The 72089-nt window shown below is 35.3% G+C and overlaps 2 protein-coding genes across 2 annotated transcripts; both read left to right on the forward strand.

Moving 5' to 3' along the window:
• Nucleotides 1–14810: 14810 nt before the first annotated feature.
• LOC109787788 (P-loop containing nucleoside triphosphate hydrolases superfamily protein) lies at nucleotides 14811–24938 on the forward strand. Its single transcript, XM_020346355.3, has 9 exons — nucleotides 14811–15365; nucleotides 17212–17426; nucleotides 18686–18836; nucleotides 19568–19759; nucleotides 21184–21346; nucleotides 21426–21661; nucleotides 22668–22847; nucleotides 22938–23060; nucleotides 24487–24938. Exons 1-9 carry the CDS (start codon nucleotides 14970–14972, stop codon nucleotides 24793–24795), a joined length of 1965 nt encoding a protein of 654 aa, XP_020201944.1. The 5' UTR covers nucleotides 14811–14969; the 3' UTR covers nucleotides 24796–24938.
• Nucleotides 24939–44778: 19840 nt separating this feature from the next.
• On the forward strand, nucleotides 44779–45750 carry LOC145950330 (uncharacterized). Its single transcript, XM_083061419.1, has 3 exons — nucleotides 44779–45000; nucleotides 45159–45280; nucleotides 45405–45750. Exons 1-3 carry the CDS (start codon nucleotides 44779–44781, stop codon nucleotides 45748–45750), a joined length of 690 nt encoding a protein of 229 aa, XP_082917545.1.
• Nucleotides 45751–72089: the final 26339 nt, after the last annotated feature.

Genomic DNA, 72089 nt, shown 5'->3' on the forward strand with positions numbered 1-72089 from the left:
TGATTTCTTGTTTTATACTAAATTGTATTGAAAATCTTAACTTCTTTTCTTTTATAATTTTTACACTGGAGTTATGATTTATGAGTTACGAATGTGAATCTTCTACCTTGTTATATTTGAAATATTTGTCAACTATGAAAGATTTTATTTACCCAAAAAGAAGAAAAGTAATATCTTATTGTTACATTTGTTGTATATTAATAATGGGGTAGAGGGTGTCACATATGTTGACAAGTTGTGCTGTGTTGCATGTTGATGAATTGAGTTATGTTGAATGTTGATAAGTTGAGTTGTGTTGTATGTTGATGAGTTGAGTTGTGTTGCATGTTGATGAGTTGAGTTGTGTTGTATGTTAATAAGTTGATGTTGAGTTGTAAAGTTGTGTTGTCTTGCAAGTTGATGTTGAGTTGTACAGTTGTGTTGAGTTGCAAGTTGATATGTTGAGTTGAAAAAGTTGAGTTGTGTTGAATATTGATATGAATTGTTGTAGGCCATAATGGCTGAGTTGTTGTAGGCCATAATGGCTGAGTTGCTGTAGGCCGAAATGGCTGAGTTGTTGTAGGTCGTAAGGCTGAGGTGTTGATCACTAAGACTAGAGGAGATGTTTTCGAAACTTCCTCATCCCATTGTGTGGATTGAGTGGCTGTGGTGCTCTTGGAGCCCAATTTGTTGAAAAACCCTCCCTGGAAAGCTGACCCTTGGAGTGGTAACTTGTTGTTCTCCTCTAGATTCTTAGTGGTCCCGTGTGTGGGCAAGGTCGAGGCACACGTGTATAAAGCGACCACGGTATAGGGGCCAGGTCGAGCTATACCGATTACAAGCGACCAATACTAACTTATATGCGTGACGACGCATTGTGTGTTATTGTTGTTTACTGCTGAGATTGCTGAATGATGTGAGATGTGTGCTGTGATATATTATAGGCTGATGTTGTTAAGTTGGTTGATGTGCTGATAGCTGTAGCTGTTTATCATTCATATTTTATATATGTATGTTGATTTTTTTTTTCACTAGCTTATCCTTTGTTGTTTCCATGTGGTTTGGACTGCGATGATCATACTATGTATGGGAGCAGAGCAGGGATAGGTTGGTGGCTAGTGGTGAGTCTGCAGCTGGCAGGCGGAGTTGATCCTTGTTGATGTTTTGTTGTTTCAGCTACTTGGTGTAGTAGCTTTGGATGTATTTTTGTACATTTTGAATCGAGTCAGACTTGGACCATGTATATATGTATATTCTAGACACTATATGTATACACTTGTTCCTTTCTGTCCGGTTTTCAGGTGTACTGTGTAGTGTGTAGTGACCAGCCGGGTCGTTACAATTATAATAAGTATTTGGAGAAAAACATGTATTTTTATTTTAATTGTTTATATATTTTATTTTAATTATAATTGTGTTGGAAGAAATAGATTTATTATATATATATATATATTATATTTGTTAATTATTAATTATTGAATTGTTATGATTATTTGGGTTGGAAAAAATATGTTTATTTGATATATTATTTATTTAATTTTAATATTTGAGGGAAGAAAAAGATAACTATGATTAAAATATTTTTACTTAAGGGTTAAATGTGAGCTAAATTTTTAAAAAAAGGGTTCCAACAATTCTTTTATTTTTATGCTCCTCGTTTTCTATCAAGAATTAGAAGGAGAACTGTAGCTCATAGGAGAACACCTCAAATATCTATGTTCTTCATCAAGCATAGGGGGAGTGACAAACCTCATTCTAAGTGTGGATTTGTATGTTGGGTAGTGGAATTGACCTCCAATCCCTTCTATGTTGCTTGTATTATAAGAAGGGGGTTTCCCAATTGTTTTCATCATGTATTTTATTTTATTTTTTAGTTTTATTTTTTATCTTTTATATGATTCCTTATAGTTCTATTTGATGTGGTGCAATTGTATATGTCTCCAATTTCATGATTAAATATGTAATTATAAAATAGTGAAAACCCTAAATCATTATTGTGTGAATAATTAATAGAGATATGTAATTAGAATGTGAAATTGTTGTTTTATTTGAGTAATTGATGGCAAAATATAGTAGTATTAAGCTTAAATTGTGATTTTTAACAATTGGATTGAGAGAAGAGAGTTTGAATGTGAGTTGTTTCAGATTTTGAAAACTCTAGTATGAATATACATATATATATATATATATATATATATATATATATATATTTATTTATTTGATTTCTCTGCATATGATCAATAAAATAGAGTTCTTATTATTGGGCTAGAAAGTAGATATTTAGAATTACAGTTTAAACCCAAGAATCACATAAAAATGTTAAGAAATGTCCAAATTATGTGAATTAAAAGATAAAATTCATAAGACATGTTAAATACTATAATGTTAAGATTTTTAATATCATATTAATTCTCATAAAACAAAACCTTAGGAGACATGTTAGATACTATAATGTACATACCCCATTATATTTTACTCGTAGAAACCATGTTCCATCCCATCCCATTCCAATATGTTTAGGGTCATGATATAATTTATATCATAGGAAGCATTTGTTTCAAGTATTCTCAAATATATATAGATGTAAAATATTTATTTTTATATTTATTATAAGGTTATAAAAATACATTTTTAAATATGTTTTATTTTAAAGGATGTAAAACCTTTTCATTTGTCTTATTATTCTCATGGTGTAAGTATTCGTATCCTATATTCTCACGAGGAAAAAAGTTATTCTTTTTAATAACTATCACTTTTCACCTTTTCTTTGCCGAATTTTATATTTTTAACTTTTAATTAAACAAAAATATTTTTTTTTCTAAAATTAATAAGTGTCAAACAAATGTACTTTATACAATTTTTTGTTTGAAAACATTTCTCTTCTATACGTGAAACATAATTAAATGTTATTTTTAAAAAGTTTAAATATGTTTTTAATCTATCAAATTTAATATAAATTAATTTTTAATTCTCAAATTTAAAATTATTAATTTTAGTTGTAACGACTCGCCGTGGTCCCTACACTTAGTGGAATCGCACTAAAAATAGTGAATTAAGATAAATAATAAAATTGGATAACTTATAAATACAAAAACATAAAAAATATATATATATAAATCATTAAGTTTTTAAGTATTAGGTATTTATACAGTTATCCAAAACTACTATCTCCTAGTGCTGGTCAAGCACAAAACTGCTACCCAAGGTGGCAACTCTAACACGAGGATCAAAACTCCCTGTCTCGCAGCAGTCACCTCAACTCCAAGCTAGCCCTGACCTGCTCCCATACCAAGTATGATCATCGCAGTTCCACCACATGGAAACACAAGGGTAAGCTAGAGTTTAAAAAAAATCAATCATACAAGTACAGACAATAGTCCATACCACACAATCAACATATTAACAATCATGCAATAAATACATAACAATCATCATCATAAACGACCATGCAGTTCAACATAAAACCTAACTCGTTCATACAGCTTAAAAGCAACTTTAATACAACAACAACAACAATATATAACTTAATATTTAATGCGTCGTCACGCATGTACACCTGAGAGATCTTCAACAACTGAAGTTGAGCAGTCTAGGAGGCATAAACCCTACCGAATCCAGTGTTTCACCTATCTCAACCAGGTCAGGTATAGAACAGCTTTAGGAACTCTGAAGAGAACTAGGTATAGACAATAATAGTTGATTTCTCAGGTATGCCACTTAGACTCGGAGGTCCAGTACTACTGTCAGGACAGAAGGGTTTGGGTATGAACCTACCAAGGCCTTGGCTAGCTTAACCAATCCACATGTGGAGTTAGCCCACCCACTGTCCTCCAAGTACCACGCACCCTCCAGTACCTAGTCAGAGACTACATCTTTAACTAGATACCTTACTCAAATTGGTCATTCAACCATGACATGGATCGACTATTTCCATGTCGCCCACACAGTACTAAGGGATTCAACTTTAAAATAACTTTCAACGTATCACCTTAGTACTATGTATCTTAACTTCTGGTCGCTTGTAATCAGTATAGCTCGGCCTGGCCCCTATACTGTGGTCGCTTTGTACACGTGTGCCTCGACCTTGCCCACACACTGGACCAACTAAGTCCTAGAGGAGAACGATACAACGTCCACTCCAAGGGACAACTTCCCAAGGAGGGTTTTTCAACAAATTGGGCTCTCAGAGCACCACAACTATCTCAATCCACACAATAGGATGAGAAACTTTGAAAACATCTCCCCTAGTCCTAGTGATCAACAATTTATCATCACAGTTTAATCAGCTTATAAATCAACAACATATATCAGCTCAACAACTTACACAATACACAACTTTTCAACTCATCATCTTAATCAACTTTCAACTTGAACAACACAATCAACTCACAACTTAGTAAGCATAACAACTTAAACAACATACAATTTTTCAGCAATAGACATCACATCAACTTTACAGCAATATACAGCTTAACGACAATAGACAACTTACAACATGCAAACACTTAATTAAACAACTATAATCATTACAATATCAACTTAATGCAACCTAACAACTTTATAAACAACTTCAGCAATATACAACATATTTAAAGTTCATCTATAATGTCAACTTATATAAACAACATAAAAACAACTTAGTTTTTTGCAACGTATAACATATTATCAACACACAACATATTATTAACAACTTAAGCCAGCAACTACTCAACCCACACCCAACAACTTAATCAATCTACACTCTAGCTTCCCTTACCTGAAGATTGGCTCAAAATAGCCAATAACTGAGAAGAAGTAGAATTCCTTGCCGAAGCTCAACCCGGAACTTCAATCCTCCCAAAGTAAGCTTCCTAATCTGAATTTCAAGAAAAGCCAGAAGGCGTTAGTGATCTAGAGAAGGAAAGGAGTCATACAGAGAAATTTGGGAGAGAAAGGAGCTCACAGACCTAGAGACCTTCTCTCTAAAACTTCTCTCTAAAAACTCACATTCTCCTGAAGGCCCCCAACCCCTATTTATAGACTTTTCAGATTGGCCAGAACGGCCTGTACCGATACCGGAACGGCCCGTTCTAAACTCCCTCAATACGCACAAAAATCACCTGCAGAACGGCCCGTTCTAAAATCAGAACGGCCTGTTCCGGAACTCATCCGGAACGGCCCGTTCTCCCTCCGGAACGGCCCGTTCTCCTTCCGGAACGACCCGTTCTCCTTCTGGAACGGCCTGTTCTCCTTCAGTAGTTTGGAACGGCCCGTTCCAATTTGGGAACAGCCTGTTCTGGCTACTGAATCTTTTTTTTTCTACGTTACAATACTCCCCAACAAACAGGAATTTTCGTCCCTGAAAATAGGTCTACCTGAAAAGTGGAATGAATACTGTTCCTTGAACTGACTCTCCACCTCCCAAGTAACCTCACTAGTAGCTGCATCCCAAACAATCCTCACCAAGCTGATGGACTTGCCACGAAGCTTCTTCAACTTGTGATCAACCACAGCTACCAGTCTCTTCTCATAGGTCAAGTTCTCTCTAACTTGCACCTCATCCATCTCTACCACTTGACTTGGGTCTCTAATGTACTTCCTCAACTGTGAAACGTGAAACACATGTTCTCCCTCTTCAAACTCTAGAGGCCTCCTCCTCCTATCAGCTAGGACTTTTATCGACTCTAGGTAGCCCTCAACCTTTCCTGAATCTATCTCACCATCTCAGTAATCTAAAGAACTAACTCTGGACCAACCACTACTGACTCACCTTCCTGATACCAACATAATGGAGTCCTACACCTCCGCCATACAAAGCTTCAAGAGGCGCCATGCCAATACTCAAGTGATAACTGTTATTATAAGTGAACTTTACCAATGGTAACACCTCCTCCCAGCTACCCAAATGATCTAACACACAAGATCTCAAGAGATCCTCCAATGACTGAATTGTCCTCTCCGACTGACCATCTGTTTGTAGATGATAAGCGGAGCTCAACCTCAACCTCGTCCCCAAAGCCTGATACAGAGTCTGCCAACCTGGAAGTAAACTTTGGATCTCTATGAGAGATAATACTGAAAGGCACTCCATGCAACCGTACTATCTCTCTAATATACAACTGTGCAAGCCTCTCCAAGGACCACCTCTTGACAGGAAGAAAGTGCACACACTTTGTCAACCTATCAACAATCATCCAGATAGAGTCACTATTCCTAGCTGTCCTAGGCAACCCAACCACAAAGCCCATAGTGACACTATCATACTTTCACTCGAGAATCTCCATCAGCACTAAGCTCAAAGCACTAAGCTTAAAACCAGCTGCCCTCTCAGTACCAAGCGATCCCAAAATCCTCAACAACTCTGGATCCTGTAATTCTTAGTTCTCACCTGTCTCAAGAACTCATTAGTTATGGTGATCATACAACAACTAATGTGATCTTGAACAACCTCCACCTCTAGTCTCAAATCTCTAAACTGCTTAATCAGTTCCAACTCCCTAATCATCATAACCGACACATGAATGAATTTCCTACTCAATACATCTGCTACCACACTCGCCTTCCCAGGATAATACATCAACTGGAAATCAAAGTCCTTTAGGAATTCCATCCATCTTCTCTACCTCATATTCAACTCCTTCTGATCAAACAAGTACTTTAAACTCTTGTGATCACTAAATACACTGAATCTCGCACCATACAGATAGTGCCACAACGACTTCAAGACAAACACCATAGCTGCAAGTTCCAAATCATGAGTAGGATAATTTCTCTCATGAGTTTTAAGTTGCCTCGAAGCATACGCTACTACTCTCCCTTCCTGCATCAACACACAACCCAACCCCTGGTGAGAAGCATCATAGAACACATCAAAATACTCACCAGTGTCAAGTAACACCAAAATTGGAGAAGTAGTCAATCACCCCTTCAATTCCTGAAAAGTTTGCTCACAAGCGTCCATCCAAACAAAAAGCTGATCCTTCCGAGTAAATTAAGTCAAAGGCATTACTATTCGAGAGATACCTTCTATAAATCTCTGATAGTAACCCGTTAACCCAACAAAACTCCTAATCTCCATAACAGTCCTCGGACGCTCCCACTGAATCACAGCCTCCACCTTGACTAGATTCACTGTAATCCCCTCTACTGATATCACATGCCCCTAAATCTCACCTCAGACAACCAAAACTCACACTTGGACAGCTTGGCATACAACTACCTCTCCCTCAGCACCTCTAAAACCAACCTTAGATGCTCACAGTGATCCTCCAAAGATCTAGAATACACCAATATATCATCAATGAAGACCACCACAAACCTGTCCAAGAATGACCTGAAAATCATGTTCATGTAATCCATGAACACTGTTGGAGCATTAGTGACACCGAAACGCATCACTATGTACTCACAGTGACCATACCTAGTCTTGAAAACAATCTTCAGTATGTCACTCTATTTTACCCTGATCTGATGGTATCCGGATCTCAAATCAAACATAAAAAATACCGAAGCTCCCCTCAACTGATCCATCAAATCATCAATCCTCGAAAGTGGATACTTATTCCTTATCGTCAACTTATTCAGTTGCCGATAATCAACACACAAACGGGCCCCACCATCTTCCTCTACTAACAGTATCAGGGCACCCCAAAGAGAAACATTGGACCTCATTGTCTGTTTCTCCAACAAATCCTCAATCTGTTTCTTCAGCTCTACCAACTCAGCTTGAACCATCCCATAAGGAGTCACTAATACCGGTCTTGCACCCAGTACTAGATCAATGCTAAACCTAACATCACGCATAAGTGGCAATCCTGGCACATCATCTAGGAACACCTCAGGAAACGCACTGACAACCCAATCCCAGTGATGGCCCTCTTCGTCTCAACACTCAAAACGACAAACAACATGAAGCACTCAGCTCCATCTCTCATCAACTACTCAGTCTGACCCGCTGACAACAACACCTCATCCTCCAACTGAGGAAATACCAACTCTCTTCGAGCACAATCTATAAGAATGTGATGGGTAGATAACCAATCCATCCTTAAGATTATGTCAATATCTACCTTGAGCAACACAATCAGGTTCACTCGGAACCTCCTACCAAACACCTCTATCGGCATCTCGCACACATCTCCGATGTCACCAAGAAATTGAAGCCATAGTAGATACATACAAATCAACGTGCCATGCAACACCGACAACCCAATCTCGTCACATAATCAACAGAAATAAAAGAATGTGTGGCACTAGAATCAAACAAGAACAAAACATCCTCACCTGCTGCTTTCACCTTCCCCTTCACCAAATCTGATGAAATGGAAGCCTCTACACCTGATAAAGAAAATTACTCTCTCTGCAACCATAGGCTTGACTAGCCTCGGGCACTCCAGATGGTGTCGATGACATCTGACAATCTCTGGAAATATGGTCTAGCCTGCCACATCTGGAAAAAAAACATTCCCCGAATGGGAACAATCTCTAACCATATGGGCTTCTCCACATCTGTAGCATCGCACTGACTGTGCTCCACTCTGAAGAGTAGCAGGACGAGGTCCCCTACTAACAGCTCCTCTCTGAGACTGTGCAGGTCTGTCATAGGGTCCTCTCTGTTGGCCTCCCCTCCTGAACTCTAGCAGCCTTACTGCTGCTACCACCACCCTCCAATCTCTTAACAGTCTTTACCTTCTCATACAAGCTAGGAAACTCCAATATGGACATAAGGACTATGACCCTCTTTAGCTCATGCCTCAAACCCTCTACAACTTCCTACATCTCCAAGCCTCAGATACGGACTGAGAGTAGAAACGAGCCAGATGCTCAAACCTCATAGCATAATCTGGAACAGACATGCTCCCCTGCCGCAGTCTCATGAACTCAGCCTCCTTAGCATATCTAACACTGTCCGAGAAATACTTCTCAAATAAAACTCTCTTGTAGCAATCCCAATCTACAACCACAACTCTGATCTCTATCATCTGCCTGGTGCCTCTCCACCAGTACACAATCTCGCCCACCAGCATATATATTGCATAGGCCAACTTCCTCTCCTCAGAAAATCTCAAAACACTGAAGATCTTCTCATCTCACACAACCACAAATCTATCACATCGGGATCTGAATCCCCCCTTGAATTGAGGAGGCTAATATCTCCTGAACTCTGCTAAATCTCTCTCATCCTGAGAGACCACAGGTCTAACTACCTCAACCGCAGCCATACCCGCCTCCATCTAAGCAAAGTGAGCACTTTGCTACTACATCACCATGGCCATCATCTCCATAGCCCTAGCGATCTGATCAAACTGAGGCCTCACCATACTAAAAGAATCCAAACATTCTTTTACTAACACTTCACCAATACAACTCACCAACACTAACACATATCAGAGATATGACATAACAAAAACCTAGAAGGATCACTCCCCACAGAGTATCCCAAAAGATGCGACCGGCTCTGATACCATAAAAGTGTAACGACCCGTCGTGGTCCCTACACTTAGTGGAATCGCACTAAAAATAGTGAATTAAGGTAAATAATAAAATTAGATAACTTATAAATACAAAACCATAAAAATATATATATATATATATATATATAAATCATTAAGATTTTAAGTATTAGGTATTTATACAGTTATCCAAAACTACTATCTCCTAGTGCCGGTCAAGCACAAAACTGCTACCCAAAGTGGCAACTGTAACACGAGGATCAAAACCCTAAACACCAAGTATGATCATCGCAGTTCCACCACATGGAAACAGAAGGGTAAGCTAGAGTTTTAAAAAAATCAATCATACAAGTACAAACAATAGTCCATACCACACAATCAACATATTAACAATCATGCAATAAATACATAACAATCATCATCACAAACGACCATGCAGTTCAACATAAACCCCAACTCATTCATACAGCTTAAAAGCAACTTTAATACAACAACAACAACAATATACAACTTAATATTTAATGCGTCGTCACGCATGTACAACTGAGAGATCTCCAACAACTGAAGTTGAGCAGTCTAGGTGGCATAAACCTACCGAATCCAGCGTTTGACCTATCTCAACCAGCTCAGGTATAGAACAACTTTAGGAACTCCGAAGAGAACTAGGTATAGACAACAATAGTTGATTTCTCAGGTGTGCCACTTAGACTCGGAGGTTCAGTACTACTGTCAGGACAAAAGGGTTTGGGTATGAGCCTACCACGGCCTTGGCTAGCTTCACCAATCCACATGTGGAGTTAGCCCACCCATTGTCCTCCAAGTACCACGCACCCTCCAGTACCTAGTCAGAGACTACATCTCTAACTAGATACCTTACTCAAATTGGTCATTCAACCATGACATGGATCGACTATTTCCATGTCGCCCACACAGTACTAAGGAATTCAACTTTAAAACAACTTTCAACTTATTACCTTAGTACTATGTATCTCAACTTCTGGCCGCTTGTAATCAGTATAGCTCGGCCTGGCCCCTATACTGTGCTCGCTTTGTACACGTGTGCCTCGACCTAGCCCACACACGGGACCAACTAAGTCTTAGAGGAGAACGATACAACGTCCACTCCAAGGGACAACTTCCTAATGAGGGTTTTTCAACAAATTGGGCTCTCAGAGCACCACAACTATCTCAATCCACACAATGGGATGAGCAACTTCGAAAACATCTCCCCTAGTCCTAGTGATCAACAATTTATCATCACAGTTTAATCAGCTTATAAATCAACAACATATATCAGCTCAACAACTTACACAACACACAATTTTTCAACTCATCATCTCAATCAACTTTCAACTTGAACAACACAATCAACTCACAACTTAATAAGCATAATAACTTAAACAACATACAACTTTTCAGCAATAGACATCACATCAACTTTACAGCAATATACATCTTAAAAACAATAGACAGCTTACAACATGCAAACACTTAATTAAACAACTATAGTCATTACAATATCAACTTAATGCAACCTAACAACTTTATAAACAACTTCAGCAATATACAACATATTTAAAGTTCATCTATAATGTCAACTTATATAAACAACATAAAACAACTTAGTTTTTTTGCAACGTATAACATATTATCAACACACAACATATTATTAACAACTTAAGCCAGCAACTACTCAACCCACACCCAACAACTTAATCAATCTACACTCTAGCTTCCCTCACCTAAAGATTGGCTCAAAATAGCCAATAACTGAGAAGAAGTAGAATTCCTTGCCGAAGCTCAACCCGGAACTTCAATCCTCCCAAAGTAAGCTTCCTAATCTGAATTTCAAGAAAAGCCAGAAGGCGTTAGTGATCTAAAGAAGGAAAGGAGTCATACAGAGAAATTTGGGAGAGAAAGGAGCTCACAGACCCAGAGACCTTCTCTCTAAAACTTCTCTCTAAAAACTCACATTCTCCTGAAGGCCCCCAACCCCTATTTATAGACTTTTCGGATTGGCCAGAACGGCCTGTACCGATACCGGAACGGCCCGTTCTAAACTCCTTCAATACGCACAAAAATCACCTGCAGAACTGCCCGTTCTAAAATCAGAACGGTCTGTTCCAGAACTCATCCAGAACGGCCCGCTCTCCCTCCGGAACGGCCCGTTCTCCTTCGGGAACGGCCCGTTCTCCTTCAGTAGTTTGGAACGGCCCGTTCCAATTTGGGAACGGCCTGTTCTGGCTACTGAATCTTTTTTTTTTCTACGTTACATTAGTTCTTGTAATTTTCAAAAACTTACTTTAATCCCTCAGATCACCAATAACTAGAGCTGTCAAAACGGGTCAGCCCGACCCATGTGAAGCCGGCCCACCTTGACCCACTTTAAAAACGAGCCAACCCAACCTGGTTCACTTTTGATTTTCTAAAAAAAAATTGGCCCGGTCTGGCTCACCACGGATTGGTGGGTTATACGGGCTAGCCCACCAACCCACCAAAAATAAAAAAAAAAATTATCAATAAAATTTAAAATTTAAAATTAATTATAAATTAACATAATAATCATAAAGTTAACATCATTAATAGTCATAAGTCATAATTCATCATACAAAATTAAATACAAATTATGATAAAAGTCCAAAATAAAAATTTTCAATATCCCATCATACAAAATTAACTACATATCATACTTAAATTTTTATTGCAAAAAAAAATTGGTGGGTTGGTGGGCTACCCGACCCACCACGGGTTCAACCCGGATGGGCCGGGTCAAAGTGGGTCAGGTTGAGATATACCACCTACTATAAAACTTCAATTTTTTTTGGTCTGGCCCGACCTATTATCAAGGTGGGCCGGGTTGGCCCACGGGCCCTAGCCCACTTTGACGGTTCTGCCAATAACATATTTAAAAGTGACTATTAAGACGCTTATACAATATCAATCGAATTTAATATGATATTTTTACTAACAAGGATACCAATAGGTAAATTTTATGCAATAATATTTAATAAATTTTTAACAAAATTTGAATATAAATGTGACACCCTCTACCCCAACATTAATACACAATAAATGTAAACAATATATTTTTTTTCTTTTTTTTGAGTAAATAAAATCTTTCATAGTTGATAACATCTTTCATGGATAAAACAAATGTCTCAAATATCATAAGGTAGAAGATTCACATTGATAACTCATAAATCATAACTCCAATGTAGAAATTACAAAAGAAAATAAACTAAGGTTTTCAATACAATTTAATGAAAATAACATCCTAAACTAAGCCTAGCCATGCCCCGATGTCACATCCTATTAGAGCATACCCAATTGAAGCCTTAAGCCTCATCAACAACATCCTCATGATGATGATTACCTGCAACATAATTTAAACATATACAAGAGCAACAAGGGAGTGAGAAATATCTCACTCTAATTCAGATGTAGAAATAAGTGTCAGGCAATGCACACACAGTCATAACAAACTCTTAATTTATAAATACATTAGAATACATATACATTCACTTATCATGCAATAATGCCATGGACTCAACTCATAAATGCATGCATGTGGCACCATACGGAAGTTCACATTTCTCATCACTGGTATACGGCCTAAGCGGCACACATGGAATAAATCATTTTATCACTGGTGACCCAAGGTACACCTGGAATACATCATTTCATCACTAGTATGCAGCCTAAGCGGCACACCTGGAATAAGTCATTTCATCACATAGTTTGTTACATCACCGGTGACCCTAAGATACACCTTATTAGCTTGTTACATCACCAGTGACCCTAAGGTACACCTTGTTAGTTGGTTACATCACTGGTGACCCTAAAGCACACCTTGTTAGCTTGTTACATCACTGGTGACCCTAAGGCACACCTTGTTAGCTTGTTACATCACTAGTGACCCTAAGGTACACCTTGTTAGCTTGTTACATCACTGGTATGCGGCATAAGCGGCACACGTGGAGTTATATATGTATATGATGCATGTCATATATTCACTATTTCATTGACTCCACATTTCACTTATCACGGAATTTCATTTATTACCTAATGTCATCATTTTTCATATTCTGATAATCATAGCTTATCTCAATAGTTCATTCTTATGTCTCATGTCATTTGTTCATATTTCACATAGTCATGTCATAATTGTTCTTCATAAGGTCCGCACAGGAATTCACAGAGAGCACTCTTATTCATATTAAAACTTATTTATTTTTAAAATTAATTACATATTCATTCATCTCTTCCAACAAGGAACACAGGAGGGCAAACAGAAAGTAAAACAGAACACATTCATGTTCCTAGAAACATACATCAGGCAAGGGATTGGGGCCAATCTAACTACCCAACAATTATTCCCACACCCCCGAGCGAGGTTTCTCATTCCATCCTTACCTCGATAAGCAGAAGCTGAAACTAGAGCAGAACCTTGCTAATCTCCTCCTCTGGATTCCCTCTTTCTTTCTATCTCTCTCTCTCTCTCTCTCTCTTTCTCTTTCTCTCTCTAAGTTTTTACCTTAGTTAGTTACAATTTTTTTTCATAGCCCCTCCCTCCTATTTATAGGCATTCAAGGGTGGCCGGAATGGCCCGTTCTCAAACCAGAAGGCTCGTTCTGGATCCATCCGTTATATGCAAAATTTATCACTGAAACGGCCCGTTCTTAACACTAGAACGACCCGTTCTTAAACCAGAACGCCTCGTTCTGGGATTGATTTTAACACACATTGACCATAACTGGAACGACCCGTTTCCAACTAAGGTTTTTAGGCATTTTTAGAATCTTGGAACGACCTGTTACACTTTGGGAACGGCCCGTTCTAGGATACCAAAAATAGGCTTCTTTACTAATTTGGAACGACCTGTCCCACCATTTGGAATGGCCCGTTCTAGTCCTTCAAAAATAGTCTACTTTCATAGTTTGAAACGTCCCGTTCTAGTCTTTCAGAGTATCAAAAATAATATTTATTATTTAATTATAAACCCCTTTAATAAGCTTTATAAATATTAAAAATAAATAATAATCAATTATTAAAATCTCTAAAATGTTCTATAAAAACCCTTTTTTTATTAATTAATAACTATAAGAGAATAATTTTCATAAATATAAAAATAATAATTAACTATTGTATAAAATTTGGGATGTTACAATAAAGACTAAAATAAAATCTTTTAAAATTACAAGAATTAAAAATAATAATTTTAAATTTGAGGGACAAAAATAAATTTATTCTAAATTTAATAGATTAAAAATATATTTAAATTATTTAAAAATAATTATAATATATCGTTATTTGCGAAAAAAATCAAATTCGCATATTCTCCCACGACCCTTGCTTTCAAAGAAATAAAAAAAAAAAAAAGCAAAGCAAAAGTGAAACACGTAACATTTTCCCTGTCATTTCACTCCCAATCGAAACCGAAAAACCCGCTTCCACATTCCTTCTCATCCTCCTTTGCGCAAACCGCGAATTAGAAACGAAAACACTTTGGCGCAAAACCGCCACCAGCCAAACGCGGCCTTAGGGTTCCCGCCAAAACCGATGCTAGGGTTCACTCTCCCGCTTCAGCTCCGCTGCTGCCACGTTCCCCAGCAACCGCCCCTTCCCAACCCGATTTCGCCGAAACCCTTCTACCCTCCCATTCTTCCCTCTCTTCCTCGGCCGCGAACCGGACCCGGACCCGGTCTGCGGGCGAGTTTCCCGGTCGGCACCGGTTCGGTTTTCTCGGAGGATGAGTTGGACGTCGAGCTGGGGCGGCTCCTTGCGCTGCTGCCGGAGGAGATGCGGCGGCGCGTGAGCGACCACCCCGAGTTGCCGCAGCTGATCGAAGTGGTGATGGATTTGGGACGGAAACCGCTCGCGAGGTTTCCGACCGGCGATTTCGTGATATCGGAGTATCCTATCACGGTTCAGGATATCGAGCACGCCACTGCTCAGGTATTGGAAAATTTGGAACGAAGCTGTTACTGTTTGGATAGAAAGCGATGCATGTTCTTTTGTTTGTTTGGATTGAACTTTTGGTAATTGGAGCTAAGTAGTACCAAACGCATGTTTTGTTTGGTTTGCTTTTTGCGTTTTGTAAGAATTAATAGGTTCAGTTTGGTTTTCAGCCTGTTTGGATACAAGCTTACAAGTGCTTTTGAGAGTTTCTCTGATGGAAAATACTCTTTATTTTCGGTAGAGAAGTTCTCAAAAGTGCTTATAATTTGTATCTAAGTAGATTGTATGTCTTGTTGACGATGCTTCTAGAAGGATTTTTAGGTTAATTTCATCTTTGCCTGGCCGTGGAAAGAAATAAGTGAAGTTGCTCTTAATTTTTTAAGATAGAAAGTGCTTGGACTAAAGTGGATTGGATCATATAAAGGCAAAACTATAGGGTTAGAAGGTAGGATGCTTAATTTAATTGGTTTAGTTTGGATTGAATTGGATGATTTTGTTTGTGAGGAACTAATTCAAACCATGGATGTTATATGAGATTTAGATGCTCTCATTTTCCTTAAAAGGGTTTCCATGTTAGGCTTTGAGAGTGAAAGATATAGAGGCAGTTCAGATACATTTCTCAAGAGTGCTCACATAAAAAGAAAATAAAATGAACGATGAATCACATTTCTTTATATAAGTTATAAAATAACTTATGCTCCTCAACTTTTTAATTGGCTTTATTATATAGCTTCTCCATTCTAATTTGTAGAAGCTCTTTTCTATTTGCTTCTTCAAAATCTTATTTTTAACTTATGCATAAACCTGTAATGTGTAAAATTAACTCTGATCAATGAGTATGAATTTCTCTGTAAGTATTATTGCACTATGAGTTTCTTGCAATGAAAAGTTGAGCTACCATGAATAGTAGCAGATACAGAGAAAGGAAATAACGAAAAGTAGGGAAATATTGAGAGAGAGAAAACTAGACTCAGCCTTTCCATACTCTCTCTCTTATAACTAATTGGCTATATACCATCATGCTCTCAGACGTAGTCCTTCCAACGTGAATTTAATATTCTGTTTCTCTCACTTTTCCGCACATCCACCTTCCATGAATTAGTTGCCACCTGTCCCCTAGATGATGTGCCAGCTTCAGCCTCCATGTTCTTTCCCTTAATTACCCTTCTCTCATTTGTAGATGTGACAAAACCCTTCTCAGTAACATACAAAATTGGTGTTTACAACCCTAAACCCTAAACTAATAAGGAAAATAATTTGAGCTACTGTCATTGTCAATCTGTAAATTTGTGATGTATTATAAAATAATAAAATATAATATAATAATAGTAATAGTTTTTCACTCTTTTGTGTTCACTTACTAAGTAATTATTTAGTGAGAAGTATATCCAAATTGTCATAAACTACTCTGCAGGTAATAGTGTAATACTTGGTCCCAACACTGAAAAGTGTCTCAGTCAGAACAAGACAGTGACACTGTCATGTTCTTAAGGAAAAGAGGAACTGAATGCTCACCACAGAAAATTGCTTGAGCAAGTATATATCAACAATTAGTTTATCTTAGACTTTATTTATAATCCTCTTGTGTGCCCTTGGGGAGTAGCTGGGGTGTGTGAATCTGATTTAGGTCCCTAAGTTCAAGTTAGGCGTAACAACTCCCAATGTATCCGAAAGAATTTGATAATCTTTGCCATTTAGAATCATGAAATGAAAAGTGAAAGAGTTAGTTTTTTTGATTGTTCTAGAACCATAACTCTGTAAGATACTAACTTTTGATTGATCATGGACAGATATAATTATTTACAGTATAACTGTCGATTCACTAGAGAGCAACCTCTTGCAGGTTGGTGACTTTGCTATTGATAATCGAGCAGGAATCAGCAGGACATTGCATCGGATTAGTGCCATCAGAAATCGCAAGGGCACAATTATTGGTCTAACTTGTCGAGTTGGCAGGGCAATTTCAGGAAGTGCTAAGTTGTTGCAAGATTTGATTCAAGATGGGGCTTCTTTGTTGCTCATTGGGCCTCCAGGGGTGGGCAAAACTACAATTATTAGGTCAGTGATTTTTTTTGTTCTATGCTAAAAGTTGAGCTAGATATACATGGAATAGTTATCTCATTTAAGTGTACAAATATTATGCTTTCCTGTTCTTGATTATTGTATGAATATTTTAGGGCTGGATTCTATTTTTTTTTTCTCATTAGCAAACTATGCTTTTGGAAAGCACAGTTTCTTTTAGAATATTATGTTGGAAATCTTGTGTATAATACAGAAATATTGGAAATTGCTGAGAAATTAAGAGATTAAAATTGAAGAAGGATAATTGCCATTAAAATTCTTAAAAGAATGTCTATGTATAGGCTTACAACCAATTTAAAATTCCTAACAAAACTCATTTGCTATCAGACTTATTTTAAATTACATTAACTAATTGCAAACAAACATAGAAAGATAAAATCTACAACAATAACAAAGATCTCATCTAAAACTTGTTCAAAATTCAAATAAGGAAAAATTTCATAACTCTAACAATGTTCTATGATTGGTGTTTACTTTTGATCTCTAATTTGGGTGTAAAATCTCTCTCTCTCTCTCTGTCTGTCTCTGCTTCCATTTGTGTCCAGTTAATTTTTAAGTGTGTTTGTTTTATTGTTTGAACCTCTGTTCCACACATTCCTAGGAACAAAATGTGATTGAGGAAAATTTAAAGTTTGGCATTCAGTGTATGTATAAACACACTATTATTCAAAATCAAGTCTGTCCTCTGCAGTTCCCATGACCTATTTTGATCTTTAACAAAAACTATTATTTTGATTTTTTTTTTTTTGGAAAAGTTTTAATTATGTACTTGCAGACATCATTAAAGCAGGGAACTGTTAGGATGTATATCTGGCTCATTTTAACTTGATAATATAATTATAATAATAACAATAATAGGACATATTATTATTATTATTATTATTGGGTTTAGTTACTCTTTTGGTCCTTATAATTTTATAAACTTTGCCTTTTAGTTACTATAATTAAAAACATTTTGTTTAAGTTCTTTTACATTTTGATTTTGTTTCTTTTTAGTTCTGTAGTTTTATAAATTTTATCTTTTAGTCTCTATAGCAATAGTATATAGGGGTTAAAAATAAACAAAAACATCATGTATAAAGACTTAAATAGAACATTTACAACTATAGGGACTAAAATGTATAGTTTATAAAACTATAGGACCAAAATGGTAATTAAACCTTATTATTTTGTTATCTATAAAATTGTTTTTCCCTTTCAAACTGAACATAGTATGTTTAATACAATATTTTCAGGGAAGTAGCTAGGATGCTGGCAAATGATTACAAGAAGCGTGTGATGATTGTTGACACCTCCAATGAAATTGGGGGTGATGGTGATATACCTCATGCTGGAATAGGCAATGCTCGACGTATGCAAGTCCCCAACTCTGATAAGCAACACAAGGTATTAGCTGCAATTGCAGGAGCTTAAACTCTTGTTTCTTTATATTGAAAGTGTAGCTATATTATCAATGGTGACTGAGAATATTTCTGAGAGCAATTGGAGCTTATTCAGATCTGTCTCAATGCATGATTTTCAAAATATTATAGGACACAATGGGAATTCATTGCAATTTAAAATAACTGATGTATGATTTATTCTAGTAATCAGCTGAAATTTTCTATGTGGCAGGTTAGGTTCTTGCATAAAATTACGAGTTTAATATTTGCATAAGGACAAGCAATGGTTGGAAGTAAAATTTTAGTCTAAGAACTTAATTGGATACCACTCCAGAATTAGTTCTGAAATTCAATAACTCGTGTATCTTTACACCGATGAAAGGAAACACTTTTGGATGAACATTCACAAGCATATAATCAATTCTTTCAAAATTAATTTTTCCAATTTTACATTCTACACATAATTTTACACCAATTATAAAGATGCACAAAGATTTTCATGGCAGGTATCGTAGAACAGAATGTATGCTGTTTATTGGGAGCAACCAAACAGCAGAATTAATGATGAGATTGATAATTCTTTTTTGGTGTCCTGTTCATTCCATTCCTTGCATGTTACCCCTTTTCTTCTTATTTCCGTTAGTGCATCCCAAAAGGAGTTATTTTTGGTTATGACAGGCATGTTTCAGACATAATTTGACTACGGTTCTATGTTTATTGTATTGAATTATTCAGGTATTGATAGAAGCAGTGGAAAACCACATGCCACAAGTGATTGTAATCGATGAAATTGGTACAAAACTTGAAGCAATGGCTGCAAGCACAATTGCACAACGGGGAATCCAGCTTGTTGCCACTGCTCATGGAATCACAATTGAGAATCTGATAATGAATCCTTCATTAGAGATGCTTGTTGGAGGAATACAAGTACGGTATACCTACATCAAAAGCAATATGCCAAGTTGATTTGTTGTATAAGTGTATAACACAACTGACTCAGATTTAGCTCATCTTTAGCAATGATATTTCAGGAAAATAATCTTTTTTTAAAGCTTTCTCAAGATGCTGCTCAAAAAATAGCAATTATTTCCCAAAATTAACCTATCCAATTCCAAACACATACTTAATATTTGAACTTTTGTCATTTGTATGAGGCTAAATGCCTAATTTGGTCCCTCATAATAATTAAAAATTTCAATTTGGTCCCACTTTATTTTTTGTTTCAATTTAGTCGTCAATAATTTAAAAACACATCAAGGGATTCCTTCCAAATTCTACAAACAGTGTTAAATGTGGAGGACGTGGATGCCAGATAGATGCATAGGTGGCAAGGTTTCCTCCTCCTTCTTTAATGCATCTGAAACGGTTTGTTCTGAAACCAGAACGGCCTGTTCTGGAACTAGAACGACCCGTTCTGCTTGCACTCGTCGTGTGTTAATTTTGCATCTAGAACGGTCCGTTCTTAAATCATCTAGAACGGCCCGTTCCAGATGCACAATTAACACACGAGTGCAAGCAGAACGGGCTGTTCTGGTTTCAGAACGGGTCGTTCTAGATGCAAAATTAACACATGACATACGTATGGGACCATTAAAGAAGAAGAAGAAAATTTTGCCACCTATGCATCTACGTAGCATTCACGTGGTTCACATTTAACACCGTCAACAAAATTTGGACGGAAGTCCCACATTGATATGTTTTTAAATTATTGGGGACTAAATTGAAACCAAAAAATAAAGTGGGACCAAATTGAAATTTTTTAATTATTATGAAGGACCAAATTAGGTATTTAGTCTTTGTATGATGTAATGTGGCTATATCCTTAAGGGAATACCCTGTTGAGTGCTTAGTATTCCATATTGGAGGTCGTAGATAAGACTCTTATTGGGAATTGTTACAATGAAATTATGTTTGTGTTTGTGTAACCCCCTAATGGATTAATATCATACAACAATGTAAATGAGTCAAATGACATGGTGCTGGCATTGTTTGATTAAACTCAGAATTGTCTGTTATTAGACATAGTATTAGCGTGAGTGTGACAGGTAATAACGATATAACATACTAAGAATCTTATGCTGTTGATGGTTTAAATGTACTGCAGCAAAGGCCCAAAAATATAAGCCAATTTTATCCCCAAGGCTTAGGTTGTTAGGTGAAAGGCGCATGAAGGATTTTATATTGTCTCTAACAATTACTTAATCTATTGCACTGGCACAGAAAGTGTACTGTAGCATTGCCCAAAATAATGTGTTTATTTTATGCTTTTTCCTCTTCATTTTTAATAATTAAATTTACAATCACCAGGAGCATCTAAAATTATGGGCATATTTATTCTTTTTGATTTCTAGAGCGTGACACTTGGGGATGAAGAGGCCAGTCGCAGGGGTGTTCAGAAGACAGTACTGGAGAGGAAAGGCCCATCTACATTTAGTTGTGGCGTGGAGATTGTTTCAAAGACTGAGTTGCGCATTCACCGTAGCCTTGAAGCAACTGTAGATGCTATTCTTTCTGGTAACCTGCCACACTGGCAAAATAAAATGGTTGCAGTGGACTGATATATGACTTTGAACTGTTTGGTTTGTTGGTTTAGGTCGTCTTCCAAATGTAGAAATACGCAAGATGAAATCTCAAGAACAGGAAGAGGTTTTACAAGATGGACATGTTAGTGACATTTCTGTTGAAACAAATGGTGGGATTATGTTTGAAGATGTTACGAAGGTGGCTGATGAACAAACCAGTCAAACTGAATCACTTTTGAAGTTGCCAATTGACTTGGTAGAAGATCCCTGGCAGCTTAAATTACCACTTCGCCTGTTTTGTTATGGGGTAAGACATTGTTACCCAACTGCTAAAACCTAAGACAGCATGAAATAAAACACTGATGTTATCACGAAGTTAACTCTTGTTATACTTCCTTGTCTGCTGCATATATCTTAATTCTCTTGATGCTATTTATAGTTATGATATAAGTTTGAAGTTTTTTTATACCTAGAAAGAAAATTGGTTTTTGACTTTGAAGTTTAATGGCAAGGATTGACACATTGTCATGCAATGGACTACTATGTCAACAATGGACTGAAATTCTTTCATTTCTGCACTTACTAACCTTCCTCTCTTCTCTTTCCCCATTAACCCCCGCCTCCTTAAACATCCATTGAATTTATTTGTAATAATCTATTTTCAGCTTTCTAACAACACAATAATTATTAGGCAAAGATATATGAAAGGTCTGAGTGACGTCCTATTCCTTCTTAAATCTAGATTGGTATTACAATAGCTAGGTCTATCTTCAATTACATTTATCATCCTATATTTAGCCTTAAGTTGTGGTCCTCCTCAAATTAAGGATACCATTTAGGATAAACACTTTTTAACATGAGTAATTTCCTGCCTTAGGAAACAAATAAATAAACAAGAAAATAGAAAAGAAAAAGGAAATGAAAAGAAACGAAAGGGTGGTGGAGGAGAAATAAAAGGAAAAAAAAAACAGTAAAATGCTTCGTCAATTGAAAAAAGTGTGCGAGCTAGTAATAGAAAAGAGGATAATAAATTGTTAAAAAGGACCAAGTTGAACTCAATCAATGTGATTGCATGCTTAAGTTTCTTTCTCCTATTTAATGTATTCTGGTGCCTTTTGCTTTCAGTTATAAGTTAACACTGTTGACAATTAGATAAACCCTGTTCATTGTCGGTTGAAAATAACTCCTGCAATCATAGGTAATATTGACTTCACAGAATTTTTGGTATAGTGAAGCAATGAATAATGCATTCTCTTTTTGTTTTTATTTTTTTTCATCTACTGTTTAACTTACAGATTGGTCAGTAATTCTAGATTTTGGAGGCAACTGTTATTCAAGGGATTAAACAGTTGAAAATGAATGATGCGGCCATTCATCTGACTGATAATATTAGTGAAGCAAATGCTTTACTTGCCTTACAATCCAAGCTTAAAAAGAATCCAGGGATCCAGGCTGCTGCTAAATCTCATGATATTCCCGTTTATGTGACGAAGGTAATAATTCTCATGATATTCCCGTTTTTAGTTAAACAGCTACACTTTGTCATAAATTTGTCCTTAACAATATTCTTTTTTGCCTTCCAGACAACTTCGTTGGAGCAAGTAACAAAAGCCATAAGGGCATTAGTAAGTGACCATGAAGATGGTATAAAGGATTCTGTACCAACGGACAAGATAAAATCATCAGAGATGCTTGATGCTTTGGAGGTAATATAAATATTGTAGTTTTAACATTTCTTTCCACCTCTTTGTGGTTTGTGTTTATTTGAGGGAACTAATCATGCTCAAAATCACTAAGCTGTGTATGATACTTAGCTCGAGTCCTAAATTTAGCTCTAGACATATGGAAATGGATTCAGGAACAAAGCCAATTTACCTGTCTGGATTCTGGAGTCAGCAAAATATATTTGCATAATTGCATTATTACCTTGTGGTATAGCTTCATACCTAATCCTGGGCAGTTGCTTACCGAGAAACATAGCAGATATCCAAATTAAGAATTACATATTAAAAGTTGTATGTCATGAAAATTAGCAGTGAAATTGTAATAGTAAAAACTGCTTGAAGTGACCAAATGTATTCTTAAAATGGTGATGAGGTTGCCCTTGAATCAAAGACTCGTATCTAAAATCATACCTGCGACTTTAGTATTTATGCCCATATGGAATGGGTACAGGGTTCCTATCCATACCTGAACTCATTACTGGCATCTTAGTTAAATGAATTATTGTGACGCGTCTTTCTTTCTCTCCCCAAATTAGTAAAAATAAAAATATTATTTTAATATTAAATTTAATTATGTAAAATTAATAAAATTATTGATTAAAATTTCTATATTTAATTCAATTAATAATTTCAAAGATCTTTCAAATTCTAGTTAAGGTGCAGATAGATATGGGGCGGTTAGTATTTGGTCTCCACAAAACCTTGCTTCTAAATATCTATACCAGATCCATAATCATTTGATGATAAAAATCGTATCCATTACAACTTGCAAGTAATATTTGTGATTACTGTTGGATGAGCCAAATTGCCGTCTTAACAAAAGAGAGAACTAGAGTCTGAGTGATGGTAAGGGTAGCATAACAATAACCTTGTTGCATTCTGGTGTTGCTTTGCTTAGTTGAGTTAGTTGCCATGGTGGTAGCAATGGCAAAAAATGGCCACACTAGTCTTAATGAGGTCATTGTGACACAATGGTGGTACTATTGACAATGTGGAGGTGATGATCATGGGGTAGCCATGGCCAATGGGCATCCTTTACTGATTTAGGGTTCTTCGTGGGGTAGAATCACGTAACTGATCAAATAGGAGAGAAATTTACCAATATACAGGTAGTTATTGGTGACTTTTATTGGGGAAACAATTTGGACATTTCAATCCCCCTTCCCCACCTCTTTCCTTTCTCCCATTTTACATTTTTTTTTCTTCTGTCAAACCAATATTTGATGATTGATTACTGATATTGTGGCATGAATGGAGTAAAAATGGATAAACACCATTGCCAAAAATGTTGGCTGTATTCTTCAGCTAGGACTACAAAACATGCGTGCCATATTTTACAACTGAAATTCAATACTTCAATTAAAAAGACTAACGAATGATTGGCACAATCTCCTTTTGCCCATTTCAGGAGGCACGAATGGCCATAGAGCATAAGGTGATTCTAAAGGGAGAACCTGTTGATCTACTCCCGAGATCATCTCACATAATATCTCTGCAGCTGGAACTTGTTCGTAAGTACCAACTAGAAACAAGGAGAATCAGTGGAGAGTCAGGTATACATCTGCGCATTCTTCCATCCCATTATGAAACGGATGAAGTAAAAGCTAGTGAAACTTCTGATGAGTTCGAAAGTGAATTAGATGATTTTGCTTCCTCCAATGGCAGTGTGAATGGCTCATTCAACAGTTTGGATAGATTGCCCCTGCTACCTGAGTAGTTACTAGGTTTACATAATTGTATATATCATGCCTTGTTTCTTGCGTCACATACTCATGATTAATGAAAATTAGTGCAAGGGTTTTATTAAATTGAACAAGCCATGTAATTTTTAAATATATAGAAAAAAGAATAATTTCTTTATGCCTTTTGAAGCATAAATACTAAGATGTACAACATACAAAAAGCATAATATTGGCCTGCTTGTTTAAATTTGAAAGTGTTTTTATAAAAAAATTATTCTTTAAAAAATAGATAAGAGTTATTTCTTATAGAAAAAAGCAGAAAACTGCTTATTTTCAAAATGTTTACATATACACTTCAGAAAAAGAGAAAAAAAATATTTTATTAAAAAATGTTTTTATAGGAAAAGAAGTTTAAACAAAGGACTCAACATTTTATTTATGCAAAATAATATTGCTTTTACTTGATCAATAGTGCAATTTTTTTTCCTATAACTTTTTTTTAGTTGTGTAAAAAGCCAATCAAAAACAAGAAAGAAGAAAAATTACAAGCATGATTGATGTGAATTCCGTGAGATTGAAATTTCAACATTTCAAATCATGAATTTCTCTGGACAATTTATAAGAAAATAAAAAAATTAAAAAGGAAAAATATGAATTGAGGTAAGAAATGGCAGAGTAATGTCACAATCTCTGAAGATTGATAAGTTGAGGAAGATTTACTACTTTAAATTAAAAAATTCAATGATAAGAATTAAAAGTAGCTCTTCAGAATGTAGAGAGAAAATTCTCTCAATTGAAAAAATTTCCAAATTCTGAATAATTCATTCTCTATTGAAATTTTTACAAAAGATTCCTATTTATAAGTTTAGATAGGCAATATGATATAAATCACTAATTTTTCACTAACACTTAATTTTCATTAGAGTTGACTCTCCACTATCCCACTAACTATCATTATGATATAGGAAGCCTAAAAGCATTAAAAATTGACCTAAATAATATAAAAGAAATTTGAATTAAAAAAAATAAAAAAAAATTATATTAATAATAATCAAAATGAGCTTAAGTAACTATTTAACTCCAAAACTAATTAAACTTCAGCCCATCCATGCTTCTTCTGGTTCATGTGCATTTAGACTTTTCATGTTATCTTCAAATTGGGCTAAGTCTTCACCAAGATGTAAAAAATAACACTAGGTGATATGTCTTCATGGGCCTTGTAAAGCAAACTTGTTTATCTTCTTTATTCCTCAAATTCTTTCAAATGCAACCTTTGATAGATTCTATCATTCCCTCATAAAAAATTTGTCCTCGAATTTGACACTTTATTCCCTACGTGAAAGAAAACACAAGTATTAGCTTCAATGAAAAATAAAAATCCTACTTTTAAGGAGACTTGAATCCTTTACGAAAGGTAAATCTCTTATTATTTATGTATTTACATATCCATCCTCCTGGATCAAATACAAGCACAAAGAAACCACCAAACAGTAGTAAAAGAAAATTTATTCCTCTCTTGGATCTTGACCAATTCGACACAAATTTCATAATATAGTCAATCCAATGAGAATTAAAATCAAGTAAAGAAATTCTAAAATCATGAACTAAAAATTTAAAATTTTCCTTTTGAAGCACATTCTGTCTTTTACTAAACTTTAGCACATCATGCCTCATGTGATTCTCACAAAAATGTCCATGCCTCATTAAGCTTTCTCCATGAATTCCCCTAATTAACAAATCATGGAATCCACATTTATGCAAACAAAAAGTCATATTTTGACACAATTTCCCTTGATTAAATGATCCATCATGATCACTTTCTTTACAAATAGCAAAACACATGGAAAAAGTCTCATGGTGATTATACAAGCCTAAATGATGTTCATTATTCACAAAACTCAACGACCTTGCACCTTCACCTAAAACAATATAATTGAAACCAAAAATAACATGCAATTCACAAGATTCTTGGATTAACAAATGATATGCATCAATTAAATCACAAGGTTTAGAAATTGTGTGATCCAAAATTTTCTTCCCACTTTGGTTGCATTGGTCCTCATATGTTTCATCTTTTTCTCCAAATTATCTTTGCCCATTGATCCTTGATATACAATTTTGTCTTAGGCATCAAAACAAATGATGTTCCATGGTTTGATGCACAATCAAATTCAAATGAAGAAATGAACTCATGATATAAATTAGAAGAAGGAATTAGAGTTGTGTTTTTCTTTTGAAAGATCTTCTCCACTTTCACATTTAATCAAAGATTTAGAATGTTAAAATTGATATTCCTCCTTAGGAAACTCTTCTTCAATTTCCTTCACAAGAGAATCATCAAAATAAAATAAAGGATTAGAATAATCACAAAAGATTCATTTTCCTTTTTATCTTTTGCTCTCTATTTTTCAGTTTCTTTTTCAATTAATTTCTTTTCCCTCAAATCTTTTTCTTGTAACTCAATTTTTTCTCTATTATTTTTTTTTTCTTTCACCTCTTTTCTCTCTCTCTCTTTATTATTTTTATTTTTTTTTTATATTTTCATTCTCAACTTAATTTGATCCTCACTTGCTTCCTTTGGTGAAAGTAGAACAATTTTTATCTTATGACCTTCATGTACAAGAGAAATCTTATTATCTTTGTCATGGTATTTCACATTTCTTTCGATTTGTCAAGGTGTACCCATAAAAAATATGACATGCTTTTATGGGAGCTACATCACATAACTCAAGATCTTTATATTTTCCAATGGTAAAACTCACTAACACTTGTTGTCTACAAGCAATTCAGCTTCTGAACATAACCATTTCAAGCAATAAGATTTAGGGTGTGGGGTGGTTTCAAGGTTAAGTTTGCTAACCGACCTAGAGCTAGCCATATTAATACAATTAACCCCATTAATAATCAAAGAATACATATTCCCTAGAACAAGACATCTAGTTTGAAATATGTTCTCCTCTTGAGCCCCTTCCCTACCCTTATCTTGGATACCTAACAACCTCCTGCACATTATCAACTCAACCTCTAGAGGTTTGGTACCACATCTATTATCATTATCACTAGCGTTATTGGATGAACTAGTTAAACATAACTCACTAGTGACAATTCCATTGTCTCTCATGACCATGTTTTTTTGTTTGTTTGGACAATGTAATGCAATATGGCCTTTGCCTAATCATTTAAAACATTTAATTGAACGACTACTAGAAGTAGAAGGAATGCTAAGGTTAGGAACTTGTTTACCACTTGGAGGCTTTGAACCCTGTTGCTTAGTTGAGGAAAATTCCTCCTTCTTTGATTTGTTCTTATTATTAGAGGAATCATAGTGATAAGCCTTTCTATAGGAATGCTTCCTTTTAAGTTGTCTCTTCACTTTGCTAGCTTGTTGCATCATACCCTTTGACTCTTGAGAAAGACACTACAACTTGTTGTGAATCTCTTTATGATAACATGATGGGGCATATCGTTTCCTTATAATTCTTTTCATCTCCTTCCAATTGTCCACCAATGGTTCCTCATATCTAACTCTTTCTTTCTACAATTGATCCTACCAAACAAGAGCATAATCAATTAATTCAAGAGTTGCTAGTTTGAACTTTTTACCTTTATAGTAGTTTTGACATGAGAAAATTTGATCTACACATATTTCCCACTCCAAGTATGTCTCATGATCACTTCTCCTTTTGAAATGTGGTATTTTGAGTTTCACTCGCTCAATTTTATCCTCTCTATTTTTTTCTCCTTCTCTCCTCTATAACTCCCTCTTTCATGTCTTTTTAGTTTTCACTCTCTTTCATCTTTCCAATAACCTCCCTCACTTTCATAATAAGATGAGGAATACATGCATGCATAAAAAAAGTTAGTCCAGATAATAGAAATCAATTAGACCTCACCATTCTCTAAGTGTTTACACTCAAAATCCACTCATTTTTAACTTTTTTTAGGCTTTTTCTCTAATGTCCATTCTTTCCTTTTTCCCCTCAAACTCCTCTTTAACTCTTAAAATCACAACTCCATAATTTATTTTTAAAGTGAAAGAAGTAACAAATCTTAGCTCAACTCAAGAGGCCAAGAAAATAGAAAAACTCAGACAAAATCAAAGGAATTCTAAAAGACAAGCAATAAAAGTTAAAAGAAATGAAAGGTAACTCAATGTAGAATGCCAAATAAAGACAAGACAGGAATATAGGACAAGACTAGAAGAAACTAGAGAAAGAGCAACTCAAAATAGAAACCACAAAAAATTTAGTCAGTGTACCCAAAAGGAGAAAAACAAGCCAATGGTGTAGAATTTTTTTTTTCAACTGTTTTCTAATAACTTTTTCTACTGAGTTTTTTTAATTTCAATTTTTTTTTGCAAAAAACACCCTGAATCACTCCAAACAATTTTTTTTATTAAACAATGACTCTACACCAAAAAATATCAAAAACGCTTCAAGAACATCATGAATGTTCTTCCCTATTTTTTTTTAAAATTTGAACAAATACACCAACAATACCAAAACATGATATTTCAATACATTTGAACTACTAACACAAAAATATAGAAATCAAATCGAAGAAAATTTTAGATTTGACATGACAATTATAAAACAAAAGACTTAAAAATTAGCTCAAAACGAAATTAAAAGGAGACACTCACAAACTTGACACCAAGAGACACCGAATCAACACAACGTAGTCACCAAATTTGGACATGTAACAAATCTAATTAGGTTAATTGCATTGCTAAATCAAAATGATCTCCCACCAATAACAAATAAGGTCAACAACCACGAGATAGAAATTTTAGTGCTATAATTGACTCTGATACCAAATGATGTGAATCCCGTAGGATCAAAATTGCAGCATCCCAAATCATGATTTTCTTTGGACAATTTATAAGAAAATAAAAAAATAAAAATGAAAAATATGGATTGAGGTAAGAAATATAAGAACAACGCCTTAACCCCTGAAAATTGATAAGTTGAGGAAGATTCACCACTTTGAATTAGAAAATTCAAGGATAAGAATCAAAAGTAGTTCCTAAGAACTTAGAGAGAAAATCCTTCGAATTGGAAAACTATCCAAATTCTAAATAATTCATTGTCAAAATTTTTACAAAAGATTCTTATTTATAAGCTTAGATGGACAACAAGACATAAATTCCAACTAATTTTCAGTAACACTTAATTTTCACTAGAATTGACTCCCCACTATCCCACTGACTATCATTATGATATAGGAAGCCTAAAAACATTAAAAATTGGCCTATATAATATTAAAAGACATTTGAATTATTTGAATAAAAAAATATGATAAATACATTAATAATAAACAAAATAGGATTAAGCAACTATTTAACCCAAAACTAATTAAACTCCAGCCCATCAATGCTTCTTTTGGATCATGTGCATTTGAACTTGTCATGTTATCTTCAAATTGGGCTTAAATCTTCATCAAGATGTACAAAATAACACTAGGTAATATATCTCCATGGGCCTTGTCAAGCAAATCAGTTCATCTTTTTTAATCCTCAAATTCTTCCAAGTGCAGTCTTTAGTAGATTCCATCAATGATACCTCAAGAAAGGCACTTGAAATCTATTTGGACATAGAACATCTAGCATGGTTGGTGGAGGGTGGTCTAACATGATCAAATTTCTCCTTGCATGGGGTCCTTTCTTAGTGAGTAGATTGGCACTTTGATTTCCTTTCCTTAAGGTATAACTCTATCTTCCAATCCTCTTTAGCAAAATCCTTAATGGATTCAATGAGAATAAATACATATGAAAATGCAAACAGCGCTGCTTGATAAGATAAAGCACATGTGGGGGATTCGAGTCACACCATATCCTTATAAAGTGTAGTTCTTAGCTAAATTTAGCTTTTGGAGAATGGAAGTTAATTCAGCATGAAGGATATCAGTTGGTCTAATGTCACCGGAAAACCCTTTAACCTAGAGGTCATGTGATGAGCTCCCCAAAGCTAGTTGGCCTAAGGCTCCTAAAGTAGTTGCCATCAACGTGCAATGTGACATGGTCACCAACTACATGAATACATGAGATCCATTTATTTCCTAAAGTGTTATCTCAATTATTAATTCTCGAGGAAACTCCAAAGGCTTTTTGCCCAACATCACAAAGTTGTGAGATCCTTTTAGCTAAGACCATTGTTGGCATGCACTCTAGGTGATAGATAGTCATGTTCCTTGCTTTCCAAATCTCCTAGAGAGTAGTGGGAACAAAAGCCCTTGTGAGTTGAACCTGGATGTAGACCCACTCCAAAATGGTAGTATCAATGCAATTTGGAGTAGCCATGTCGAGATTTAGCAGTCACCTAACCTTCTAATATCACCATAACTCCATAAAATATGGCATATGTCCTCCATGTTAGATTCACAATAGGGGAAATTGTTGAGGTTATAACATGTCTTTGGCTTAGAAAGACTCCCGTAGTGAAAGCCTCATGCCCAAAAAGAACTTCATGTTCTTCAAGAGGTTCATCTTCTAAATCTAAGACCAAATATCCATTATTACTTGGTATTAGGGTTAGAAATGATTTGAGCTGAGTTAAGCTTGGTTTAGTTTGGCTCGAAAATACTCGGTTCAGCTTGCAACTCAACTCATATTTGACATGAATCTTTTTTCTAGTTCAAATTCGCGAACAATTCAATTTAGCTTGTTAGCTCGAATCATATATATTTTTAATTTGATATATTTCATATAAAATGATTGTGTAAGTTTATTGTGTTAGAAAAGAATGGCACAATCCAAGAGGGGGGTGAATTGGATTCTATGACCTTTTAAAATTTTTCAGAGTATTTAGGATCTTTATTTCCCTTAAACTTTTCTAAGACTGAATTTTCAAATGAAGCTTCTTTAAAGACTTGTTATGAAAGTATGAATGCAATATGCTTTCTTGATTACAAAACAATGAGGTTGAAATGCAATGCTCTAATTCAGATTAAACCATCAATATTCACACACACATGTTAATCAATATCTTCTTTAATGTTCAACCAAGAAATTACTCAAAGTAAAAGATAAGGTAGAAGAAGATTGCACAAGTCTTTTATATTGGTTCAGCCACTCCACATGTTACCTACATCCAGTCCTCAATCAGCACCTGATCAAGATTTTGTTCCACTATCTCAAGGAAGAAGGTTTACAAGCACACACATGCATATACTTCAATACAAAAGATAACCACTTTCTTGACCCCAAGAAAGCACCCCTTGTAGAAACCCACTACAAGAAACCTTACCACTTGAGAAACCCTTCTCAAGATTTACAAGTATTCACACAGAATAAAGGAACGAATGCACTTGGAATTCAGAAGAAAATCTTAATCTTCCCCTTTCAAGAATATGATGATGATGATGATCCTCTAACAAAGTTTTTCACAAACATTTTTACTCTTGGATTTCACAAAGAAAACTCTCCAAGATAGTCACAAAGACTCCACAAAAACGCTTTTCTCAATTTGATTATCAGTTCTAACTCTTTTCTGAAGTTTCTCAAAGTTCAAACTATTTATAAAAGTCTCAGACCCAGATAATCGATTATTTTAAAGAATAATCGATTATTTTGTTCTTCAGGTTTTCTGGAAACCAACCAAGAACAATATAATCGATTATTTTGCTGGATAATCGATTATTCCAAAGAGTTATTCCTGGGATAATCGATTATTTTGGGAAATAATCGATTATTGCAGCAAGGCATCCCATTTTGCCTGTTGCTGGAATAATCGATTATATTTAACGATAATCGATTATTTTGAGTTAGTTTTCAAAACTTCGTTTTAAGCCTCAAAATAACTTTCTAACCTTTTTAACTCATCATCATATACTCTCTACTTAGCTTAGATATCGATTTTCTCATGCACACAGCATACACAACATAAAATCTCATTCAAAGCATTTTATTTTCTAAACTCTATTACATAGCTCTATTTCATAGCCTTTTCTTGACTTTCTCTGATGCTTGAGTTGCGGTGCAACAAACTCTAGTGATAGTTGAGCGAAAGAGCAATGACATGATAACTAGGACAACAAATAAGTAACAAAAATGTGAAGATGGACAACCTCTGGCAATAGTTGGGAGAGCAATAGTAGGGGTAGTAGCTTCGACAACCTTTGAACAATGTAGTTGGACAACGACAACAAATGGAGTAAAGGATTACACTCTTATATGAAACAACCCCTAGGTCATTATTTTCGAAGTCACAAGTCAATTAAATCCAAATTTATCATGCATGCAATTGTTAGCAAGAGAATTTTGGACAATAAATAGTAATTGAGAAATTAAAAAAATAGAAAATTAATTGGAAATCATAATTGAAATTTGCATCGATTCAAGATTTCAATCCTTTCGATAAAATTTTTACGTTTAAATTATAATTCAAATTCAATCAACCTTAAATCAAAATGGACATAATTAAAATGTAGATCTAAATCTAAATCTATTGAATTTCATATGAATGTGAAACGTGATCACAATCTCATAATTTCTGTGAAATTCAAGAACAGTGAACAATTGATTTAAGTGATTTAGGTTATTTTATATAAATCTAAATCTAGATGTAGATCCAAAAATAAACTTCAATCTTTGATTCAGATCTATTAGGAACACAATTCATAATCATTAAAAATGAAAATTAAATCTAGAATGAAGAAGACAAAGAGAATTTGTGTGGTAAAAATAAATCAAGAACTCAAATTTTACTGTAATTCATAAAATCTTGAATCGAGTGAGTAGACTAGTCATACATCCTCATCAAGATGGTGTAGTTCATTCGTGTAGAATAATTGGAGAGAGAGAGAAGAATGAAATATCAAATTATTTTGGATTAATATAAAATTTTGTACATACAATATAAAAGTAAAAAAAAATTCAATCTAACAGGTTAAATTTATAAAATTCATATTTAATATAAAGTTATTGAACAGTGTAATATTTAGTTAACATTATATCGGTGTCATTTGAATTCTTCTCATATATATATATATATATATATATATATATATATATATATATATATTTAATTGATTAACAACCAATTTTATATGTTGTTTTCAAAACTGGTTAATACTCAATTTTTAAAAATGTCCAAATACAACATCAGTAGACCAAAATTAGTTGTGATTTTAGAGATTCGAAACAACTAATTTTGTATTAACTAGTGATAGTATTAATTGATGTAGAATAATCATTTTAGATTGATTTTACTTGGAAGCAAAAAAGATATTTTATATTTATTAACCGATGTAAACCATTTGCATGTAATTACAACACATCATAATATTCTACGTTTTAATTCTGTTTTTGTAGTGGTATCAAAATAAGAGTCTAAATAAGATAAATTATTTATGATGTTTTGATCTTCAATTGCAGAAGCACCCCAACATTATTATGGTATTAAACTTTTCATATAAATTATTATAAAATATCGTGCTTCCTGTATGCTACTTTATACTAGTTAAATATTAATTTAAAAAATACAAATTAAAGAATGATAACGGCTTGAAAACTCATGCAGCAGTACTTATATATCTAACAGTTTTTAGTCAGATTTCGTCCAGAAGAATTTTTACTTTCTATAGCAATTTTTTCAATCACTAATGACTTAATAACTTCTCTCTAAAACGATTTGCACTAAACTCGGAATTTAGCATCTGCAGCCATCCACTTAAATCTCTGTTCACATGCATTACTAATCCTCATTAATTTTCTTGTAAATCTTTAGTACAAAAAAGTAGTATCTATTGATGGATGAAAGTTCAAAAGGACAGAACATTTGTTGTTATAGTATTACATCATGCTTTAGAAAAGTACTTTATCTAAAACGTTATTTGATCAATAATGCAAGCATGGAGAAAGTGAGAGGTAACGGGTGTTGGATCAATAATTCATGCATGCCAAAGAGAATGAGAATTCAGTCTTTACTTCTTGTTCTGATCTTGCTCAATCGGAAACTAATAAAACCCAATGGTAGCAATTGGATTGTTGAGAAGTCAGACTTTGTGATAAGACTGCAAGTTTTGAGAGCTTTATCTTTTTGGCGGCTGCGAGGACCGCATATATGCATGTTGATTTATTGACTTTATACGATCAAGGAATAAAGCAAAAAAGATGGAACAAATAATTGTGAGCAAAAATATGGAATTTGGTAGAATAATGGAATAATTAATAACCTTGCTTGCAAATCATGGTACTTATGTTTGCTTAATTAGGATGAATATATATCCTATTAGACTATTAGCTGAGAATGTGTTATTAACAATATAAAATGAATTAATTAAATTTAAAGTTTATAGTACTATTAATTATAAAATTAATAATTAATATCAACAAATAGTTGGTCTAAGTGAAATTAGTTTTGATATTCTTAAATAATATATTAAATTATTTTTTTAAAAAGTAAGATTTTAAATTTGAGTCTTGCAAGTGAAAAATACGCTTTGCAAAATACGCGTTGATATAATATATTTTACCAAATGATCAAATTTTCCAACAAATATTAACTATCATAAAAGTTGATAGATATTTTGTATCAATAAAAAGACACATTTACACTTGAGGCTCTCCAATTCATAATCAAAGAAAATTAGTTGATATCAAAGAATTAAAAAAAAGAAGAAAAGAAATACACAAAATTAGTTCATATATACTAAAACTAAATAGTAAAATACTAATTTATACACAAAATAAACACATATAAATTTTATATAACTTCAACAAATTTAAATAAATAAGTAAAAGTTATTTAATTATTTACAATTTAGTTAAGTCTAAATTTCATATGCCACTTTTCTTGGTTCATTTAGACTTTAGGCAAATTTAACCAAATGCCAAAGCTATTAGCATTAAGTCTAGTAATAGTGTTTTACGCAATCAACTATATTTTAAGTTATTTTTTATGTCTAGCTAGAATTTAAATAATAGTCTCTAAAATATATAGTTTTGTAATATTAGTACTTGGATTATCGTATAAATTATATTTAAAGCTCACAATATGTATTTTTGTACAATTACACACACTTTAATTTTCATTTTTACTTCTTTTTATATTACATCACTTATCAACTACATTATTTTTTTGTTTCTTTTTTCTTTCCATGTTTATCATATCTTTCACATATATATTGTTGTCCATTGCATAGTATTTCTTTCACATCAATTGATACTTGACATGATCACGATCTTTGTGCCTCTTTATATTCATTATAAATGCTTTAGTCTCCATACAATTTTTATAGACTTTATTTAGTTGTTAAGTTCCTATGGCAAGGTTGAGAATATTATGCCTTGTTCTTCTCTTTTCATCAATTATAACCTACCATGCATCACGTTCTCTATCTTCAAAATTCTCGAGCAATGATCAAAGACATGATTTTGCAGGGAGTGCCAACAAATTGTTAGAGGAAATTTTGGTAAGAAAGGAATTGTTAGGTACATATTATGAGCCCAATCGACTCAGTCCGGGTGGTCCAGACCCTGCTCATCACTAATGAATGTCCAGTTCAAGAAAACTCGAGAATCCTACATTTATGCAAAATCAAGATAAAGAAAGGTTGTTCTTAGTGTTTGTTACATAAAATTATTTATGTAAACTTTTCTTAAGTTGATTCTTCTGATGAACAACAAATTAGGTTGAGTTATACAAGATTTTAAAGAAGTGTTTGTCATTGTTTTTATGGTTGCAATGTTTTTATGGTTTTTAAGATTATTGCAATTGTAATTATGACTACATCAACCTCATTTTTCTACATTTTTCTCGATAACAAAGATTGTGATGAATTAATCACACTATTGTGTTAAAGGTTTTTTTTATGTCAAATATCTTAAATAATTTATGTTGATTTCAAATTTGTTATAGATATCGATGATATAAAATATTCACATATTCTATGACGAGTCAACGATCGACATAGAAAGTCTACAATTTTTGTTATTGAGACTCTAAATCCTAAACCCTAATTAAACTTTAAACCTTTTTTATGGTGGGTGGTCAATGTCCGTCATAATATGGATATAAAATGTGATAATTTAATCACATTGACAACCACTTTTTATGTCGAGTGCAATCAAACCCCTCATAGAAAGTGCACATTCTATTGTGGGTGTGACTTTACTCGTCATATAATGTAATATTTTATGATAGATATGACTTCACTCAGCATAAAATATTGCATAATCTATGTCAGATAAGGCTACACCTATCATAGAATGTGCACTTTCTGTTTGTTTTCAAATGATTAGTTATGCTGACATTGATTCTATAAGATAAAACACTTCATGTGTAATATTTTGAATCTATATCATTTTTGGTGTCTAATAACTAAATCAATCTTTGTTCACATTATTCCTCAATAAATGGAAGTGAAATAGCTTCCTCAGTATTTACAAACAAGGGAAGGAATAAAAGACATATTTTGCGTTAGAAAAAGATAAGTGAATCCCTTAAATGATGTAATTTCTTAGAAAAAGTTATTTTAAACTCACACACGCATGACTCCACTCGTTTGGTACTTAAAAGGTGATAAATATATATAGCTTCTTTGATTATATAAGGGGTGTCAATTTGGCACAACGAATTTAATGTAAACAATTAATACACTAATAGACACTTCGCCACATAAGAAACAAAAATGAAGACAAGCGAAACAAGCTTGTGAGAGACACTCAAAGATTTGCAATATTCGTTTTCACTAAAGCACCTCTATATATAAGGAAGCTTGAAGATTTAGAAAGAAGAGAGAGAGAGAATAGATTGTAAAAACATATTCATTCTTTCTATCAACAAATTATGTATTTAAAATTATTGTATCATGTTGAAAGTAAGATGAAACAACACAGTTATCTTACCCAACTTTAACTTAGTGTTATTACTTTGAGTTTGAAAAAACTTGACTGTAAAATAATAATTGGTTATTTGAAGCTTTGACGGACTTTGTTTTCAAAAAATACTTGAATAGTTGTTTGAAGAGACAAGTTAAAGAATAGGTTAAACTATTAGTGACTAATGAAAGAATACTTGTATTTTTACAAAAGATAGTAAAATTGGATCGAGTTGGTCAAGAACTAGATGTCATCTTGATGGTTAAAATAAACCAATATAAAAACTCTTCGTGTAGACATCTAGAAAGAAATAAAAATATGAAAATTAACAGAATTAGTAATGTAATGTAATATATTAGAAGAAATAAATAAAGAGACATAAAATTTATTAATTAAATTTTGTTACCCCATTGAAATCTTTATGAATAGTGATTCTTCTTTTCTATATGAGGATACAGAGTTCAAGCTTGAAGATCGAGATACAGCCATGGCAGATTCCCAGTCTTGAAAATGAGAGATTCTATTATTGAGTATTTGAATGCACAGTTTTAGAAGAAAAAGACGAAAGAAAGTAATCTCTCTTTATTTATTTTTAAATAGTTAATATTATATAATATTAATAAAAATAATAAAACATCATGATATTAATTAAATTTTGGGTGAATGATTAATTTAATCCTTTAAAATTGCAATTCACTTTTATATTAATCACTGAAACTTAGAAAAACTCAAATAAATTTATCAACTATTTTATGATTTCGTTCAATAAGTCCATAAAAATAATCACTATTGTTTTTCTCAATTCATTTTCATCCCTAAACATGTTATTGCATGTTATCACTTAAATCCTTGAGCTAGGACCAAAATGAAAGAAAAAAAAATGTAGTTAGTCTTATAGACTAAAATGGAACCTTAAAATAAAGGTTAATTTATTTGAGTTATTTCTCTCTCTTAATTTTAGGAAATAATTAATATGAGAGTGAGTTACGATATTAAAAGGATTAAATTAATTATTTAAAATTATTTCTTTTATTTAAAAACTATATAATTAAAGGCTTGTTAATTTTTTATTTTATTTATCTATTTTACAAATGTATTTTTTTTACTAAGATAACTTTAATTTGGCCTATACTACATGTATTTTTCATCAGAGATAATAATTTTATATGAGTGGTATATAATTATTATGAATGATAAAACTTGTATTGTAAATATTTGACACACTCACTAGTGTGAAAATGGAAATTTAAGTTGGTTTTTCTGAGGTTATTACGTCCATTATTGATCCTGTAACGTAGTAAGTTTTCAGAAGGCCCAAAAGCTCAATATGGGTGATTTAGTAACAGAACCGGCCATTCCCAAACTGGAACGGGTCGTTCCAAACTACTAAATTGACTTAAAAATCATAGTTGAGAACGGGCAGTTCTGGATGAGTCCCAAAACAGGTCGTTCTGATTTCAGAACGGACGTTTCTGCATGTGATTTTTACACATGAGGAAGGGGTGCAGAACGGGCCGTTCCGGATTTGGAACAGGCCGTTTTGGCCACTCCTGAACTTCTATAAATAGGGGTTGGGTGGTTGAGGAGAAAATGAGGTTTTTAGAGAGAAGTTTAGAGAGAAGGACTCTGGGTCTGTGATCTCCTTTCTCTCCCAAATTTCTCTGTATGATTCCTTTTCTTCTCTAGATCACTAATGCCTTCTGTCTTTTCTTGAAATTCAGATTAGAAAGCTTCCTTTGGGAGGATTGAAGTTCCAGGTTGAGCTTTGGAAGGAAATTCTATTTCTTCTCAGTTGTTGGCTATTTTGAGCCAATCTTCAGGTGAGGGAAGCTAGAATATTTGTTGTTTAGGTTGCATGTGAGTTTAGAAACTCAATTGATGCATGAATGTTGAGAATCCATAGATGGATTGAAGAAAATCTCATATTTTGGAGTTTTGAGAAAAAGGAGGATTTTGATGATTTTGATGCATAGGTTGGATGCATGTGAGATTTAAGTTTATTTTGAGTTGTATGGAGCCTATGCATTGTGTTTTGTATTTGCATGTGGCTGAATGTGTTGGTTTGGATGAGAGTTTTGAAACTCTCTAACTGGGATTAGGTCGAACGCAAGTTGAGCGCGCCAGGCGTGGAAGAGCTTACAGCTCTTGGGTTGGTGTTAGGCCAGGCGCGAGCTGACTGCGCTGTGCATGAATATATTTATAAATAATTGATTTAAATTGATGCTTATGCATGTTTAAAGTCGAAGTTTTAAATCATGTATGTATGATATATGACGTATGGTGAGGTATGATTCATATGTATGCTTTGTGATGATACGTATGAATGGTTGAGTATGATATGACATGTGTATGATTGTTGATCATGATGGTGGGTAGACCATGTATGATGTATGACGCATGATTACATGTGATGCCTTATGGCATGAGTCTAGCGTAGGACTTGAGGAGAGGAAAAATATTTTCAAACTGGAAGAGCACACATAGAGTCTCTTGAGAGTGGTGCTTGGGTAGGCCACTGATATATGAGAGTGGTGCTCAGATAGGCCACTGGATTTGGGAGTGGTGCTCAGGTAGGCCACTGGATTGGGCGAGTCTCCTCTAAGTCCTTAGCTAGTGTTGGAGCGGGGTATGAGGTCGAGGGTTATTCCCTTAACCAAGTACTCGGGAAGGTGCATGGATCCTTGCGGATAGTCGGTGGGCGAACTCCACAATTGACTTGGTTATGCATGCCAAGGTCATGGTAAGCCCATACCCAGCTGTGCTATACCTGACGGTGGATCTGGACTTCCAATTGTGTAAGTGACATCATCTGAGTAAACCCGAGTGAGATTATATCCTTTTTAGCTGTGACCGAGCGGGCGCATTGGGTGTGAAAACGGTTGGGGTAATTTCGGTCGGATGGGATGTCACTTATACAACTCTATTGTTAGGGAGATCTCTTAGGTGTATGCATGACGACGCATTAGATGATTGATATGCATTGCATGATTTGCATGTATTGCATGATTGTCATGATGATGAAGTATATGGTGTTTGACTTCATGTTTGATGAATGGATGATTGATTGAGATGGAAGGTTCCTTTGGGACTTGATTGGGATGCATGTGTAGTATAGATTTTATTCTGTACTTGTATGATTGATTTTGAACTCTAGCTTACCCTTTTGTTTCCATGTGGTGGGACTACAATGATCATACTTGGTATGGGAGCAGGTCAGGGATAGCTTGGAGTAGAGGTGACCGTTGTGAGACAGGGAGTTTGAGCCTCGTGTTAGAGTTACCATTTTCGGGTAACAGTTTTGTCTGTGCTTGACCGGCACTAGGGAATATTTTGGGATGACTGTACATATATGGTGTTTTATTTTGTATACAGAAACTTAGTTATTTTGATCCTTATATCTATGCCTGTATGTATGTGTTATCCAGTTTAATATTCTCTTAGTTAACTAGTTGTAGTGCGATACCACTAATTGTAGAGACCATGACGGGTCGTTACACTTTTTTGGTGGTATCATGTTACTAATAAAATGTTTGAATTCTTGTAGTTTGGTGAGGCCATAGTATGATCAGATAGCCAAGGCCATGGAGATGATGGCCATGGCGATGTAGTAGCAGACTGCACATTTTGCTAGGGTGGATGCCGAGAGAGCTGCAGCTGGTGCAGCAAGATCTACTGGGTCTCATGCGAGTAGGGATATGGCTGAGTTCAGGAAGTGTATTCCTCCTCAATTTAGAGGTGATGCAGATTCGGATGTGGCTAATCACTGGATTTGCGAGTTGGAGAAGATATTCTCAATTTTAGGTTGTTCAGAGGAGCGGAAGCTTGCCTATGCAGTGTATATGTTGACAGGAGAGGCAGAGTATTGGTGGAGAGGTACTAGTTAGATCATGTTTGACCGTGGAGTGGTTGTGGACTGGGTGTGCTTCAAGAGGGCCTTCCTCGAGAAGTACTTCCCAGAGAGTGTCAGGCATGCTCAGGAGGTAGAGTTTATGAGATTACAACAGGGGGGAATGTCGGTGACCGAGTACGCCATGAGATTCGAGCATTTGGCACACTTCTACACCCAAGCCATCTCTGAGGCTTAGAAGTGTAAGAAGTTTGTTGAAGGCTTGAAGTATGATTTGAGGAGGGTGGTGGTGCCTATGGCCATCACATAGTTTCCAGTCTTGGTAGAGAAGGCGAAAGTTGTGGAGCGGCTAGAGAGCGTCGACAAGCCGACGAAGACTGTTGGTGGGCCAGTTGGGTCCAAGAGTGGCGGTGGTTCTCAGAGGAAACCTTATGATAGGCCCCAATCCCAGCAAGGGGGTCCTGTCACAAGGAAATCTACTGACATAGCTAGGAGTGGGGGTCAGAGTGGAGCTGCTACTCTCAGATGTTATAGATGTGGAGGAGTTCACACAGTTAGAGAATGTTCCCATCCGGGGAATGTTTGCTTCAGATGTGGCAGGCTAGGTCACATTCTAGAAATTGTCAGACACCCCCGACTTCATCTAGGAGTGCCCCGAGGCCACCCAGGCCTACAACTGCGGGGAGAGTGTTTGCATTGTCAGGTGCAGAGGCTTCCACTTTATCAGACTTGGTGAAAGGGAAAGGGAAGGCAGCAGGTGAGGATGTTTTATTTTTTTTCGACTCTAGTGCCACGCATTCTTTCATTTCTGATGATTGTGTGGAGAGATTGGGTTTGTCAGTATCTGCATTGCATGTTGATTTTTCTATGTCTACTTCGACTTCAGTTTCTGTGGTGACGTCGGAGATGTGTGTGAGATGCCCGATAGAGGTGTTTGGTAGGAGGTTCCGAGTGAACCTGATTGTGTTGCCCATGGTGGATATCGACATAATCTTAGGGATGGATTGGTTATCTGCCCATCACATCCTTATAGATTGTGCTCGAAGAGAGTTGGTATTTCCTCAATTGGAGGATGAGGTGTTGGTATCAGCGGGTCAGGCTGAGCAGTTGATGAGGGATGGGGGTGAGTGCTTCATGTTGTTTGCTGCTTTGAGTGTTGAGATAGAGAGGGCCATCACTGGGATTGAGATTGTTAGTTAGTTTCCTGAGGTGTTCTCAGATGATGTGCTGGGATTGCCACCTATGCGTGATGTTGAGTTTAGCATTGATTTAGTACCTAGTGCAGGACCAGTATCAGTGGCTCCTTATTAGGGATGGCAAATATACCCGTACCCGTGGGTAATACCCGAACCCGTCCCGATATATTGAATCGGGTACGGGTACGGGTATGTACTTACCCGCCCCGTACCCGTACCCGTACCCGTCCCCGTTCTCATTTTTAATTTAATATTCACTTTTAAATTAATTATATTAAAAATTTTTAATATTTTTTTATGTATGATTATTTATTATAATGTGAGATAAAAAAATAACCTAATTATAATTATAATATAATATAAAAAAATAATTTAAAAATATTATTTTTTTAAAAAAAATAAAAAATAAAAAAAATTGACGGGTACGGGTACGAGTACGGGTATACCCGATACCCGACGGGGACGGGGATGGGGATGAAAATCCATACCCGACGGGTATGGGGACGGGGATGGGGATGAGTTTTACTTGCGGGGACGGGGACGGGTATCATGAAACCCGTACCCGCCCCGCCCCGTTGCCATCCCTACTCCTTATAGGATGGCTCCAGCTGAGTTGGTAGAGCTGAAGAAACAGATTGAGGATTTGTTGGAGAAACAGATGGTGAGGCCCAATGTTTCTCCTTGGGGTGCCCCGGTACTATTAGTGAAGAAGAAGGATGGTGGGGCCCGTTTGTGTGTTGATTATCAGCAACTGAATAAGTTGACGATAAAGAATAAGTATCCGCTTTCGAGGATTGATGATTTGATGGATCAGTTGAGGGGAGCTTCTGTGTTTTCAAAGATTGATTTGAGATCCGGATACCATCAAATCAGGGTGAAGGAGAATGACATACCAAAGACTGCTTTCAGGACTAGGTATGGTCACTATGAGTATGTAGTGATGCCTTTTGGTGTCACTAATGCTCCAGCGGTGTTCATGGATTACATGAACAAGATTTTCAGGTCATTCTTGGACAGGTTTGTGGTGGTCTTCATTGATGATATTTTGGTGTATTCTAGATCTTTGGAGGATCACCGTGAGCATCTGAGGTTGGTTTTGGAGGTGCTAAGGGAGAGACAGTTGTATGCCAAACTGTCCAAGTGTGAGTTTTGGTTGTTCGAGGTGAAATTTTTGGGGCATGTGATATCGGTAGAGGGGATTGCAGTGGATCTAGCCAAGGTGGAGGCTATGATTCAGTGGGAGCGTCCGAGGACTGCTACGGAGATTAGGAGTTTTGTTGGGTTGGCGAGTTACTATCGAAGATTCATTGAGGGTTTTTCTCGAATAGTAATGCCTTTGACTCAACTAACCCGAAAGGATCAGCCTTTTGTTTGGACGGACGCTTGTGAGTAGAGTTTTCAGGAGTTAAAGAGACGGTTGACTACTTCTCCAATTTTGATGTTACCTGACACTGGTGAGCATTTTGATGTGTTCTGTGATGCTTCTCACCAGGGGTTAGGTTGTGTGTTGATGCAGGGAGGGAGAGTAGTGGCATACGCTTCGAGGCAACTTAAGACTCATGAAAAGAATTATCCTACTCATGATTTGGAGCTTGCAGCTGTGGTTTTTGCCTTGAAGTCATGGAGACACTATCTGTACGGTGTGAGATTCAATATATTCAGTGATCACAAAAGTTTAAAGTACCTGTTTGATCAGAAGGAGCTGAATATGAGGCAGCGGAGGTGGATGGAATTTCTAAAGGACTTCGATTTCCAGTTGATGTATCATCCTGGGAAGGCGAATGTGGTAGCAGATGCATTGAGTAGGAAATCCATTCACATGTCGGTTATGATGATTATGGAGTTGGAGTTGATTGAGCAGTTTAGAGATTTGAGACTAGAGGTGTAGGTTGTTCAGGATCACATTAGTTGTGGTATGATCACCATAACTAATGAGTTCTTGAAGTAAGTGGGAACTAAGCAGTTACATGACCTAGAGTTGTTGAGGTTTTTGGGATTGCTTGGTACTGAGAGGGCAGCTGGTTTTGAGCTTGGTACTGATGGGATTATGAGATTCAGAGGTCGAATTTGTTTACCTCATGATTCAAAGTTGAAGAGAGTTGTTCTGGAGGAGGGACACATGAGTCGTCTTAGCATACATCCTGGTATGACTAAGATGTATCAGGACATCAAGAAAAGTTTTTGGTGGCCTGGTATGAAGAGAGAGATAGCAGAGTTTGTGGCAGCTTGTCTAACTTGTCAGAAAGCGAAGATTGAGCATCAGAGGCCCGAAGGGGTTTTGCAGTTGATGGAGATTCCTGAGTGGAAGTGGGATAGTGTCACTATGGACTTTGTGGTTGGGTTGCCTAGGATAGCTAGATACAATGACTCTGTCTGGGTGATTGTTGATAGGTTGACAAAGTGTGCGCACTTTGTTCCTGTCAACAAGAGGTGGTCCTTGGAGAGGCTTGCACAGTTGTATATCAAAGAGATAGTACGGTTGCATGGAGTACCTTCCAGTATTATTTCTGACAGAGATCCAAGGTTTACTTCTAGGTTTTGGCAGACTCTACATCAGGCGTTGGGGACAAGGTTGAGGTTAAGTTCCGCTTATCATCCACAGACAAATGGTCAGTCGGAGAGGAAAATTCAGTCACTGGAGGATCTCCTGGGAGCTTGTGTGTTGGATCATCTGGGTAACTGGGAGGAGGTGTTACCATTAGTGGAGTTTACCTACAATAACAGTTATCATGCGAGTATTGGCATGACGCTTTTTGAGGCTTTGTATGGCAGGAGGTGTAGGACTCCATTATGTTGGTATCAAGAGGGTGAGTTAGTGGTGGTTGGTCCAGAATTAGTTCTTCAGACTACAGAGATGGTGATACAGATTCAGGAGAGGTTGAGGGCTACCCAGAGTCGACAAAAGTCTTATGTTGATAGGAGGAGGAGACCTTTAGAGTTTGAGGAGGGAGAGCACGTGTTTCTCAGGGTGACACCCACTATTGGTGTGGGAAGGGTAGTAAGGGCTAAGAAGCTCACTCTGAGGTTCATTGGTCCTTACCAGATCCTTCGTCGTGTAGGTCCGGTAGCTTATCAGTTGGCGTTACCTCCGGTTCTGTCCAACCTGCATGATGTGTTTCATGTTTAACAGTTGAGGAAGTACATCAGAGACCCGAGTCACGTGGTAGAGATGGATGAGGTGCAAATTAGAGAGAACTTGACCTATGAGAAGAGACAGGTAGCTGTGGTTGATTACAAGTTGAAGGAGCTTTGTGGCAAGTCCATCAGCTTGGTGAAGATTCTTTGGGATGCAACTGCTGGCAAGGCAACCTGGGAAGTAGAGAGTCAGTTTAAAGAACAATATCCATTCCTCTTTTCAGGTAAGCCTATTTTCGGGGACGAAAATTCCTATTTGTTGGGGGGTATTGTAACGTAGTAAGTTTTCATAAGGCCCAAAAGCCCCATATAGGTGATTTAGTAGCCCAGAACGGGCCATTCCAAATTACTAAATTGACTTGAAAATCATAGTTGAGAACAGGCCGTTATGGAGGGAGAACGGGCCGTTCCAAACCCCAAAACGGGCCGTTCTGGAGGGAGTACGAGCCGTTCTGGATAGAGAACAGACCGTTCTGGATGAGTCCTAGAACGGGCCGTTCTGATTTCAAAATGGACCGTTCTACATGTGATTTTTGCACATGAGGAATGGGTGCAGAACGGGCCGTTCCAGATTCGGAACAGACCGTTCTAGATTCGGAACAGGTCGTTCCAGATTCGGAACAGGTCATTCCAGATTCGGAACAGGCCGTTCCGGCCACTCTTGAACTTCTATAAATAGGGGTTGGGTGGTTGAGGAGAAAATGAGGTTTTTAGAGAAAAGTTTAGAGAGAAGGACTCTGAGTCTGTGAGCTCCTTTCTCTCCCAAATTTCTCTGTATGATTCCTTTTCTCCTCTAGATCACTAATGCCTTCTGTCTTTTCTTGAAATTCAGATTAGAAAGCTTCTTTTGGGAGGATTGAAGTTCCAGGTTGAGCTTTGGAAGAGAATTCTATTTCTTCTCAGTTGTTGGCTATTTTGAGTCAATCTTCAGGTAAGGAAAGCTAGAATATTTGTTGTTTAGGTTGCATGTGAGTTTAGAAACTCAATTGATGCATGAATGTTGAGAATCCATAGATGGATTGAAGAAAATATCATTTTTTGGGGTTTTGAGAAAAAAGGAGGATTTTGATGATTTTGATGCATAGGTTGGATGCATGTGAGATTTAAGTTTATTTTGAGTTGTATGGAGCCTATGCATTGTGTTTTGTGTTTGCATGTGGCTGGATGTGTTGGTTTGGATGAGAGTTTTGAAACTCTCTGATTGGGATTAGGCCGGGCGCAGGTTGAGCGCGCTAGGCGTGGAAGAGCTTAGAGCTCTTGGGTTGGTGTTAGGCCAGGCGCGAGCTGACTGCGCTGTGCGTGAATATATTTATAAATAATTGATTTAAATTGATGCTTATACATGTTTAAAGTCGAAGTTTTAGATCATGTATGTATGATATATGATGCATGGTGAGGTATGATTCATATGTATGCTTTGTGATGATTATGAATGGTTGAATATGATATGACATGTGTATGATTTTTGATCATGATGGTGGGCAGACCATGTATGATGTATGATGCATGATGCATGATTGCATGTGATGCCTTATGGCATGAGTCTAGCCTACGACTTGAGGAGAGGAAAATTATTTTCGAACTGGAAGAGCTCACATAGAGTCTCTTGAGAGTGGTTCTTGGATAGGCCACTCATATATGAGAGTGGTACTCAGATAGGCCACTGGATTTGGGAGTGGTGCTCAAGTAGGCCACTGGGTTGGGTGAGTATCTTCTAAGTCCTTAGCTAGTGTTGGAGCGGGGTATGAGGTCGAGGGTTATTCCCTTAACCAATTACTCGGGAAGGTGCGTGGATCCTTGCAGATAGTCGGTGGGCGAACTCCACAATTGACTTGGTTATGCATGCCAAGGTCGTGGTAAGCCCGTACCCAGCTGTGCTATACCTGACGGTAGATCTGGACTTCCAATTGTGTAAGTGACATCATTCGAGTAAACCCGAGTGAGGATTATATCATGTTTAGCTGTGACCGAGCGGGCGCATTGGGTGTGAAAACGGTTGGGGTGGTTTCGGTAGGATAGGATGTTACTTATAAAACTCTATTGTTAGGGAGATCTCCTAGGTGTATGCATGACGACGCATCGATTGATATGCATTGATATCTGTCATGAGTTGCATGTATTGCATGATTGTCATGATGATGAAGTATATGGTGTTTGACTTCATGTTTGATGAATGGATGATTGATTGAGATGGAAGGTTCCTTTGGAACTTGATTGGGATGCATGTGTAGTATAGATTTTATTCTGTACTTGTATGATTGACTTTGAACTCTAGCTTACCCTTCTGTTTCCATGTGGTGGGACTGCAATGATCATACTTGGTATGAGAGCAAGTCAAGGATAGCTTGGAGTAGAGGTGACCGCTGCGAGACGGGGAGTTTGATGAGCCTCGTGTTAGAGTTACCATTTTTGGATAACAATTTTGTCTGTGCTTGACCGACACTAGGGAATATTTTGGGATGACTGTACATATATGGTGTTTTATTTTGTATACAGAAACTTAGTTATTTTGATCCTTATATCTATGTCTATGTGTATGTGTTATCCAGTTTAATATTCTCTTAGTTAACTAGTTGTAGTGCGATTTCACTAAGTGTAGAGACCATGACGGGTCGTTATAGATCCGATGTAGAAAGAATTTGTTTTTAATGCTGATTAAATTTTAAGATATATATGTAAAAAAAAAAAAAAAAAAATGGCACTTGCATGCGTTTCTCCTATGCCTGGCTTCCTCTCCCTCGGCATTGCTGCTGTGCCTCTTTTCACCTCGCCTTAAAAGCGCCTCACCACCCACTGGAAACTTGTGGTGCCTCCTCCTCTATTACCAACTACAACCATCATCTTAGGAGTGTTCACAATGAGATTTGATATGATTTTGATTTTTACTTTGAAAGTCATTTAAATTAAATAAGAAAATTAAGTACGATTTAATTTAGTTTAGTATAAGTAAATTATAAAATTAATTTAAATCAAACCAAACCAATATTTCTAGATTTGATTTTTGTGATTTTAAAAATTTGTCATTTTAAAATTAATTAAAAATATGTAATATTATGTTAATTGTTTAAGATCATACATTAAAAATAAAATAAAAAATATACAATTATTAGATTATTTTGATTACTTAATACATTTAATAGTAATTCTTATAATAAGTAAAAAATATTTATTTAATACAATTTTAGTGATTATATTAAATATTTTTTTATTCTAAAATTCATTTTAGTAGTTTACAATTTTATAAAAGTATTCTCAAATATTATAAAGTACATTTAAAGAGAACAACGCCTTTAATAGCTTATAGATTTATCCAATACATTTTATGTTATATCTCAATTTTGTATACATACACAATGTATTTGAAAAAATATATATCTATAAATAAGAGTAATTTGTTTCGATTTGGAGTGATTCAACATTTTAATCTGAAAATCCAAATCGAACTATTGAATTTAAAATCCCAAAACCATAAATTTACGATTTTCATCTATTTTTGATTTTTTATCGGTTTATGATTATTTGTTTGAGTTAATTGAATTTTAAACACCCTTAATTTTTTTTTGATAATGATAACACCATTAATCTAGATAAACTAACTTTACAAGCTACTCTCGATAGATCTGAAAAAATAAAATAAAATAAAATAACACAAATAGATATGAAGAACTTGGTGGAGCAAGTGTGGTAAACAATGGCGGGTCTCAAAAGTGGCGAAGTAGCCTCAGAATCATTCAAGAAAATGCGGAGTGATGGTTGTCACCTGCATTGAAAGCGGAGAAGATGAGAGAGATGAAGTAAGGTACTGGACGCAATTAAAAGGACTTTTACGTTGATTGTAGTCCATTTCTACAATAACTGCTCCTAAACCAGACTTAAAATGGCTAAAACCCCGTTGGTGTGACAACAATTATATATTTTTTTTATGGGTTATTTTATAGTATTTGTTTGAGAGATATTTTTATAGGGTTATTTTAGACACAATTCTATAATAATTATATATTGTCTGAGACTAAGCGGGGTGTATTGGTTTAGGATTTCTAGGATTTTAAAAGACTTTTTTTGAGTAAAAAAGTCCATTGGTATTCAATCTGGATTTTATGTCACTTAAAAACAATCCAGTGGTATTCAATATGGATTTTCAAGATTTTTTAAAGAGTCCATTAAAATCTACTGGTATTCATTTGAGATTTTTTACAACTTAAAAACAATTCATTGCTATTCAAAAATATAAGAATTTTAAAGGATTGTTGTGTGAGAGGGATTTTGAAGGACTTTCTAGTGTTATTTATAAATACCACATTCATAAAACAATCCCATCCAAACCCATCGGATTTTGAAGGATTGTTTGAAGTGATTTTTTAAGTGTTTCAAGAATTTTCAAGTGAGTTTTTCATCTTTTTTTTTTCTAAGCTCCTGTCTTCTCCATTTTTTCTCTACTAATAATATTACACTATTGTTCATTGATCATATATAATATTGTAGTACTGTTCTCTTCCCATTCCCCTATTTTGTGAAACTCTGATATGTAAATGATAGTGTCATTGACTTGCTCTATTTTTCTGTTCGATCTCTTTAATTGACTTGCTTTATTTTATTCTATGTAGTTGAATTTGTTCCTTTATATAACACAAAAAATGCTTGAAATTTCAACTTTTAAGTGGTAATTTTTTTTATAACACATGTTAAGAAAAGAAAAAGGTGAAAGATGAAATTGATATATATCATAATTTCTACAATATATATATATATATATATATATATATATATATATATATATAAGATGAATTTGTTAGGGTTTCTGTGAGTAGAATAAGATGAAAATAGATCTTAGTTGGGGGAAGAACCATTTCAGCATAAAAACTGCGAACTCTCTCCTTCCCTTGAATTTGTTACTCTTATCCCTCCTCCTTTTATGACTCAACAATTATTTTATTTTTTTTACTATGAATTTTTCTTTTTATTTTTATATTGTGAAATTAAGATTTTTTTATATTTAAAAAAAAATTAACATAAGACATTGTAGTATCTAATTTTTTAGGGTTTAGGATTTATGCCTTCATTAGCTTATTTTTTAAAAAAGAAAATATTGTTAAAATATTTGTTAGAATAATTTACATTTATAAATATCGTTAAAAATTATCATATAATATATAACTAAAATAATATATATATATATATATATATATATATATAATATTCTCTATATTTAAATACCTCTGTTTATATAAAAAAATTATATATCTAAATATTTTTTCAGTATCGAATATACTGATTTTTTTTATATAAAAAATTATCTTATGTTTCTATATTTTCATTTTTACATGTTTTTTTTTATAATGACTGAGGTATTTGATCCATTTGGATAACTAAGATATATTCGATCTTTTATGATTGGTGTGCTTCTAAAAATAATAATATAATTTTACTGATTTTGTCTCTTATCCATAATTATTTATATAACTAGTTTTTAACATATATTGTTTTAGTAATTTATATGGGAGATTTACAAGGAAATAATAAAGAAAAAGGAAAAGAGAAAGAAAACTATGAAGCTTGGACCAAGGAGGATTCCGATGAATTGTTACAATTGATAGTGGATGTTATAAAAAGAGGATAGAATATTATGGAGAATTATTATTATTATTTATCTAGACATTATTATTTTTTTTTTATTTTTTTTTTGACTCTTTTTAAATTTGAATGTATGAATTTTTTTTTTATAAATCTTATCAAATGTCAAAACTCCACAAAATCCCACAGAATCCATTAAAATCCTGATTTAAAAGTCTTGCAGAATCTATTAAAATCCTGATTTTAAGTCTTGTAAAATCTTACAAAATCTTAAAAGTCATGAAAATCCTGCCAAGTCTTTTAAAATCCGCAGGATTTTTTTTAACTAAAAAAGTCCTTTAAAATCCTAATCCAATACACCCCCTAAGTCTTCACGATTTTGCTTTTAATCATCATTCAAAAGATTTTTCAATAATTGAAGTATGCGAATATTTTATAAATTATTATTTTATCGATGTGAGATTTGTTTGTATCTCAATATGTGTAGTGTGATATAATATTTTTTTATTAATAATAATTATATATTTAAAATTTGAAATTGAAATTATTAATTAAATTAGAATAATATTGTGTGAATTGATCTCATCTAAGTAGGCATGGCAATCTAACCCGTCCCCGTGGGTACCCGCCCGAACCCGCCCCGATTTGGACGGGGAAAACCCGTGTTTATCGGGTTCGGGTTCGGGTTCGGGTTTTCCCCGATTGATAAAATCGGGGGCGGGGGCGGGGATGTTAATACCCACCCCGCCCCCGCACCCATACCCGCCCCCGCCCCCGCCCCGCTTAATAATATAATTAAAAAATTATTTATATATATATATAAACCAAAATTAAAAATATTTATATGTAAAAATTTATATTATTTTTCTTTTCTTTTATTTTTTTAAAATTATTCATATTTATTTAAAAGAAAAATAGAAGAAAAAAAAAAGAAAAAAAATAGGAGCAGGGGCGGGGACGGGGCGGGGAAACCCGAACCCCGCCGGGGGCGGGGATGGGGACCTAGATTTTACCCCCGGCGGGTATCGGGGGCAGGGGCGGGGGCGGTTTAAATTTGCGGGGGCGGGGGCGGGGAACGTAAAACCCGCCCCGCCCCGCCCCGTTGCCATGCCTACATCTAAGTGCCGACAATTATGCTTCAAATATTATATGTGCACACTGAAGGAGCTAGGGTATCTTATGAATTATATTGCTGCCACAACTTTTGTCTAGATTCCAAATTCTGGGGTTTGGGCGGTGGAATTATAGGAAATGAGGAAAGCAAGCCCCAACCATTCCAATCATTTCACATTTACAGTTACAGATTTTGGTACTCATCATCATGTCATGCAAAAGGTGGCGAGGGATGACCCATCCCTTTTCATTGAGAAAGGTTAGGGTTAGGGTTAGGGGGTTTCAGGTTTGAGGTTTCACACTGGCTCATCACAAATGTTTCAGAAAGCACGTGATGATGGCAGTAATATTGCATTGCATAGGTGTGATACAAATACAATGAATATTCTTTTCTTCACGTGCATAGGACCCACAAGCTTTAGGGATGCAATGAGTGGAGATATTGATGCTATGCCAATCAAACCCAAACACTTTCATGGCAGCTTTAAATGACCAGAATAATCAATAATTCAATTAGTTAGGCATGCAAAGTAGGGATTCCTTGTACTCAAACTTATCCCCTTGTACTCTTTTATAACTTCCTTTTCCTCCTCCTTTTTTTTCTTCTTTTTTGGGATTATGTTTGTTGGAATCAAGATAATTTGATTTCTTCTTAATTTATATGTAATTGCAAATATGCACAATATTAACACACTTTAAGTTATTAGTCAAAATTTAATAAAATAAATAAATACTTAAAAAGACTGAATTACGTGAGACCCCGTTGCCGTCCTTTCTTCTCTTCTCACTCACTTTCATTTTCACTCTTACTCTCATAATCTCTTCTTCCCTTTCTTTGCCTTTGGTCTCTTTTTCTGGAACCATTAGGTGGTGGTGCTGAGTAGATTGGTGGTAGCTGCTGAGACTTCTCCTTCTCCGTCTCTCTTTTCCGTTGAGCTTTTTCTTCCTTCCCGCTTTCCCGGAGCTTGGAATCGTCTCACTGAGGTAAGGGAAGTTAGTTTTTCGTGTTGGTTGTTTGGGAGTGAGCTAGGAACTCACTTGTTGGCTGAATTCTTGCAGATTGATGGTTGTGTTTGAAGAAACTTCATTTTCGGGTTTCGGGATTTTGGGTGAAAATTTGGGTTTTTCATGTTTTGATGGTTGCATGTGAGTAAAGCTGGGGTTTTCGAGTTGTTGGTTGAAAATGTGGAGTTTTGGATGGTGTGCATGTGCTTGGACTGTTGGATTTTTGCAGGATTTGGGAAAATTTTGAACTTGGAGGGTTGCTGTTTGGTAACACGTCGGGCGCAGTTCTTGGCGCCAGGCGCGTGACCATCAGAGGGCTCTATTGGGCAAGCCCGCCGGGCGCAAGGTTGTGTGCGCCAGGCGAGCTTGAGAATGGAAGTCTCTGGATGGCCCATGCCGAGCGTGGTTGGACCGCGCTGGGCGCGATACCAGTAAGTGACTTAACATTTTGGGGTTTTGGTATGGCACCGGACGTGACTACATCTCGTCGGGCGTGGAGACTCCTTGGGAGTCTTTGCCAGGGGTGGCACCAGGCGCAATTGGTATTGCGTCGAGCGTGAGACCTTGGGGAGGTCTCTGCCTTCCCTGTGCTGAGCGCGGGTTTGGCATGCCGAGCGCGTGAGACTCCTGAAAGTCTCTGCCTGGGTTTGCGCTGGGCGCAATTGGTATTGCGTTGGGCGCATTTGAGCCTTGGGCTCTCTGGTTGGTCCACGCTGGGCGCGAGTACTCTTGCACCGGGCGCGGATGTGATTTTTCATATATGCTGAGAAATGTTGATATATGCTGATATAGGTTGATGTTTGCTGAGTTAAGTAGTTATTGATGAATGTTGTTAAGTTGATTAATGATATTGTTGTGTTGTGAGATGTTTATGCTGAATTATGATATTTAAGCTGTGCTGTATAAAGTTGAGTTGTGTTGTATGCTGTATGCTGTTGTGTTGTGTTGTGCTGCATGCTGATATGAGCTGTTGTAGGCTGTAAGGCTGAGCTGTTGTAGGCCGTAAGACTGAGCTGTTGTAGGTCATAAGGCTGAGCCGTTGTAGGAGATCTCCAAGCTGATATGCGTGACGACGCATTGTTTGTTTAACATTGTTTTGACTGAATGATGTGCGATGTATGCTGTGATGTGTTGTATGCTGATTCATACTAAATTTAATGAAATGCTGATAGTTGTAGCTGTTGATAGTTTTTGTATTTATATATATATGCTGATTCTTTTCACTAGCTTACCCTTGTTGTTTCTATGTGGTTTGGACTGCAATGATCATACTGTGTATGGGAGCAGAGTAGGGATAGGTTAGTGTGTTGAGGTAGGCCTGTAGCTGGCAGATGAAACTGATTCATTTGATGATGATGTTTTGTTGTTTTTGGCCACTAGTCTTGCTATTTGGATGTATTTTGTACTTTGATTTTTAGCCTCAGGCTAGACCTTGTGTATATATTTTAGCTGTTTATATATATGCATACTCTTTTCTGAGTGGTGCTATATTGTTTTGCTGTGTGACGGCCAGACGGGTCGTTACAAATTATCTCAATTTTATATAAACCAATAGCTTGTTGATTATGATTTTATAATTTTTAATAAATTTGAATTAATAATAAAGAATGTGTTTAAAAGAATATGTTAGATAATACATTCTTGATTTGTTCTCTTTTATAAGAATTTTTTTTATACATTTTTTATTTTCAAATATAAATAAAATTTAACTATTTTATTGCATTTAATGATACTTTTCCTAGAATATACTTTTTTAAATGCATAACTCTTTTGTTGCATCATTTTTTTATAAAAAATATTTACAAAAAACAATTTAAGAAAAATATTATAAAATTAGTAAAATTTAATGTAATTATGCAACTGATTTTTTAATGTGTGAAATCAATTTTTTTTTCTAGTAAAAAAGATCGGAAAGTGTATGTCTTAAATATTTATCATACATATAACTAAATGAAATAAAGAAAGTTAATCACCCAAGTGCAAGATTTTTTCAGTTAATCATATAAGTCACACCTCTAACAGTTAATAAGCGTTTGAAGCATTGATTAATTAAACTATATAGTAAAGAATTTTTTTTTCTTTTGGAGATATTTCGATCTTATAGTTACAAGCTTACTTAAAGGCCTTTTTAGTTTTTATAGGAAAATCAAATTTAAAATGTAATTACTAGTTAAGAAAACTTTTTATGATTGAAATTTTATGTTGAGTATAATTTATATGACATAAAAAGTGACATGGTGATAAAGTTGTAAATATGATAAAAAAAAAATTATGTTGGATGTTATTTCACTTATCATAGAAAGTTATTCTGTGTTAGATGTCATTAAAACCATCACAGAATGTGTTGGAAAGGGTCAACTTTGTAGTTGATCCCAACCTTTCTATGATAGGTGTAATGACACCAAATATGTAAATAACTTTATATGATGGGTGAAATAACTCTTGACATAAAAGTTGTTTTAAAATTTCAAATCGAGAATGTAGTTTGTGTTTCAAACTCTTGTTTCTAGTTTTGTCTTATTTTCTTCATCGTTGTCCTTCTTGTACATCCAAGTGAATTCTTTTCTTCTTTTGCTTTTCTTTTTGTATTTTTTGTTGTTATTTTTTATGTATTGATAGTGAGGTGGTTAGAAAATAAACATATGGTGTCAAAATGCAAAATGTAGTGACTACAAAAGAAGATGCGAAAACGAGAAGAAAAGAAGATGGAGGAGAATGCAAAGAGATGGAATAAGAGAGAAAGAACATGGCAATGAAACGTGAAGAGATACGACGAGAAAGGAAGAACACGACGACGAAACGTGAAGAGATGAGATAAGAGAGAAAAAGCGTGACGACAAAACATGAGGAGATGCAACAACAAGAAAGAAAGAACATAACGAAGAAACATTTATTAACCTAAAAATTAAGTCTTTTTATGTTTGTTATTTCTATAACCGACATAAAAAGTCAATACTTTCTATATTATTAGGATCTATGATGAGCTTAAAACTAATATAAAAAATCATTTTTACTTATTATTAAAAGTGTCACACATACTAATGAATAACTCAACTTCAAAAGATATTTTTCAAACTTACCATTTGAGTACTAAAATATGTAATAAAAAGAACTTCAATTACTATGTTAGTTGTTAACCATCTAAATAAATAAATGAATAATTTCTAAAAAAAGTATATTGTGGGCATCAAAGTCTCATATGACCATATTTTATATTTTTACTATAACGAACTTTGACCATCCGATATAAAAAATAAATATTCTATATCAAGTGTTGGCTCATTATAAAAATATGTGATTATTTTATATTGTTAAAATCTATGTTACTTCCTAAATCGACATAAAATATCTACTACGCCCGTTATGAAATTTCTCCTATACTAGTGAGAAATCTATATTCATCAACATCCATCTATATTAAATACATAAAGCAACATTCAAAAGTTGATTCATAGCTAAAATATTTTATTAAAGCATTCATCCCCGACATCTCTTAAATGGTCATGTGCTAAAAATGCCAAAAATAATGAAAACTTATCATGCTTTTGCTTACCGAAAAAACTACATTCATTTTTTGTATATAGTTAATTTGGACATTAATTCTTAAATTTTAGCCATCAATATTATTTTTTTTGGAATACTTGTGAGATGGTATTAAATTTTTTTGCTAGTTTTTAAGTATCAGGAGTGTCGAGCAGGAAAGGGCCTACGTAAAAGAATACTAGAGGGAAATGTAAATCGCATTTAGGATTGAGAGTTTTCGTCGTTGTACTCTAATCGTAGTGAAAATATTAGTTGAGGTCAAAGAATTATAAATACACTATCTGGATGAATCAACATAAATCTATCATAAATATAACTTTAATTTAGTAGTGAAAATATAACTCTAGTCGTTAGATAAATCAACATAAATCTTGATATATAAAAAGTCCGTCATACTTTTTGGCTAACCTTGGGGATATATGATTATGATCTTTTAAATTAAAAATGTATTAATAAAATAATTTCTAAAAAGTTGTTTTAAGTGTTTTTCTTTTATCGTCTGGTTTTCTCAAAATCAATTGAGTCTATCAACTAATGTTTAATTTTCTAAAAATCTTTTGTCTGTAAAAGTAAAGCTTATGAAGTTCAAAGATTTTATCAATTTACAGAAGTTTGAAAATACAATCTAACTTTCTTCTAATGTTTTCATTTTGAAAAATAAAACAAATTAAGAAATATAATAAACTTATATATGTTTTTAGTCCTTATAAATTGAGAGTATTTTGATTTTAATCCTTGTAAATTTTTTTCTTTATTTTTCACTCCTGAAAATTTAGAACTATTATTTTTAGCCTTTATATATTATATAATTATTTTTAATTACTTATTTATTTATTAAATAGTTAAGTGATCACCCCAAGAGTTACCCACAATTATATATGTTTATCTATGATTACAAAAAATGTTAGTTAGTTACCTTAATTTGATCTTAGAGACAAAAATAGTGACTTTGTATTTTAGAAGGATAAAAAAATTAAAGAATAATATTTTACAAGTACCAACACAAAAATTTTCTCATTTTAAAAGAATAAAAAACAATGTTTACAAATTTTACAAAGATAAAAAAATAAAGAGATGTTTTTTCTATATTGATCAAAATTAAAATTCAATTATTTTATAGTAACTAAAAATATATTTAAATAAATGTAAAAAAAAATATTCTCATCATTAAAACTTTTGGCTTAATTTTTTAACTTCATACTAGCTATACCTATATGAAATTTTGGTTTCCTAAATTTTATTTGTTTGTATTTAGTTCTTATTGTTTTTCAAATTAGGTTACTCAACCAACATTTCCTCCAATACTTAATTGAAATGTAGTAAAGGCGTAAAAATAATCAATTTTCTACTTATTTATAAAAGAAAAATATATGAAATATTTAAATAAAATAAAATGTATAAAAATACAACAAATTTTTGTATTTATTTTTTTTTAATGTAGTTTTTGTAACATCACGAATTTTCTACATAGTTAATTATTATTATTTTATATTTATGGAGCTTATTTTATTAAGGGGATTTTATAGAACATTTTAGAGTTTTTTTAATAATTTAAATATTTATGAAAAATTAATTTTTATATGAAATTATATTTTTTTTAGGCGCAGAATGGGCCGTTCCAAAAAGCGGAACGAAGCATTCCTATAAGCAGAACGGGCGTTCCAAAGAGTGGAATGGGCCGTTCCAGAATAATAAAATGGCCTAAAATCCTAAGTTAGAAACGGTTCGTTCCAATTATGGTCAATATGTGTAAAAATCAACCCCAGAACGGGTCGTTTTGATTTTGAGAACGGGTCGTTCTAATTTTGAGAACGGGTCGTTCTGGTTTTGAGAACGAGCCGTTCTAGTTGTAAATTTTGCATATAACGGATGGGTCTAGAACGAGCCATTCTGGTTTTGAAAACGGGTCGTTTTGGCCACCCTTGACAGAACGGCCCGTTCTGGCCACCTCTGATGCCTATAAATAGGAGGCTCAGACTTGATTTCAAATCATACTATTCACTTCTGACTTCTTCTTCTTCTAAACCTTCTAAAGACCAAGGGGAATCCAGAGGAGGAGATTAGTAAGGTTCTGCTCTAGTTTTAGCTCCTACTTATCGAGGTAAGGGTGAGTGAGAAACCTTGCTCGGGGATGTGAGAATAATTGTTGGGTAGTCGGATTGGCCCCAATCCCTTGCCTGATGTATGTTTCTAGGAACATGAATGTGTTCTGTTTTACTTTTTGATTACTCTGCTGTGTTTCATGTTGGAGATGATGAATGAATATGTGGTTATTTTGAAAATAGATAAATTTTAATATAAACTAAAATGCTTTGTGGATTCCTGTACGAACCTTATGAGGAACAATTATGACATGACTATGTGAAATATGAACAAATGACATGAGACATGAGAATGGGCTATTGAGATAAGCTATGATTATGAGAATATAAAAAATGATGACATGAGGTAATAAATAAAATTCCGTAATAAGTGAAATGTTGAGTCAATGAAATAGTGAATTTATGACATGCATCATATGCATATATAACTCCAGGTGTACCGCTTATGCCACATACCAGTGATGTAACAAGCTATGTGATGAAATGACTTATTCCAGGTGTCCCGCTTAGGCCGCATACCAGTGATGTACTGAGATATTTTAAGTGTACCTTTGGTCACCAGTGATGTATTCATGAATGAACGTGCCCAGGTATGTTGCTATGCAGCATACTAGTGATGAGAAATGTGAACTTCCGTATGGCGCCACATGCATGCATTTATGAGTCGAGTCCATGGCATTATTGCATGATAAGTGAATGTATATGTATTCTAATGTATTTTATAACTTAAGAGTTATGATTGGTGATGTGTAACTTGTGTGGTATTTGTTATGATTGTGTGTGCGTTGCTTAACAATTATTTCTATATTTGAATTAGAGTGAGATGTTTCTCACTCCCTTGTTATTCTTGTACATGTTTAAATTATGTTGCAGGTGATCATCATCATGAGGATGTTGGTGATGAGGCTTAAGATTTCAGTTGGGCATGCTCTGATAGGATATGTGAAATCGGAGCATAACTAGGCTTAGTTTAGGATGTTATTGTTTTAAAAACCTTAGTTTCTTTTCTTTTGTAAATTCTAGCGAAGGTAGAACGTTGGTGAAGTCTATAGTTGCAGCGATCGAATCCAAGGAGAGTGTATGATAGACCCAGGCCAAGGCCAAGGAATCCAAGAGGTGATATCTTAAAAGAACCAAGAGGAATGGGATGAACTTAAAACTAGTGGAAAATCAGCATATTACGTCACCCCTTTTACGTTGGAAATACGAAAATCTGACGTAAAAAAAACGCGGTGGCATTTTTGTAATTTTTGTGAACTTTTTTACGTCAGACCTGGTAGGGTCTGACGTAAAAAGTTAAATCTACGTCGGAGGTACGTTGTGTCCGACGTAGATTTGACATTTTACGTAAGGACGCAAATTTGAATAAGAGAGCGCGAGGCACATCGCGCGCATTCACTCTTCATCACTTTTTGTTTTTTTCTCTATAAACTCTCTCCCTCTCCTTCGTTGCTGAATCGTTTTTTTGTCTTTTGCAGAGGGGTGAACTCTTTGTTACTCATTCGCACATTATTGCTGCTCCTCAGGTATGAATTAAGGTTTCGTTAGCACTTTTCTATTTCGCATTTCTACTCTGGCTATCTGTTTTATTCGATTTTTTGGTTGTTTTATTTGTATAGGGTAGTGGGCGTTTTCTTTTGGGTAGTTCTGCAAGCAGAACGGGCCGTTCTGCTTGCATTCTTATGTTTTTTTTTTGTTTTTTTTAGTATTTTTTACGTCAAATTTCGTAATGTCTGACGTAAATTTACGTCGGTTTTGCAGGTCCGATGTAAAATTTACGTCTCCCGCTTCCACGTCGGTATGTTTTCTGACGTAAAAAACTCAAAATACCCGACGTAGTACACCTCTTTTGTACTAGTGTAAAGACCTTTTTCATATGTTTGTACATATAGTAGTTTCTTTGTATATGTTTATTTTTGCCTTTGTATTTGTGAGGCACTTGTCGCAACCCAAAAATTTCTGATCTCGCGACATATGGTTTAGACATCATTTTAAAAGTCTCATTAATTAAGGAATGTCCGGACACCAGACTAATCCTTAATTAATGGTTTTGAAAATAGGTTCATGGAGTCGCCACCAATATTTTACTCAAAATATTGGAAAAAGAAAAGGTTTTCAAAGATCCAATAATGGCCTTGATAACCAGAATTGGGTTCGGGGGTCGGTTACGTGTAGGGAAGGTATTAAGCACCCCTACAGCGCCCTCAATCGGTACCCTATGACGAAGTTAATATGATAAGAATTAATAAATTAAATATTGAATCCCCTTTATTAATATTTATTTACATGCTTAAAATATAAATTGAGCGATTAATCCTAAAATATCTACATTATGATGTTTATTATAAATAAAAAAATAAAGATGAGAAATAAAAAATATAGAAAAAAAGATTGATTGAAATACCTCTTGAACGAGCTCTATTGAATCTTCAAATATGGAGAAGGTGCTTTATGGCGACCTTTCACACTACAGTATGCCTCACAAATCTCAAGAAATACAATAGGAGGAAGAGAGAATATAGAGATGCGACACAAATCTAAAAAAAATATAATAGAAGGGAGAGAGATAGAGAATTTTCGTGCTCAAAGGAGTCTTATTCGAAATTTCTCTGGCCGTCATGAGAACTGTACCCAAGGCTTCAATTTATAGGGATCAGCAGTGGGCCAGAACGGCCTGTTCCGGTTTCGGAACAGCCCGTTCTGGCCCAATTATTATGTGTAAATTTCGTACTATGGAACGGCCCGTTCTGAAAACGGAACGGCCCGTTCCAGAGTAGAAAATAACACGAACTTAACCTTTCCAGAACGGCCCGTTCTGTTATTGGAACGGCCCGTTCCACACAAGCCTCTTTAGGTGTTTTTAGTTATATTGGAACGGCCCCTTCTGATATTGGAACGGCCCGTTCTAACTTTGTAACGGGCCTTTCCGATTTTGGAACAGCCCGTTCCAGGCTACTAAAAACACCATATTTAGCCTTTAGGCCTTCTGATGTCCTGTCTTGTTATTTGCCTGCTTTGGAAGCTCCTTTCCTTCATAATGGAGGTCCATTTCTTTGTTTGTGTGCCCCCCGGACGAAATTGGGTGTCTACAGCTGCCCCTCTTTACTTGTCCTTTGGAGTAGCTATGTGTTGCTTTTCCAAAGGCAAGTAAAGACGTAGACATTTCGTCCGAGTCTCCTCCTCGTCTCTTTGTATTGGCGCTTCTACGTTCCTTCTCTTGGATAGGTGTATTTTCTCGTGTCTTCGCCCTTTAGAGTAGTTGAGTGTTGGTTGCATACTCTATTGGGTAACAAGGCTAACAAACTGTACACCTGATCTTCAGTCTTCGAGTAGATGCTCCATTGTTCTTCTTGTGATGGTGTGTCCCTTTATTTGTAGCTTGTTTAAGAGGGAGTATTTTCATAGCCTCTCCAGGCCATAGTATTTTCATAGCCTCTTCAGGCCGTAGTATTTTCGTAGCCTCTGCAGGCCGTAGTATTTTCGTAGCCTCTACAGACCGTACTATTTTCGTAGCCTCTGCAGGCCGTAGTATTTTCGTAGCCTCTGCAGGCCGTAGTATTTTCGTAGCCTCTGCAGGCCGTAGTATTTTCGTAGCCTCTGCAGGCCGTAGTATTTTCGTAGCCTCTGCAGGCCGTAGTATTTTCGTAGCCTCTGCAGGCCGTAGTATTTTCGTAGCCTCTGCAGGCCGTGGTATTTTCGTAGCCTCTACAGGCCGTAGTATTTTCATAGCCTCTGCAGGCCGTAGTATTTTCATAGCCTCTGCAGGCCGTAGTATTTTCATAGCCTCTGCAGGCCGTAGTATTTTCATAGCCTCTCCAGGCCGTAGTATTTTCATAGCCTCTCCAGGCCGTAGTATTTTCATAGCCTCTCCAGGCCGTAGTATTTTCATAGCCTCTCTAGGCCGTCTGCTGGTGCTGATGATGTGATTGCCCCTTGACGAGGATTGTTGGTAAGTGGTGCCCTTGTGTTGGTGGGCAAAGGAGTAGATGGTTGACAGAGATTCTGGTGTTGCCCCTGCCATGTGAGTATTGTGATGCCTCTCCAGGCGCTTGCTTGTGGTAGATTTTTTTTGAATTTTATTTTGTTTAACTTCGGCTTTTTCACATTTGAAGCTTGCCTTTTCCTGCGATTTTCTTAAATGCTCCGGCTTTTTCAACATGTACGAAGCTTGCCTATTTCTGCTATTTTTTTTTAATGCTTCGGCTTTTTCAACATGTACGAAGCTTGCCTTTTTCTCATGTTGTTGTTGTTGCTCTTTATTGTTATCATTGGTAGAGGGATCTATGTCATGATGATGTTATTTGCTGAATCTTTATTGATGAGTATTATTTTGGAAGCCACTCCTGGCTTTGGTTAGGAAGTCATTCCTGGTCTCGGCATTCTCTTGGATCATCCTTCATTCAATTAAGGAGTAGGGCGCGATAGCCTCTTCATGCTTATGAGTCTGCTTATTTGGTTGATTCTATTCCACTATTGATATGTCTTTGCTTAGTGGGCACATAGAATCACTTCATGTTGTCGTTTGCCACTACTTGGCTCATGCTCGACTATTTTGCTTTGACGAGTGTTTTGTCCTGATGGCTCCTTCTGACCCATAACAAGTAGAATGCATGGATGCATGGATGTAATGAAAATGCAAGACAAGAATGATTCTTTTATTTATTCCATTTTTTGTGTAATGCCCTTCCATATGCCCCTACCTCATATGCATGCGATGCAGTTTATGCTCATGTATTTGTTCCTAAACATGCAATTCAATTTTTTTGTTGGGAAATTAACCTGTGCGCGTTAAGGTTAATGTTGACGATTCATGTTTAACCATGTCATTTGTGATTATCACCGGGATATGTTCTTTTGAACTCAAGGTTTCAGTGGCTCCTTGATTATCTAGTCGATGTGTAGTCAAGCGTCTCTAACCTCTATTTGAGGACATCTCGGCCTTCCCTCTGTGAGTATTCACTGTGCATATTCCGTGTATTTTTTTTTCGGTACCATTTTAATGTCATAAGGGTTAAGAGAAAAGAAAGAAGGGATGTTTGTATTTTTTTTTTTTTTTAAGGGTTGTTAGAAGGGGTTTCCTCAAAAGGGGATTTTAGAAGAATGGCTAGCCAAGGTAGGCTTTGGTGTTTAGGATTATCAAACAAAATGTATTCGCTACAAGGAAGTTATCATTGTGTTTTAGCCTTTTTGGAAAGTGGAGTGATGACCTGGGCTGTGCTTTGTTTAGATGATTCCCTGAGCCGCCTTTCGATTTTCAACTCAAGTTGCTGCTTTAACGTCTTAACTTTTGCCTAGGTCACTCGGGATGTGTTTTCTAGCAGACATTTTTCTTTTGATCTTTTTCTTTTGCCTAGGTTACCCATTTTTACTTGGGGATTGCCTAGCAGATCTTGCCCTAACTTTTGCGCAGCCCCCTTAGTGGGTTTCCTGCCGGGCCTTCATTTTTTTTGCAACACTCATGAGATATGGGATGACTTTATTTAATCAAACCCCTAGTCATGTTTGAATTCCTGATTGTTCTTTTGTTATCCTTTCCATGCTATTATTGAGTAACATCTTCGTTGCAAATACATTTTGTTTGTTAAGGGTTGATGGATGAGGCCTAGAGTGGATATTTAGAGGGAGAAGAGAAACAAAAGAGTGTTATGGCATTTAAAATAGTACTTTCAAATTACACGTGCCCCTTTATCAAAGCTCGAAGGCCCGGGCATGCCCCGAGTTCGTGATTCATACACAGAGAGATAGACGAAGGTTGCCCCCTAGAGAGGCATGGTCGACGATTGGTTGAACTATGTTAAGAACACATTCCCACTTGCTTGAGTGTGGGTGTTTCGACTTCGGAGTGAAACCTTTATGAATTCTTGCTTTCTAAAGGGAATACTCGAGCCACCTTTCGATTCCAACATAGATAGACATTTCTTATTTTTATATATCCCTAACTTTTGCATAGGACGTATCCTATTGGGATTTTGATTCTTTTTCTCCACCCTAATTTTTGCCTAGGACGCCCTTTACCGGTTTTCATCCTAGCGGGTTTTCGTCGCGCAATGTCTTTATTTCTCACTTGGATTTTGTCTTGTGATTCCCTAGAAGCAAGGATTCGTCCATTCTTGAGCATTCCTCCTATCCCGACAATTGTCATTTCGTTATGGGAAAGTCTCGCTGTTTGAATCGTCGATTTGGGCGTGTGATGCCCCTAATTACTGATAAGTGTTTCCCGATTTGATGTATCAGGTTCGCATTTGATTACAGTAATTTCCATTATCCGGCTAACACGCACAAATTATATTTCCCTTTTTATTCGTATTTATTATTTACAAGGAAGACGTATTATCTATATGAAACGTAAAATAGGATGCAAAGACATATGAGAAATTCAACGGATATCATTCTCATTGATTTTTGTTTAGAGAACATTCTTTGCATACTATTACATGTGTCTTCCATTTCTAATGAATGTATGCTAATGTACTATCCTAGGAGATGCATGATATTTATTTTTTGCCTAAATCTTATCATGTTTTTAACTAAGAGTTATGATGCATGATTTTTTTTTGCTATATATATATATATATATTTTTTTTTTTTTGAAATAAACTACCCTATATGATGCTTTAGAGTTAGGGTATACAGAAGGGAATTAAAATTTTTATCATTTTTTTTCTCATTAATATCTACTTGTTTATAATTCTTATCTATTTGAAATAAATAAACACAAACAAATGCAACACGCATATGCTCAAACAAATGTACACCCGTGAACAGTCACGTTTAAATCCTTGGTCTGTGGTCCCTGCAAGAAAAGTGCATTGTATAGGACGATTCTAATCTCACTGGTCTTAAGGCCCCCAAGGTGCCCCCATTATAGGGACCCAGTACCTCTGTCGCCGTCACCTGGCAAACTCGAAGGTTTGTCGCAGTATTTCGGGCTAGAGTAACCGGTTATCACCTTGAGTGTGATTTCCGACAAGGCTCGCAGGCTCCAAGGCCAAACTTGGGTCGGTCCTACGTCAACCACTCCCTATGTTTAATACCCTCATGCCCCCGGGTGTAGGGAGAACTGTTGTGTGCAAAGGTTTGTGTACAATTTTATTTCAAATAGGTGCGGAATTTAAATAAGCAAACAGATATCAAAGCCAAACAAAGAAAACAAACAAGGTAAAGGGGAAAAATATTTAAATTATTATTTTTTATTTTATTAACTTCATCAACTAAATGGGCCTGACCCTCTTTAAACGTCCCCAGTGGAGTCGCCATCTTTCGCAACCCAAAAATTTCTGATCTCGCGACATATGGTTTAGACATCCTTTTAAAAGTCTCATTAATTAAGGAATGCCCGGACACCAGACTAATCCTTAATTAATGGTTTTGAAAATAGGTTCATGGAGTCGCCACCAATATTTTACTCAAAATATTGGAAAAAGAAAAGGTTTTCAAAGATCCAATAATGGCCTTGATAACTAGAATTGGGTTCGGGGGTCGGTTACATGTAGGGAAGGTATTAAGCACCCCTACAACGCCCTCAATCGGTACCCTATGACGAAGTTAATATGATCAGAATTAATAAATTAAATATTGAATCCCTTTTATTAATATTTATTTACATGCTTAAAATATAAATTGAGCGATTAACCCTAAAATATCTACATTATGACGTTTATAATAAATAAAAAAATAAAGATGAGAAATAAAAAATATAGAAAAAAAGATTGATTGAAATACCTATTGAACGAGCTCTATTGAATCTTCAAATATGGAGAAGGTGCTTTATGGCGACCTTTCACACTACAGTATGCCTCATAAATCTCAAGAAATACAATAGGAGGGAGAGAGAATATAGAGATGCGACACAAATCTCAAAAAAATATAATAGAAGGGAGAGAGATAGAGAATTTTCGTGCTCAAAGGAGTCCTATTCAAAATTTCTCTGGCCGCCATGAGAACTGTGCCCAAGGCTTCAATTTATAGGGATCAGCAGTGGGCCAGAACGGCCTATTCCGGTTTCGGAACGGCCCGTTCTGGCCCAATTATTATGAGTAAATTTCGTACTATGGAACGGCCCGTTCTGAAAACGGAACGGCCCGTTCCAGAGTAGAAAATAACACGAACTTAACCTTTCCAGAACGACCCGTTCTGTTATTGGAACGGCCCGTTCCACACAAGCCTCTTTAGGTGTTTTTAGTTATATTGGAACGGCCCCTTCTGATATCGGAACGGCCCGTTCCGGGGTTCAGAACGGCCCATTCCGATTTTGGAACGGCCCGTTCTAACTTTGTAACGAGCCTTTCCGATTTTGGAACAGCCCGTTCCAGGCTACTAAAAATACCATATTTAGCCTTTATGCCTTCTGATGTCCTGTCTTGTTATTTGCCTGCTTCGGAAGCTCCTTTCCTTCATAATGGAGGTCCATTTCTTTGTTTGTGTGCCCCCCGGACGAAATTGGGTGTCTACAACACTTTTGACTTGCTTTTATTAGTAATTGTATATTGTTTTTAGGGTGGGTTACTTGGAGAGTTTAACTCCATTTAACCTCCTTTGTTGATACATTCATTTTATATTTTTTCAGTAGGGAAAAAGAGGTGGCATTTAGCAATGCTTGAGGGTGTGACTAGCAATTGGGCCAGAAATGAGCCTAGGCAAAATTTTTTATATTAGACTCATTTTACACCTAATTTTTCATAGATTTGATTTAGCTAGGTCTCATCATCATATGATGAACCTAACTAAACCAAATCAAATATTTTTGAAATAAATCAAGTGAGCATTTTGAGACTTGGCCGCCTAGCTCCTTTCTTTGTTCTTGGCCGAAATTGTGAAGCTTCTCCTTCAAGCTTTGAAGCTTGCCTTCCAAGCTTCTAAACCTTGGTAGGTTAGGCTGACCTTACCATGGTTCACTTAGCTTCTAAACCATTGTCAAGGTTAGCTTCTCCTACAAATTTTAGAAACCATGGATGGTTAACTACACCTTATCATGGTTCCTAGTGAACCATGGTTAAGGTTAACTTCTCCTAGAAGCTACCTCTCCCTATAAATTTGTAAATTCCTCTCTTGTAATCACTTTTGAGCATTTGAGAAATAAAACTTCAGATTTCTCTCCAAAAGTCCCTCCTAAAACCGAAGAGAACTCTCTCTCTAAGGTTTCTATCAAAGTTTCTTCAAACTTTGCCTTGGTTCCTCAAGCTTCCTTCACAAGCTAGGAAGTAACCGAACCTATTCCATTGCTTCTCCACCATTGGAGAATCCTCCAAGGTGATTCCGCCACCTCAAGGAGTTCTACCTCAAGAGTTCTTCGGTCCTTTGCATGGAGACTTGGATGAACAACTATCTTCTCCAAGTGGTTCCATCATTTTTGGTATCTAGAGCCTAGTGCTCTTGAGGTTATGTGTTTCTAATTTTTTCTTCATTGAATCCGTGTTGTTCCTTCCTTATCTTTGTCTAAATTTGTGTTGCTGTATGGATCTAGTTTTATTTCATATTTTGATGGATCCTATATGTCTCATGAGAAGTAATTGATTCATATTTTGCTTGTTTCCAATTCTTGTGAATCAATTCGGTTTGTGCTTTTAGGACTCTTGTTCTTGTGCGTTTTTTGTTGTTTGTTTGAGTCTCTCCATTCTATAACATGTGTCTGTGATTGGACTTCATTCACATTGCATTAGTTTTATTTTTGAATCAATTGTTTTGTCATAGAAGTCATGTGTAGTCCTTTTCATGTTGAAAATTCCTAGACTAGCTTGTTGACATAATATTTTGTGTGTTGTTTGTGTCCGAAATTTTTTGTGCATTTTCTTATTGAATCTGAACCTTACCTATATGTGCTTTTGTTTTACATATTTGTGTTCATAATTTGCTATTAGTTCTAGCAAATTTCCTAGAGTTAGGTTTCTATTATGTCTTGTTAAAAGTTTTGTAAAAAAATTACTAAACACTAATTCCTATTAGGTTTCCTTGAGTCTTATTGTGTGGCTGAAACTTTTAACACTTTTTAAAGCATTGAAACAGAGAAAAAAGAAAATAGTGCCTAAATTTGTGACCTAAAAATACTACAAAATTGTGAAGCACTAGTTAAATGATGCATGTGAATACCTCTTGTTTTGTGTGAAAATTTTTGCAGCAGTTTTATCCTATTAAATCCAAGACTTACACATTTTTAAAAGGCATTAAACTCCTGTGTCAACAAAGAAAAAGAAAGAACAAAAGAATTTACAAAAGAAAACAAAAAGAAAGAACACAAGAAAAGCCAAGGAGTGAAAATTTGGTGGAAAATAGCTCTCGGTTTTTGGTGTGTGCTTGCTTCTAAATTTTCAATTCAGCCACATATTTTGTGTCTTATTTTTGTTTTTAATCTTAGCTTTTATTTTGTAATCCATTCTAGTGCCTTTGATAGGTTATCCTTTGTGTGCGCTAGCTTTCTAAATTTGTCTTAATTTTTGCTTGTCTTTTTTGTGGAACTCCTTCTAGTTTGTCTCATTTCATTCTACCAATTGGTGTAGCCATTATAAATTGTGCCTTTTCAGTTTTAGCACTAATATTCCAGAAATTGAAGGTGGTTGAGTGCTTCTTAAAAGGTGTAGGAGGCCAAGTCAAAGGAAGTCAACTTGAAGGCTTTGGTGGTTGCTTGGGGAGCTTGTTCTCTCTTGGTGGAAGGTCTCTTGGAAAACACCTAGAAGTAACCAAAGTCAAGGTTGCTTCTAAAAGAAGAGTGATACACTTATGAGGGTTGCATATGCTTGGTGGATGAAATTGGAAGAGAAGGAGCAACATTTTCTTGGAAAATTTTGTGAACTTTAGAGACCAATTTTAGTGATGGAAGTTTTTGTTACTAAACCTATTTTCCTTACAAAATCCGTCTCTAAAATTTGTTTCTAATTAGTGGCTAATTTGTTTTCTTTGAAATTAAGTGCAGCCACTAAATTTCATTTGATTGTGAATTTACATTTCATTTGGTGTAAATTTACATTTCATTTAAGTGTGAATTTGCATTTCATTTGGTGTAAATTTGCATTTCATTTTTTCTTGTAAATTTTCAATTCTCCTTTTTTTGTACAAGGCCTTTATTAAGGAGTGTCTTAGAGTGTGCCTTTGGTGTATCTCCATCTCTCCTTAAGTGTTCTAATAGTAAAACCGTGTAGTACTTGTGAGAGGGTCCTTGGAAGTCCTTGGTATTTTCCAAGCTCTCACATAGGTTTACTTTCTTAAAACGCCTAGTTTATGTTTTCTTGTCTTTATGTTTTCATGCCATTTATGTTTTAAGCAATTTATGTTTTCAAGCAATTTATGTTTTCAAGTTTTGATTGCATTGCTTAATTGTACACATTAGGCATTTGCTTGTTATTTTTCTTTTGAAAAGAACTTTGTGAAAATATTTTGTGCAAGGCAAAGTACAAAGGGGTTTAGAGATTTTTACTTGAAGAGACTTGGTTATTAAGTGGCTCAATAGTAGCTCACCTCCCTCCAAAGTTCAATTTGTACTCTTAGACCTCCAAGTGCCAAGTCTAGCACTTCCAAAAATATTATTTTCTTAAAATCTATTTTTGTGTGAAGAGAAAAATCTTGTTGTTTAAAATGTCTCAACAATCCAACTATAGTGGAAGTGATAGCTCTTCTAAAAACATTCCTTACTTAACAAAAGAGCTAAAATCACTTAAACTATGGAAGAAGCAAGAGGCCTTTCAAAAAGAGAAGGAGAAAATTGAAAGAGAGGCCAAACTTGCTATCCTAGATGAGAAGTTGAGAATTCTTAAACAAGAAGAAGAAAAATTGAAAGAAGACATGAGAAAACACAAAAGAAGAAGACAAATGAAAATCAAAAGAAAAGAAGAAATAGAATAAAAGAAAGAACTTTGTGCAGGGAAGAGTAAAGAGGAAGAAATATCCTCTAAGGAAGTTATGACTAAAGAGAAATTCTTTATTACTAGAAAACCAACAAAAAATATTCTCTTTATTCATAAGGACCTTAACCCTTACCCTCACACTGCCACTAGTCTTGAAGAAGAGATTCACAAATCCATTATTTTTAAAGAAAAAGAATCTCAACTTCAAGATTTGGTGAAGGAGAAGTGGACTTCACTTAGTTCTACTTCTCATGCTACTTCCTTGGTGGTGCCCAAGGTAGATAGCCTTCCTTTGTGTAGGACTTTTCCTACTTTAGTTGTGTCAGTAATGCACCCAATTTATGGAATATATTATTTGTTGGATATAAAATATGAACCTTCAAGGTTCCTTGTGACAAATTATTTTCATAACTATCCAACAAATAATATAATCCAAAATTGTTTAGGAAATTTCTTAGTAGTATTTTCCTTATTTTCTAGGAAATTCCTAGGTTACCACATAGGGTACTTTAGGCAAGATGTTTTAATTTTTAGGATTAAGTCTTTAGTATGTTATAGTTTTAGTTTTAGCACATTTTTAGGATTTAGTAATATACCTAGTCTATGTTTAGGAGATGATCCTATTCATTATATTAGAAGGTCTAGTATCGTAGATTTCTTTAGGTACTATGAAAGGATTCCTTCTAGGATATACCTTTCACATTTATTTGTTGAGAATATCACCTCTCATGAATTTTATTATATATTTGTAGGTGTGGCCAATAATCACGAAGATCCTCGAGATTTGAGGTCAAATCCTTTTCAAGAGGGAGGGGATGATAGACCCAGGCCAAGGCCAAGGAATCCAAGAGGTGATATCTTAAAAGAACCAAGAGGAATAGGATGAACTTAAAAACCTTTTTCATATGTTTGTACATATAGTAGTTTCTTTGTATAGGTTTATTTTTGCCTTTGTATTTGTGAGGCACTTTACTTGCTTTTATTAGTAATTGTATATTGTTTTTAGGGTGGGTTACTTGAAGAGTTTAACTCCATTTAACCTCCTTTGTCGATACATTCATTTTATATTTTTTCAGTAGAGAAAAAGGGGTGGCATTTAGCAATGCTTAAGGGTGTGACTAGCAATTGGGCCAGAAATGGGCCTAGGCAAAATTTTGCATATT

Source organism: Cajanus cajan, chromosome 8, assembly GCF_000230855.2.
Source record: "Cajanus cajan strain Asha chromosome 8, NIPB_CcT2T_4, whole genome shotgun sequence".
In the NCBI taxonomy this organism is placed as follows: domain Eukaryota; kingdom Viridiplantae; phylum Streptophyta; class Magnoliopsida; order Fabales; family Fabaceae; genus Cajanus; species Cajanus cajan.

Coding starts and splice junctions, on each gene's coding strand:
- LOC109787788 (XM_020346355.3), top strand. CDS start 14,970: ATGCTAGGGTTCACTCTCCCGCTTCAGCTCCGCTGCTGCCACGTTCCC. Junction 15,366..17,211: donor TCGAGCACGCCACTGCTCAG/GTATTGGAAAAT, acceptor AACCTCTTGCAG/GTTGGTGACTTTGCTATTGA. Junction 18,837..19,567: donor ACTCTGATAAGCAACACAAG/GTATTAGCTGCA, acceptor TGAATTATTCAG/GTATTGATAGAAGCAGTGGA.
- LOC145950330 (XM_083061419.1), top strand. CDS start 44,779: ATGTATCAGGACATCAAGAAAAGTTTTTGGTGGCCTGGTATGAAGAGA. Junction 45,001..45,158: donor GATACAATGACTCTGTCTGG/GTGATTGTTGAT, acceptor GTTTACTTCTAG/GTTTTGGCAGACTCTACATC. Junction 45,281..45,404: donor GGAGGATCTCCTGGGAGCTT/GTGTGTTGGATC, acceptor CAGGAGGTGTAG/GACTCCATTATGTTGGTATC.